The sequence below is a fragment of the Helianthus annuus genome, chromosome 3 (assembly GCF_002127325.2).
Source record: "Helianthus annuus cultivar XRQ/B chromosome 3, HanXRQr2.0-SUNRISE, whole genome shotgun sequence".
NCBI lineage: Eukaryota > Viridiplantae > Streptophyta > Magnoliopsida > Asterales > Asteraceae > Helianthus > Helianthus annuus.
In genome coordinates this window covers 54,878,793-54,939,740 of record NC_035435.2, presented here as the reverse complement: position 1 = coordinate 54,939,740, position 60,948 = coordinate 54,878,793, and the positions used below count along the sequence as shown (strand labels likewise).

General features: G+C 40.4%; 3 protein-coding genes across 3 annotated transcripts; all 3 read right to left on the bottom strand.

Annotated features, from left to right (window-relative positions):
• Positions 1–16,554: 16,554 nt before the first annotated feature.
• LOC110931592 lies at positions 16,555–17,001 on the bottom strand. The gene has a single exon (XM_022174976.1). It carries the CDS (start codon positions 16,999–17,001, stop codon positions 16,555–16,557), a length of 447 nt encoding a protein of 148 aa, XP_022030668.1.
• A 7,459-nt stretch (positions 17,002–24,460) lies between these two features.
• Positions 24,461–27,923, bottom strand: LOC110927758. Its single transcript, XM_022171187.2, has 4 exons — positions 27,533–27,923; positions 25,703–25,962; positions 25,496–25,633; positions 24,461–24,861 (listed from the first exon to the last, which is right to left on the bottom strand). The coding sequence occupies exons 1-4, from the start codon at positions 27,906–27,908 to the stop codon at positions 24,592–24,594; spliced, it is 1,044 nt and encodes a 347-aa protein (XP_022026879.2). The 5' UTR covers positions 27,909–27,923; the 3' UTR covers positions 24,461–24,591.
• Positions 27,924–39,851: 11,928 nt separating this feature from the next.
• Positions 39,852–42,233, bottom strand: LOC110931594. The gene has a single exon (XM_022174980.1). The coding sequence runs from the start codon at positions 42,231–42,233 to the stop codon at positions 39,852–39,854; it is 2,382 nt and encodes a 793-aa protein (XP_022030672.1).
• Between the last annotated feature and the right edge of the window lie 18,715 nt (positions 42,234–60,948).

Genomic DNA, 60,948 nt, shown 5'->3' with positions numbered 1-60,948 from the left:
TCATGGAGGGGGTGATATATCCTTTGGTAATAATAGTAAAGGGAAGGTTTCGGGGTCTGGTATAGTTCAATCTGGTAATGTTAAGTTTGAAAATGTCAATCTAATAGACAATCTAAAATTCAACCTCCTGAGTGTCTCTCAAATGAGTGATAGGGCTATGGCTCATTCTTCACAAAGGATTATTGTAGGATTGCTGGACCAGAAATGGTTAAAAAGATTAAAGAAATAATAAAAAATGGAAAAACCTAACTTGTTGCTCAAAGGAGTGGCAATGTCTATGTAGTTAATCTGTCAAAAGAGAGCCCTAGGACTGATGCCTGTCTGTTCTCAGCTGCCTCTAACAAAGAGACAGAATTATGGCATAGGAGATTGGGGCACACAAATCTCAAGACAATCACTGCTTTGTCAAAACAAGGGTTAGTAAGAGGTCTTCCTCAAAAACTGTACTCCTGTTCTGAGCACTGTCTTTCCTGCCTAAAAGGAAAGCAACATAAAAGCTCATACAAGTCCATTGAAGAGTCCAAAACAACAAAGTGTTTGCAGATGCTGCACATGGATCTGTTTGGCCCAGTTAAAGTCATGAGTTTGAAAAAGAAAAGATAGTGTTTGGTTATTGTAGATGACTTTTCTAGGTTTACATGGACTTACTTTTTGCATTCCAAAGATGAGACTTTTCTAGGTTTACATGGACTTACTTTTTGCATTCCAAAGATGAGACTGCAGGCATTCTGCAAGATTTTGTGAAACAGGTTGAAAAGCAGTTTGACTTGCTAGTAAAAGTCTTCAGGAGTGACAATGGCACAGAGTTCAGGAATAGGGAGTTGGATGAGTTCTGTGTGTCAAAAGGAATTGGAAGGTAGTACAGCATTCCAAGAACACTAGAGCAAAATGGGGTTGTCGAAAGGAAGAACATGACATTGATAGAGGCTGCCAGAACCATGCTTGCAGATTCAGGTTTGCCATTAACTTTCTGGGCAAAGACAGTAAACACTGCTTGCTATGTCCAGAACAGAGTTTTAATCAACCCCAGGCATCAAAAGACTGCCTATGAACTGCTGTATAAAATCAAACCACTGATCTCATACTTTAAAGTATTTGGCTGCCCATGCTTCATTTTAAACTTAAAAGACTCAATTTCAAAATTTGCAGCCAAAGTAGACAGTGGATACCATTTGGGATACTCAACCACTGCTAAGGTCTACAAAATGTTTAACACAAGGACCAAAACAGTGGAAGAGACTTTGAATGTGAAGTTCAATGAACTTTCTTCAATGGAAATCCCTGCAAATCCTGCAGAATTGTTTGATCTTGAAAAATTTACTTTTGAAAATACTGTTGTCAAGACTAACAGTGCAGGACCATCAGAAAGTTCACCATCAGACTATGGATATGAAGTCATCATTCCACAACAAAAGCGTGCATCAACTGGAAGAGCATCAGGTGTTCAAAACAGCTGTCAAAGCTCAACCACTGCTACCTCAACAGTTGTTGACCAAAGTAGCCCATTAACCCCTACTTCCTCATCATCAAACACTGTTGCTAAAAGTCCTCAAACAGTGGATCAAAGTCAACATGTGTCCACACCATTACCTCCTATTCCACCTCCATTTTAAGCCACTGTTGGATCATCAAAGTCACCAGCAGTGGTTAGCTCAGATGATTTACATCTGCAGCCCTCACTATTAAATGCCATTGTTCTATACCAAGGAGATCTGATCTTCTTGAAATCTCATCCACCTGACCAAATCATTGGCAACATCAATGAAGGGGTACTTACAAGAAGTCAATCCCAAAACATATGTCTTTTTGCTGGTTTTCTATCTCTCCATCAGCCAGTTAAGTACCAAGAGGCACTGAAAGACAACAGCTGGGTAGAAGCCATGCAAGAGGAGCTCCAACAGTTTAAAAGACAACAAGTATGGGAACTTGTACCACTGCCAGAGGATGTAAGTCCTATTGGCACAAAGTGTGTCTTCAAAAACAAAACTGATGAAAGGGGTATTGTTGTCAAGAATAAAGCTAGGCTAGTGGTTCAAGGTTTCAGACAAGAGGAGGGCATTGACTATGATGAAACTTTTGCCCCTGTAGCAAGATTGGAAGCTATTAGATTGTTCTTGGCCTTTGCTGTCAACCACAACATCAAGGTGTATCAAATGGATATCAAATGTGCATTCCTCTATAGTAAGATTCATGAAGAGGTATATGTTTATCAACCTCCTGGCTTTGAGGATCCATTTTATCCAGATCATGTCTACAAGCTAAACAAAGCTTTGTATGGCTTGAAACAAACACCAAGAGCCTAGTATGAAACTCTTTCCACCTTTCTACTTTCCATTGGTTTCACAAGAGGTAAAATAGACAAAACATTGTTTTTAAAATGGAGAGGGAAAGACTTGATGATTATCCAGATTTATGTGGATGACATCGTTTTTGGAAGCACATGTAATAAAATGTGTGAAGAGTTCAAACAACTCATGACAGCTGAGTTTGAGATGAGTGCAATGGGTGAACTCCAGTGCTTTCTTGGTCTCCAACTAAGGCAACTGCAAAATGGTACCTTCATCCATCAAGGCAAATATGCCAAAGAACTTTTAAAGAAATTTGAGATGGATGACTGTAAGCCATGCAGTACACCCATTGCAACCACAAAAATTGTCATGTCTGATGAAAAGGATGATTTGGTGGATCAAACACTATATAGAAGCATGATTGGGTCTTTATTGTACCTAACTGCATCTAGGCCAGACATCATGTTTGCAACATGTGTTTGTGCAAGATCCCAACCAGCCCCTAGAAAGTCAAAACTTATTGCTTTAAAAAGGATATTCAGATACCTAAAAGGTGCTCCCACACTTGGTATCTGGTATCCAGCTGATGGAAATATCAAGCTTTCAGGTTTCTCAGATAGTGACTTTGCTGGATGTAACACAACAAGGAAGTCCACTTCAGGAGGGTGCCAATTCCTAGGCAATTGCTTAGTGTCTTTCCAAAGTAAAAAGCAAGCAGCTGTTTCAACATCCACTACTGAGGCAGAGTACATTGCTGCTGCAAGCTGCACAACCCAACTGTTATGGCTTCAAAATCAACTGCTGGATTTTGGTATCACTGCCCTAAAGACACCTCTCATGTTGGACAGTCAGACAGCAGAAAATATCATCAAAAATACAGTTTCACATTCAACCACCAAGCACATTGATATCAGACATCACTTTATGAGGGATTGCTATGAAAAAGGTTTGATTTCTCTTCATCATGTTCTAACTAAGGATCAGCTGGCAGATGTGCTAACAAAAGCATTAGACACATCTACCTTTGAAAGCTTGATCTCTAGGATTGGCATGCTGAACATGGAATAACAGGCAAAATCCTGTTTTCCAATGAATAAAAGCATTAAAATGTTTTCAGAAAATCAAAAATCTATCCTTAAAAATAGCTAAAAATGAAAATTTTCAGTAAATCCTTAAAAGTCTGCTATAACCACTGTTTTGTTAAAACATCTGTTCTGTGAATGCTGTCCACTGCTGAAAGTCAACCCCTGTTCTCTCATTTTCTTGGTAATCACTGTTGTTCAAAATCAGTGTTTTCACCCACTGATAGGCTATCCACTGATAGTAAAAGTCACCCACTATTCTCATTTTACCGTTACAACCACTGATATTGCTCCATCACTGGTTTCATAAAACAACTGTCTTCCATTACTCATCAGGAGTTGGCACGTGGACAGTACATAGCGGTCAGATCTTTTGTAACCGTTGCCACGTCAGCATTCACTTTTTCTCCTATAAAACCCTGATCAAAACCCCCAAACAGGGTTTTCACTGTTGAATCGAATTCAAAATACCTTTCTCAAAGCAGTAACCATCCATTTCTCTCAAATCACTCGTCATCGTCTTCCTCTCGCACACATACTCAAATCCCTGTTTTCATCATTTCACAAATTTACTCAAATGGCCACATAAATCCCATTCAAAGCTCCTCATAATTACTTGGGTCTACTCACAAAAATCACTCACACTGAAACTTTCAATTCCATCATTGATACCATGTCGTCTTCAAAGTACAAAACTTTGTTGACTTCTGATGCTCAGGTTTACCTGGAAACCCAGAGAGAATTTTGGAAGAACGCAAAACTTGAATCTCAAGATAAAACGCCCATAGCCATCAATTCCTCAATAAAGGATGTACCAGTTAAAATCACACCACAAACCATCTCTGAAGTGTTTGAACTCAATGATCTTCAAGGTAAAACTTTTTTTTTTTTCCTAAAATAGAGTATCAAACAGATTTTTTAGAAAGAGAGTATGCTGAGGAAATGAAAAAAGACACTTTGCAAAAAGGCAGTTTTCGTCCTGCCACAAGGTTTTTGTTTCATACTCTCTTAATGTGTGTTTCTAATAAGACCACTGCTTTCAATGAAATTCCATTAAAGATCCAATACCTGGGTTATGCTATCTTGCATGGGGAAAACTTTAACTACTCCCAGGAGATCTTTAATGACTTGGTCAAAAATGTTCATAAAAAATCATTTTTACTATTTCTAAGGTTCTTAAGCTTTTATTTTCAAAAGAAATTTGCAAAGGATAATGCTCATGTTCTTATCCAAGGTGAACCTTTACAAATAAATGGCCTTACACCTGAAACATTTACCAGGCTATCAAAACCATCTTCCAAAACACAAGCAGAGGCTCCTGAGCAGACTTTAGCAGCTACCACTGCTCCTCAGGCACCTGCTGCTGAGCCCACTGCTCAAGATGATCACAGCAGCAAAACAACTGCTGTGAAACCCCCACCTAAACCCACCTAAATCCACCAAAACAAAAGAAAACACAAAAGCCCCCAAACCTATAAAAAGGGCAACTCTGGAAGATGAGATCCCAGAGCAACTGCCAGTGACAACACAAAAGTCACCAGAAACCACGGCTGCTACTTCGTCACAGCAGATGGTAGAAAGATCTCAACCTGAACCTCAAACTCCTCCTGCTTCTTCTCAAAAAGAACAGGTTGTAAGAACAGGGACACCACAATATGATGCTCTGGAATCACTTGATTCCATCATCTACAGCCCACTGCTCCGGGCAAATTCGCTTTCTACACCCATACTCACTGCCACAATTCCCCCACAAACAAAACTTTTGTTGGATGCACTTGATATAGCTCAAACAGAAATTAGTTCCTCTCAACCACCTATCACTGAGAGCATGCCACCACAAGTGACTGAGAATGAACTCCCTATCATTGCTAACTCACCAACAACACCTGAGGAGGTTACACTGCAGGATGTACAAGTACTTCATGTCAGTAGTTCAAGTGAAGCAACTACTACAAGTGTTGAACCCACTGGTTTACACTTAGACAGTAGTTTCATCAATCAGACTTCCTTGAAGGCAATTTCTTCCTTGGGAACCAGGGTGTTTCCAGCTTTCACTGGTTCACTAAAACTGGTTTCCAGACCTGAAGAAAGAAGTCCCCAGTACCAAGACAAAGGGGCACCAGTGGATGATTTTTGGAATACATTCCCTAAGTCAACCACTGTTACAACCACTGAAAGTGATGATCCCATTAAGTTGGGTGATCGTTTAATGTACCGAGAATTGACGGATATAGTTGACAAACTTGATACATCTGTTGTAGAAATCAAAGACATGTTGCAAAAGTTGTTGAAAGCACAAAAGGTACCATCCACTGCTGCACCAACTCCAACAGCTGCTCCATCTTCTGTTCCTACTCCAAATGAGCTGTGGAGTTTGTTTCAACCTATGCTCATTGATGTGCGTTAGGTGTAATATAATTTAGGTATATATTTTAAGCCCTTTTTACACTTTTTAGCCAAGTTTTAAATTTATAAAACACGATATTTACTAACACTAAACACACATATAGGCAAGTGCACCCATCGTGGACGTAGTATAGTGTTGGTAAGATACCGAGGTCGTCCAAGGACACAAGAGCTTTTAGTACCGATCCTTAACGTCTAATCAATCAAAATGTTAGAAAAAGGTTTTTTAAACTAAGAAAATAAAACTAACTAAAATGCTGAAAAATAAAATAAAAATAAAATAGATAGACAAGATGAATCACTTGGATCCGACTCGTGTGTAGTGTAATCTTTGATTATTTTTGCACTTTTGCACTTATTTAAGAGATTATCTTAGTTATTGTAGTAGGCCGCTCTTTTGAAGGCGACGTTACCCTCAACCCAGTAGTTTGAGTCAGCAAGGATACAATCCTAAAGGGTCGGATTATTGAAAGATAATTAATTAAGTTATTAATTCATAATGTGGTAGGCCCCTCTTTTGAAGGCGACGTTACCCTCGGCAAAGTAGTCTGAGTCAGCAGGGATACAGTCCTAAGTAGCCGGGTTAAAGTTTTAATAGTAGTTTAACTTATGAGGGGATCAAAGAGTTTGGACCCCCGCCATCCAATACCTTTGAGTATTGAAGGAGGTCCTACTAAATTTGACCCAGGTCCTTTGCAGGATCTATACACTGAACAATGGCAAGAATATTACCAATCTTTTCCCTTAACCCCTGACCAGGTAGCCAACATACCCCCATATAGACCGTGGAGATATGAATGTGAAAATCTTTTATTTTATATAGACAGTAAAATAATGCCAAGACACCACGGACAAACGATAAGGAAGAATCACCTTCAACATAAGAAACTAGTAATTAAAGTCATTAATACAAAACCAGTTAAAAAGTGCAAAAGATTAAAAAAAAAAGTACACTAAACACTTGTCTTCACCAAGTGATGTAAGAGACTTAGGCAAACATGGCCTTTGATTGTCAAGAACTCTTACGATCAATCTTGGATCCCGAGACGACTCACACACTCTATGATGGACAATGGATGATGGTGGTGGATGATGGTGTTGTGATGGTGGTGGGTGGTGGGTGAAGTGTGAGAGAGGTGGTGTGCCAAGGGATGAGTTGCAAGAGCTCCAAGCACTCCAATTTATAGGCTGAATAGAAGCTCGGGCACGGCCCCGTGTCCATCTGACTCTCTCTCTCTCTTCATTAATTGCAATTCGCAATTTCAATAAATGTGTCTGTAGAAAGTTGACCACGTCCCTGTGTCCGCTGGGCACGGCCCCGTGGTGGGCAACATAAGCTTCTATGAGTTTGTCTTTTCTGCTGTCACTTGGGCACGGCCCCGTGCTCACTGAGCACGGGGCGTGTTCAGTCTTCTGTCTTCTTTGTTTTGCTTGGGAAAATGTTGTCGGGAGGTCGGGTGTCACACCATGGCTTTTGCGGAAGCGTGGGTTTATTGGTGTGACTTCTTAATACCATAGCATCAATCACAACAATGCTATATGATAAATATATATGATGTTCATCCATTAAAATAGTTTGGAAAAATGCATAACATATTGTCTTAAAACATCAACCACAAAATGCATTACAAAACATTACTTGTTTAAAACGAGTTCGTAAGACTCAACGAAAGACTACCAACAAAACAAGGATAAGAGACATGCAACCCATCCAGGAAGGAGTTGCACTTCCCAAATCCTACAACTCTGGATAACATCCTTATTAAGTATGCAACTTGTCTAACATGCAACACTTGCTAGATCCAAATTAATTCCCTGAAATACATGTAGTTTAAAAAGTCAACAAAAAGTTGAGCGAGTTCATGTGTAAGTCTGTGTATATAAACCGTTTAGTATGTCTGTAAGTAAAAATAGTCCCTGGTATGTAGCAATAAGGAAAAAACTGATCACCATTGGGTTGCAAAGCCAATAGTATATGTGAATGATGCAGGAAGACTCAAACCTAGCAAATTTGTCTCCGGTATGAAGACATAGTCACCACTATGGGCCCCTGGCCTCATGGGTGTGGGCTCGCTACACCCAAATAGATCTATCACTCATGTCCCGTGGTCCTACGATGAGGATTAATGGCCTTAAGTGTCATGCCCACCACTCACTTGATCGCGTAATGAAAACCCTCCTTAAGCTAACAATACCATGTATAAAATGTCTAAAATAATTTGTAAACATGTATTCCACCCCCGAAGTATAAAACCGAAAACGGTAAAGGTATAGGGGGTCATGAACTCACAGTAGTGCGTCTTGACTCGAATCTTAACTCTGTCTGCTACACGACAACCTACAACGTACTAATGTCTATTAGACGAACGGGCCGTGCCTTGGCTTAGAGTTTAGTGTTTTGAGTTGTGTCACTTTGGTATTATTTTGTTAAAATAATAATTATTATTTTAACTTAACTATCGTTCATAGAAAAATAGTTAGACAACTATTTCGTATCTATATTTCTCGAATATTTTACTACGAGTTCGGATTTTCGAAAAATTTCGCCATAGTCTCCTTTGTAAACGGAGGTGTCCATGCTTCTTTAGCATATCATTTTCTTTTACACATATCCGTTATTCATTTTCAATAATCAAACCGACATATAAACATACAAAGCATTACTTACTTTATTTCAGCTCTATAAATCAAAACTGGACTGTTTTCGAGGATTTTTATAAAATAGTTAACCATTTCCAAAAATTCGCAAATTTTTACAGAATGACTCATACGATCCAAATTTTATTATGTAAAAATATCAGAGTCCAGTTCGTTACTAATATTTTATAGAAATTTATTTACCCGACTGCAATCAGATTTATTACTTTCTGATTGCAGTTTACGGAATAATTCGCTAAAAATTAACCGTAAGTCTGATTGACGAAATTCCAGTTGGAGGATCATCGTGACAACGGTGACCAACTACTGTAAAAATTCCATGAGTCGATTTTACTCAGGTTTCAAGTTATGACTTTGAATACGACACACTTTTTCTGCAGTAAAAATGCAGCTTGAGCTGCTGTCCAAAAACAGTCCCTTAAAAATAGTAAACGACCTCGAAAAATTACGATTCCAGTGCCATTTGTTTGGTTATTTCAAAATGCATATTTTAGGCTTCAGAAAATCAGTTTTTCGATTAAAAAGGGTCCAGTTACAGCCTGTTGAAGTTGGCTGGAAATACAAATCAGCTTGCTGTTTGCAACGTAAAAGTTACTAAAAACGCATCAACAAAGGTCCTAAACTTGGTTTATCGATGATTTAATGTTCAAACTTCAATCATGCCTTAACCAACCCTAAACCAACCAGATTTCAACTTCATACAAACTTTTTATATAGGGTTTTTATGCAGAATTTCATGTTCATCTTTTTAGTGTTCATTTTCTTGTGTTACTTGATTATCATCATCCTACTAAATATCATAACAAAGAACAAGATGAAACAATGGTGTGAAGGGACTTACTACTAGCACAAGGCTAGGGTAACAATCTTAGTGTAAGGTTGATGAAGAAATGATAGTGCTAAAGTCTTGAACAAAGCTTCTTTGAGAGCCCTTCAACTTGTAACTACTTTGAATGATCTTCAAGCTTGGAAAGGAGACTTGTAGTGAAGAAGATGAGAGTATGAGAGATGGTGATGGTGATTTCGGTTATAGGAGCCGAAATAAGGGGAAGGGGGGGTGAGGTTGGAGTGTGGGTTTGGAAGTTATCATGAGCATATCTTGGAAACATGCACCCTAGTACCTATTGTGATCATTGCTTAGATCCTTGGCCAATAGGAATCAAGATTTCATTAACTATACTCTAAACAAAATATATATGTAATCATGGGCAGATTTTCGGGGGGGGGGGGTAAAATGAAAAAAATTGTTAACTAATAGGTATTTAATTAGAAGGTTAAGGGTATTATCAAGAATAGTGGGTGTATGCCATGTTTCTATAGTGTATGGGGATTTTTGTGCCGGTAAATAATTAAGAATGGTAAAATAATATTTCTGGAAATATTTTGGTGTCCCGGGTAATGTCTGGTTGTTCGGTTACGTATCGTTCCGTTAAAGCGTTTAATTGTACCGCTTAGTGTCTCTTATGCATCTTTTTGTAACGAATTTAATTCCAACACTTAGGAAAGCGTTCAGGACCATTTAGTCCATACTCTGTATAATACGAGCGTGTTAAAAGCTAAATTGTTACTGAAAAAGCAGAATTCTATACTTAAAATGAGTTTTAGGCACTTTCCGGCACTCAAACTATCACCTAGTGACACAGTCTTATGGTCCTCACTTCCCTACACTCCATACTGGTGTAGTACTCTATCCCTGGCTTATACTGGCCTAAAAATAGTGTCTGTCTATGTGCTGGCATTGTTAGCATGTGTCTGAGTTATCCGCTCACTGTGCTTTGTGCATCAGGTTTGTCACTAAGAGTCTGTATGAAATAAATGGAGTGACTGTATGTAAAGGATGCACATGTATGTATGTAACATGAATCAGTAAGCAGTTTAAAGTGTCAGATGTAATCAAGCACAGTCATTAAGCACATAATTAGGGTTAATTAATTTGTACAGTACCTGTAATTATGCGGGTTGTCACATTCTCCCCCTGTTAAGAAAATTTCGTCCCGAAATTTTAGGTTCGTCTTCTAGTTGCAGGGGTCTTAGGAAATAAGTGTGGGTATTTGGCCTTCATACGATCCTCACGTTCCCACGTGAACTCTGGGCCGTGTCGTGCGTTCCATCGAACTTTGACGAGTTTGACACTACTCCGGCGTGTCTTCTTAACCTTCCAATCCGTAACCTCAACCGGTTCCTCAACAAAGTGGAGTGTGTCGTCGATATGAACCTCGTCAGCAGGAATGACGACTGTCTCTTGAGTTGGACTCTTTTTCAGATTCGATACATGGAATGTATCATGAACGCCATTAAGCTCGGCAGGTAAGTCCAATTTATATGCTACAAGCCCAATCCTTTGCAGAATTCTGAAAGGACCAATGTAACGCGGATTCAACTTCCCACGCTTTCCAAAGCATGTCACACCCTTCCAGGGTGAAACCTTTAACAAAACCATATCCCCAACTTGAAACTCTAAAGGTTTCCTCCTTTGGTTTGCATAGCCTTTCTGTCTGTCGCGAGCCGCCTCGATGCGTTTTCGAATCTGCGCAATCTTGTCTGTCGTCTCTTGGACGATTTCGGGACCAACCAGCTGTCTATCACCCGCATCAGCCCAGCATAGCGGTGATCGACACTTACGTCCACAAAGAGCTTCAAATGGTGCTGCTCCAATGCTTGTGTGGTAGCTGTTGTTGTACGAAAATTCGACCAAGGGTAAGTGTTTGTCCCAGCTACCACCCAGGTCCATTGCACATGCTCTCAGCATATCTTCCAATGTTTGAATTGTTCGTTCACTCTGGCCATCAGTTTGAGGGTGAAACGCTGTACTTAGATTCAATTGAGAACCAAATGCTTCTTGGAAGGACTGCCAAATCCTTGACACAAAGCGTCCATCTCTATCAGAGATAATCGAGAGAGGCACTCCATGTCGTGCAACTATCTCCCTCATGTATATTTCAGCAAGTTTACTCGTGTTGTCCTTTTCCTTGATGGGCAGAAAGTGCGCAGACTTTGTTAGGAGGTCTACTAGTACCCAGATTGTATCATGGCCCTTGGGCGTCCTTGGCAATTTCGTTATGAAGTCCATGGAAATTTGTTCCCATTTCCATTGGGGTATTACAGGTTGTTGCAGGAGACCTGAAGGTTTTTGGTACTCGGCTTTGACCTTGGCGCAAGTTAAACATTTACCGACATATACTGCAACATCGCCTTTCATTCTAGGCGACCAATAGAAATCCTTAAGATCTTGGTACATTTTATCTGCTCCAGGATGAATCGAGTATCGTGACTTGTGAGCCTCATCGAATATAACCTTTCTCAATCCTCCAAACAGAGGAACCCAAATTCGATTCATGAAACACAATGTTCCTTCCTTGTCTGGCACTAACTGTTTCTCCATCCCACGGAGATACTCATCCTCAATATTCCTTTCTTTCAAGGCCTCTCTCTGCGCGGCACGAATGCCTAATGAGAGGTCTGTCTGGACAATCATTTCTAAGGACCTAACCCTTATGGGCTTAATCTTTTCTTTTCGACTTAGGGCGTCAGCGACTACATTCGCCTTTCCTGGGTGATAGTTGATTTCACAGTCGTAGTCGTTCAACAGCTCAACCCATCGTCTCTGTCTCATGTTAAGCTCCTTTTGATCGAAGATGTGCTATAGACTCTTGTGATCAGTGAAGATTGTACATCTTGTTCCATACAGATAGTGTCGCCTGATCTTCAATGCGAACACTACGGCGCCTAACTCCAAGTCATGCGTGGTGTAGTTCTTCTCATGTACTTTCAGCTGGTGTGAGGCATCAGCTATAACTTTCTGTCGCTGCATCAACACGCAGCCTAAACCCTAACGCGAGGCGTCACAATATACCACGAAGTCGTCCGTGCCTTCAGGCAGAGCTAAAATTGGTGCGTCACAAAGTTTGTTCTTCAATAACTGAAACGCTTCTTCTTGCTTGTCGCTCCAATCAAACTTCTTGTCTTTTTGTGTGAGTGCGGTCAGCGGTTGAGCGATTTTAGAAAAATCCTCAATGAACCTTCGATAATACCCAGCCAAACCTAAAAATTGCCGAATCTCGGTTGGCGTTTTCGGGGACTCCCAATTCTTGATCGCCTCGATCTTTGTGGGATCCACATGGATTCCATTCCCATTTACCACATGTCCAAGAAACTGGACTTCGCGTAACCAAAACTCACATTTCGAGAACTTAGCGTACAACTTCTCCTTCTTAAGCAGCTCTAGAATAACTCTCAAATGTTGCTCGTGTTCTTCCTTCGTCTTCGAGTAGATCAAAATATCATCAATGAATACGATTACGAACTTGTCGAGGTACGGTTTGCAGACTCTGTTCATCAAGTCCATGAAAACTGCTGGAGCGTTTGTCAACCCAAACGGCATCACCAGAAACTCGTAATGTCCATATCGAGTTCTAAAAGCAGTCTTGGGAATACTTTCCTCTTGTATCCTCAGTTGATGGTAACCTGATCGTAGATCGATCTTCGAGTAGAAACTTGAACCTTATAGTTGATCGAACAGGTCATCGATCCTTGGCAAAGGATATCTGTTCTTGACAGTCAACTTGTTAAGCTCGCGGTAGTCTATACACATGCGAAAACTACCATCCTTCTTCTTAACGAACAAAACTGGAGCTCCCCAAGGTGAGAAGCTTGGTCTGATGAATCCCTTGTCTAATAATTCTTAGAGTTGTGTTGACAGCTCTTGCATCTCTAAAGGTGGAAGTCGATAAGGTGCCTTAGCCACAGGCGCGGCGCCTGGAACTAAGTCAATGTGAAATTCGACTTGTCTTGGAGGCGGCAATCCTGGCAAGTCTTCTGGAAAGACTTCAGGATATTCCCTTACGACAGGAATGTCTTCTATCTTTGACTCAGCGGCTTCCTTATCAACGATATGTGCCAAGAAGGCAATACATCCTTTCTTCAAACACTTCCTAGCTTTCAAGCAGCTAATGATCCTCAATGGCATATCGCGCTTTTCTCCATGAACTATAATTGTCTCTCCATCGGCCATTGGGATGCGGATGGTCTTCTCGTGACAAACCACCTCAGCTTTGTTGCTAGACAGCCAATCCATCCCTATTACCACGTCGAAGCTTCCCAACTTGACAGGCAATAGGTCTAGTGTAAATTTGTGTCCTCCCAGTTCTATCATGCATCCCCTGATAACTTCGCCCGTTTCAACTAGTTTCCCATTCGCCAATTCAATAGAGTACGGAATGTCTAACTTACTAGCAGCTAACCCAAGCATATTCTTAAATTCTAACGATACGAAACTATAATCGGCACCAGTATCAAAAAGAACAGATGCATAGCGTTGATTTATAGGGAACGTACAAGTGACAACATTGGGATCTTGGCGTGCTTCCCTCGCACCAATGTTAAAAACTCGGCCTTGCGCTTGATTTAGCTTTGGGCATTCCCTTTTGAAGTGCCCAACGTCCCCGCAGTTGAAGCATCCTGGCCCTCGGCCATTCCCATTACCATTCCCGCCTCGATTTCCGTTTGTTCCCTGGTTACCAGCTTGATTCGGGGCATTTCCACGATTGCCGTTTCCCCCATTATTCCCGTGCAGCCTGTTTCCATTACCACGGTTGTTGTTATTGTAACCCCTTTGGCCACCTTGGCCTGATCCAACCCAACACGTCTCCTTCGAATGGCCCGTCTTCCCGCAAGATTCGCATTTCCTGAGTCTGGACGGGCCGGGATGATGGAACTGACATGTACCACACTTGGGCAGAGTGCCCGTGTAACCCTTTCCTCTATTTTCATCACCAGTCTTGGCCCTGGTCGGTGTGTTTGATTCACTTTTCTTGCTACCGCTGCTGGTTCCTTGCTTGAAGTTGGAAAACTTGCGTTTGTTTTCTCCCGACGACTCCACATGAGTCTCTTTCTTTTTCTGATCATCCTTTGAAAACTTGTTTAGCCTGATGGCTTCTTCAGTCAGTGAGATGCTTAAGTAGATGGCTTCAGTAATGGTTGCCGGTTTAGACGTTGTGACCATACTCATAATCTGAGGAGCTAACCCCCAGATGAAACGTTCCACGTGCTTGAATTCGGGCGTGACCATGTACGGTACTACATGGGACAGATCATGAAACCTTTGAACATACTCAGCAATTTTTGCTCCTTCCATCCTTAGGTTCCAAAATTCAGTTTCCAATCTCTGGATCTCAGCCCTGGAGCAATACTTCTTGCGCATCAGCTCTTTCAATTCAGCCCAAGTCATGGCGTACGCTGCAGCCTCTCCTAAGGTTTGAACTTGGAGATTCCACCATGATAGGGCACCATCAGTAAACAGCCCAGTGATGTACGTAATTTGTTGTCCCGGTGCACATTTGCTCATTCTTATTGTCGTCTCCGTCTTTTCAGTCCAACGGGTAAAAGCTACGGCACCTCCAGTGCCATCAAAGTTTTACGGCTTGCAATCTATGAATTGCTTGAAAGTACACCCTGTACAAGCAATGTCATTTATAGGAATCATTAGCAGTCGCACAAAAATCATCCAAATATAGTGTAATGTGTCTCCTATGACTGATCATTACCATTCGGAGGGTTGTTGTTGTTGTTCGAAATGTTTTCGCTTGAGTCTCCTTGAGAAGCAGCATATTGCGCAATTGCGGCAGCGATGATTCCTTGCAGTTCTGCTTGGTTAGTCGGCATGCGTGCATCGCATCGTGGAGGCATTTTCTAGAACGATGTTCCATATTGGTTAGGTCATAGTAAGTATAATAATCATACGTATACATAGTAACATTCATCATTCACATAACATCTCATGTCATAACCACAACACCAATAACTTTAACAAAACATGTAACGAGAATACTGCGACTGTGCTTTCATATAAATAAACCACAATACAATGTTTGTAAGTTTTCCCAAAAAGTATCATACAACCCAAGAGACTAAAGGTCACAGTGCCCTTGTCTGAAATGTGTAACCAAATACAACTGACAAAATCAAATATTCATAGTCATGGCGTCAAAAGTGGTCTTCAAAAATGCTGTAAGTCTGGCTCGGTCGCTGTCTTCTCGTCAAAATAGTCAGTATCTGTAATAAATCAAAAGTGGCTATGCCGATGGCGGCGGAGGAGGTGGAAAACGAGAGAAAATCAATCGGCGCAACTGCACCAAGTCCTCCTCAAGTGCATAGGCAAAACGCAACACGAAGGCAACCTGTTGATCGAGAGGGAGGAAACGAACATCTGAATCATGGGGTGATGCAAAAGGAGTGTGAGATGCTGAAAACAGGGTCTGATAAGGGCAGGGAGGATGTGGAGCTCTCCCCAACTCCTGGACATATCGCCTCAAGGCGTCCTACTGTAACTGCAGTGACGTGAGCGTGTCCTCTATAGAGTATCCGACATGAAACGGATGATAAGGGTCGGATACTGGCATAACGTGGGGTGATGACCATAGAAATGGCTCACCCATCGGGGCTGAAGCTGGATGTGTAGTGTGTGCGGTAAATGCAACCGACGAAGTGGTATGGGGAGACTGAGACATGAAGGGTGCAGTAGATGACACGGGAGGAACAAAACTGTGATAAGGAGTCGGTGGTATAAACTGGCTATTCCCTGTCATAAACGGAGTGTGGCCGAAGGGCTGACTCGATGATCCCTCCCCAGGTTGGGGCGGAGGAATGTCCTGAAGGAAAGTGATCGGAAGGTCGGTGCGATGGGCATCAGATGTGGGTAGAGGAAACAACGGTATTTCGAGTGGTACAGTAACAGGTGCGATAGGGGGAGTGACTGGGACTACATACGAAGGGTAGTCATCCTCCTCGATCCACCCATTACTGGTGTTAGCATATCTCGGGTCAATGTGGGTAGCAAACGGTGCCAGGTCATCAAAAATAGCCATGGGGTCGGGTATGGGTGCTATATCTGGGATCTCAACGGCTGGTGGTGCAACGACGGGTGCATCAGTGACAGGAACAGGGTCAATGGCAAGAACGGGCTCGGAAACGACTGGAGTGGGCTGATGATCAGCAGGTATAACGGGAATCTGATCATCTGGGAGAACAAGAGCCTCAGCAGGCTGCTCCAACTCCATCTCCTCATCACCGTCAACACGAGGAATGTAACCGAATCCCAACGGTGGGACAAAGGAAGCTATCGACTAAAAAGAACCTGAGGCGGACGAATCAGAATGAACCTCCATATCAGGAAGTTCAACCATGGGAACAATGGGATCAACAACTGGGGTATCAACAAGCGGAACACCGTCCTCTACCGGGGCCCCACCATCCTGGTCTCCCTCCGAGGGACCCTCGATGAGTAGGTCGATGTCACCATCGGGTAACGCGTCGAGAGGTTGTTCCTCAAAGGGAACTGCAGCGAAGGGGAGAGGGGCAGGGATTGGAACAAGGGGTAGGTCCTCTCCTGGTGGGCCGTCAGCTAGGGGTGCGTCGTCTCCGAATATCGGTAGGGCAAATGGCTGAAAATCGTCTTCATCGGTGCTCGTGGTGTCTGAGGTGTAAACTCCCGAGTCGGTGGCCATCTCGTCATCAGAGGTGAAGGCCATCGGGTCACTCGCGTTGGATACTCCACTACCAGATGATGCCATGGTGTCTGTAACACAACCACAACATACGCACACAAATAAGGTAAGCATGTAAACAAATAACAATGAAATCATGTATGTATCCTAGTCTTCCCAAGCTATCCCACCCAATCTCTAAGACTGAATTCCCTAGTCTCTCAGACTAACTCCCTGGCCTCTAAGACCAACCTCCCAGTCTATAAGACTCAAATTTCCCCCAGCCTCTAAGGCTAAACTTCCCCAATCTCTAAGATTGAATCCCTCAGTCTCTAATACTGAAACCTCCCTCAGTCTCTAAGACTGACACAAAAATTTTGAAAAGTGTATTTGTGCCCTTTTGTTTGTAAAAATGTTTGTGCCCTGGATCTGGACTTTTAGTGTATGCAAAATGTAAAAACGTTTGAAAACATTTTCGTGAGAGCCCTAGTGATCATAGTCTAGACTCGAGAAGGAATCCTATTTCGCTATGAACCAGGCTCTGATACCAAGCTGTCACACCCTGGCTTTTGCGGAAGCGTGGGTTTATTGGTGTGACTTCTTAATACCATAGCATCAATCACAACAATGCTATATGATAAATATATATGATGTTCATCCATTAAAATAGTTTGCAAAAATGCATAACATATTGTCTTAAAACATCAACCACAAAATGCATTACAAAACATTACTTGTTTAAAACGAGTTCGTAAGACTCAACGAAAGACTACCAACAAAACAAGGATAAGAGACATGCAACCCATCCAGGAAGGAGTTGCACTTCCCAAATCCTACAACTCTGGATGACATCCTTATTAAGTACGCAGCTTGTCTAACATGCAACACTTGCCAGATCCAAATTAATTCCCTGAAATACATGTAGTTTAAAAAGTCAACGAAAAGTTGAGCGAGTTCATGTGTAAGTCTGTGTATATAAACCGTTTAGTATGTCTGTAAGTAAAAATAGTCCCTGGTATGTAGCAATAAGGAAAAAACTGATCACCATTGGGTTGCAAAGCCAATAGTATATGTGAATGATGCAGGAAGACTCAAACCTAGTAAATTTGTCTCCGGTATGAAGACATAGTCACCACTATGGGCCCCCGACCTCATGGGTGTGGGCTCACTACACCCAAAAAGATCTATCACTCATGTCCCGTGGTCCTATGATGAGGATTAATGGCCTTAAGTGTCATGCCCACCACTCACTTGATCGCGTAATGAAATCCCTCCTTAAGCTAACAATACCATGTATAAAATGTCTGAAATAATTTGTAAACATTTATTCCACCCCCGAAGTATAAAACCGAAAATAGTAAAGGAATAGGGGGTCATGAACTCACAGTAGTGCGTCTTGACTCGAATCTCAACTCTGTCTGCTACACGACAACCTACAACGTACTAATGTCTATTAGACGAACGGGCCATTCCTTGGCTTAGAGTTTAGTGTTTTTAGTTGTGTCACTTTGGTATTATTTTGTTAAAATAATAATAATTATTTTAACTTAACTATCGTTCATAGAAAAATAGTTAGACAACTATTTCGTATCTATATTTCTCGAATATTTTACTAAGTGTTCGGATTTTCGGAAAATTTCGCCATAGTCTCCTTTGTAAACAGAGGTGTCCATGCTTAATTAGCATATCATTTTCTTTTACACATATCCCGTAATTCATTTTCAATAATCAAACCGACATATAAACGTACAAAGCATTACTTACTTTATTTCAGCTCTATAAATCAAAACTGGACTGTTTTCGAGGATTTTTATAAAATAGTTAACCATTTCCAAAAATTCGCAAATTTTTACAGAATGACTCATACGATCCAAATTTTATTATGTAAAAATATCAGAGTCCAGTTCGTTACTAATATTTTATAGAAATTTATTTACCCGACTGCAATCAGATTTATTACTTTCTGATTGCAGTTTACGGAATAATTCGCTAAAAATTAACCGTAAGTCTGATTGACGAAATTCCAGTTGGAGGATCATCGTGACAACGGTGACCAACTACTGTAAAAATTCCATGAGTCGATTTTACTCAGGTTTCAAGTTATGACTTTGAATACGACACACTTTTTCTGCAGTAAAAATGCAGCTTGAGCTGCTGTCCAAAAACAGTCCCTTAAAAATAGTAAACGACCTCGAAAAATTACGATTCCAGTGCCATTTGTTTGGTTATTCCAAAATGCATATTTTAGGCTTCAGAAAATCAGTTTTTCGATTAAAAAGGGTCCAGTTACAGCCTGTTGAAGTTGGCTGGAAATACAAATCAGCTTGCTGTTTGCAACGTAAAAGTTACTAAAAACGCATCAACAAAGGTCCTAAACTTGGTTTATCGATGATTTAATGTTCAAACTTCAATCATGCCTTAACCAACCCTAAACCAACCAGATTTCAACTTCATACAAACTTTTTATATAGGGTTTTTATGCAGAATTTCATGTTCATCTTTTTAGTGTTCATTTTCTTGTGTTACTTGATTATCATCATCCTACTAAATATCATAACAAAGAACAAGATGAAACAATGGTGTGAAGGGACTTACTACTAGCACAAGGCTAGGGTAACAATCTTAGTGTAAGGTTGATGAAGAAATGATAGTGCTAAAGTCTTGAACAAAGCTTCTTTGAGAGCCCTTCAACTTGTAACTACTTTGAATGATCTTCAAGCTTGGAAAGGAGACTTGTAGTGAAGAAGATGAGAGTATGAGAGATGGTGATGGTGATTTCGGTTATAGGAGCCGAAATAAGGGGAAGGGGGTGAGGTTGGAGTGTGGGTTTGGAAGTTATCATGAGCATATCTTGGAAACATGCACCCTAGTACCTATTGTGATCATTGCTTAGATCCTTGGCCAATAGGAATCAAGATTTCATTAACTATAATCTAAACAAAATATATATGTAATCATGGGCAGATTTTCGGTGGGGGGGGGGGTAAAATGAAAAATTTTGTTAACTAATAGGTATTTAATTAGAAGGTTAAGGGTATTATCAAGAATAGTGGGTGTATGCCATGTTTCTATAGTGTATGGGGATTTTTGTGACCGTAAATAATTAAGAATGGTAAAATAATATTTCTGGAAATATTTTGGTGTCCCGGGTAATGTCTGGTTGTTCGGTTACGTATCGTTCCGTTAAAGCATTTAATTGTACCGCTTAGTGTCTCTTATGCATCTTTTTGTAACGAATTTAATTCCAACACTTAGGAAAGCGTTCAGGACCATTTAGTCCATACTCTGTATAATACGAACGTGTTAAAAGCTGAATTGTTACTGAAAAAGCAGAATTCTGTACTTAAAATGAGTTTTAGGCACTTTCCGGCACTTAAACTATCACCTAGTGACACAGTCTTATGGTCCTCACTTCCCTACACTCCATACTGGTGTAGTACTCTATCCCTGGCTCATACTGGCCTAAAAATAGTGTCTGTCTATATGCTGGCATTGTCAGCATGTGTCTGAGTTATCCGCTCACTGTGCTAACTGTGCTTTGTGCATCAGGTTTGTCACTAAGAGTCTGTATGAAATAAATGGAGTGACTGTATGTAAAGGATGCACATGTATGTATGTAACATGAATCAGTAAGCAGTTTAAAGTGTCAGATGTAATCAAGCACATTCATTAAGCACATAATTAGGGTTAATTAATTTGTACAGTACCTGTAATTATGCGGGTTGTCACATCGGGTATGCCACTTTTGTTCCTTTTCTTGGATTCATGTTAGATTTAGCTGTCTTTTTGCTTATTTTGTTCATTTGAGCTCATTTAATCTTGAAAATACAAAAGGAAGACAAAAGCATACTTTTTCCAACATTAGTACTAAAAAAGGGTTAGTTTTATGCCACAATTGATGTAATTTATATGTTGCATTTTGTGCACATCACTCATCCAACAAAGACAATTAGCTGATCAGCAACATGAAATTCAGGTTCAAAAGATCAGAAATATCATGGAAGCTAGGTTCAAAGACACACAAGCAGATATAAAAGCCATCAAGGCTCACTTGCTGAACACCACTGGCACAGCTCCTCCCTCTATCATCTTTGTAGATAACCCACCACCAGCTGATGCCAAAAAGGGGGAGAAAATGAAGCAGTTGAAGAAAAAGAGATATGAAGATGGTCTGTACATTGCACCAGATAATTCAAGTATGCTTGCAGACATCCCTTTGCCAGATGGTTCCAAAAAGGTTGATGTAACCTTGAATGCCATTGCTGATGCAAAAGCAAGCGTGAAAAAGGATTTGGAGGCAAAGGATAAAGCAAGGTTTGAACAGGAGAAGAGAGTTTCTATGGAGATGAATGAGCAGGGTACTTCTGAGCCAAAGGATGAAGAAAGTCCTGAGCTAAAAAGAAAGCAGTCCACTAGAAAAGTGAGGCAACCTAAACACATACCATCCAGATCCATAAAACATACTCCTAAACCTTCCAAAAGCTCCACACATCAAACCTCCAAACCAGCAGTTGTATCAACAACTGTTGGTACTTCAGAGGTTTCAACATCTGTTAGCCAAACAACTGCCATACCTTCAACACACACATCAACCACTGCTCCCACTTCAACCACACCACCACCAAAAATCACCTCACCACCAAAAACATCATCATTACCACCTTCACCATTTGCTAAAAAAGCAGAAGACATCAGGTGATACATCATCTGTTGTAATGACAACAGTGGTTGAAACACCAGTTGTTTCAACAACTGTTAGTCAACAACCAATCACTCAAATCACCACCACTCAACCCACCAAAACACCACCACCCTCTCCTAAACCAAAAAGGAGAAGGATGATTCTCAATAATGAACCTTCACCACCTCCTACATCTTCACAACCATTGACCCTTGTTACTATTCTAAACCCTGTTCCTCTCTCTTCAGCCCAAGTTCAAAAACCAAACACTGCCATCACGTGCTCAGTACCCTTTAGAGCTTATAACAGTTAGAGAGGGGATCAAATTCTTCTACACTGAATATGACCATGCTAAAAGGAGTTTGCCATCTCTTGAAGGATATCCTAGGCCAAATAACATTGAAGAATATATGAAGTTAAAGGCTCAACAAGCAGAGGATATCTCTAAAAGGAATTCACATGGTAAATCTAACAAGGAAATCCAAAGAGACTATCAATATCTGCTAACTCAAGTCAGAACCTTGGAGCAGTTTGCAAAAAACCTTTGTCAGCAACTTTCAGAAAGAGATGATGTAAGTCTGAGAAAAGATTACATTGAGCATATTATAGCATTCAAGAAATACAAGGGAGACAAGAGCCAGTATAGAGAATGGACCCTTGGTGAACTCAAAGAGGAGTTGGAAAGAATAGAAAAAATGAACAAAGAAAAGGTGAAACACACTCCTCCTGTTTGGTCAAAATACATGAAGAATGTACCAGATAAAGTGTTAAGGCTGAAGAGAATGAAGGAGGAACTCATCACTGCTGATTTTGGGTCTAGGAATCAAGTGACCAGGTGGAAAGAAGAAAAGGTGATTGCTTCTTACCAAAAGTTGGAAGAATTGAGAAAGAAAAATTCTAATGTTCCACAAAAGCCTGTTTACCCTGAAGCAAAGGTTTCAACTAGACCACCAAAACTGCAAGTCAGGAAATCCACTGCTCCACATGCATGCCATCCTTTATCAAAGAAGGAAACAAAAGCAGATGGATGTAGAAACACCAGAGGATATAGCAGCAGGTGATGAAGTTATAAAAATGGTCCTCAAACAAATGATAGCTGAAAACCCTGAACTTGCTAAAGCTCAAAGCACTGCTCAGCCAGTTATCACCAAGCCACAATCTCCAAATTCCTCATCAATAAAAACTCTCCCAAGAAACCTACTGGATTCAAAAATACTAAAGTATAAAACTGGCAAACAAACCCACGTATTGACTCTGATCAAATCAAGTGGTGAAGTGAAGAAAATATCACGGGAACAAGCACTGGGCCTGAGTGTTGAAGATGTGCAAGATCTCCTTGATCTTACACTGTGCAGGGATGAGGATAATACAGATGCCCTGGACTTTGAATTACAACGCAAAGGACAAATAAGGGAACTGTTGATGAGGTAATAAAGGTTCACAATAATGAAGGGTTTTGGCATCATCTGTTCCAGGGGAGATTGTTGGGATTGAACCCTACCTAAAGAACAGCTGATTAAAGCTAAAACTGGATCAGAGCAGTGGATCCAGAATAAGCAGATGTTTGTATTCAAGTCTCTCCCCTTGAAAGTGGCTAAACAACTGATGACCTCTATCTACTGCTCATCTACAACAACTGTCCTTCAACAACTGTTGAGGATTAAAGAACTGCTGAAGACTAACACTGATGCTCAATCTACTGATCTGGGTCAAGCACTGCTGAAGACATAAAGTACTGCTGGAGTCACAACAGTGGAATGGGAAGCAGTAGTTTTGTTTATTCATTGTATTGTAATGTAATCAGTAGTTAGCAAGCAGTAGTTGTATTAGATCAGTAGTTACAGGTTGTTAGGAGGTTAGATGTCACTTTCACGGTGACGTCAGCCAAGATGCTTCAGTGGTTTGCTCGTGCCTATAAATAGAACAGTACCATGTACTGTTCTATTAGCTCTTCACCACTTGTCTTCCTGTACGAACAAATACTGTGAGCTCAGGCTGAGGGGGTGTTTGTAATACATGCATGCAAAGTTGAAATTGAAGATTGAAATAAATTTAATCATTCGGTTCAATGTTCAAACATGTGTGTTGAAAGCAATTCTCCTATTTGATTGTGTGTGAAAGTTAGTTTTCATTTAGTTTCCGTTGCAATTACATATTCATCTTCTTAAATTCTCAAACAAAACACAATCATTACAAACTCAGATCCTAACAACTTATTTAATAATAACTATTTACTTTTTGCACAGTAGCTCGAAAATCATTAGAATTAACTTCAAAGATTTATGTAGCTAATATATTGGTTATCTACTTTTTGCAGGTATCATTTCATTTCATAGAGTAGACTCCTAAACCAATTTATAAATGTAAATGAAGTTTATGTTTTTCTATTGGCTTTTTAATAAATTAGAACGTGGGTTGTAAAAAAAGGAACCTAGAAGCTTTTACTGTAATATAAAGTAGCACCTTTAGTTGTGAACGTGGGTTGTGATATCAACCCAAAATTTCTGATGGTCAAATGCAAAATTGGAAACCAAACATGCAACCATCTATAACCTCTGCTTCTAGAAGAAATCTAGTAATTTAAACGGTTGAGATCTTATCTCAGCTTGATGTAATGGTTTAGATTGCTTGTTATTCCCATTAACTTTAATGGGAACATATGAATATATAATTTCTCGTTTATCCACACTGAAGAGCCTCACAACATATCACTGTGGCCACTTTGCATTTTGTAGCATTAAGTGTTACGCTCTAGTGAAAAACAGAATTATATACATAATTTCCCTAACTTATGGACCATACAAGTAACATGAAATATACGATTGTATACTTCTTTCAAATTTTATGAAGTTTAGAATGCTCCTGTCAACTTTTAAGAGTATGATTCGCTATCACTTCGTTCAAATTACAAAACATGCAACACCAATGAATTTGTGAATTGTACATAGGTGTCACATCGGAGGCCTTAGAGTCGCAACACCAACTGGTTGTGTTCTCTACCCATTTTGAGTTGTAGACCATGACATGATATGAAGTTGTATGGTCTCGAGCTGGTCCACAGCCCCAACAAGAGTCTCTCTAATATCATTGTGGTCACAACATACTAGCAAACCGTCAGACATAGCCATTGTTGGCATGACACTTTTCCCTTCTAGCCTTGATATCACCATAATGTGGCCCGTCTCAATCGAGTTTTCAAACAACTTTCGCAGACCAGCGCGGTCAGCAGCCGAGCCTTTGGTCACCGCGTAAACGCATACGAAACCCTGATGTATTAACATGTGATTTGGCTTTAAAATCATCTACATTTATCTACATATGTAATATGATAAAATACCCCAACCCATATGTAAAATAACCAAAATAACCTCCAAAATGTATATAGAGTTAACTGCCATTTACGTCCTTGTGGTTTGTTCACTTTTGTCATTTCAGGCCAAATTTCAAAATTGCACTGTTTTCCTCCATAACATTTTGGAAACGTGTCATTTCAGTCCAAAAAAAATAATCATAGTTAAAAAATTCAGTTAGCTTTGTGATAAAATTCGTTTGTTTCTAAGCAGTTGGTCACGGGTTCGATCCCGGATAGCTTCAATTTTGATTGTGGTAACCCCTAACTGAATTTTTTAACTGTGGTTATTTTTTTGGGCTGAAATGGCACGTTTCCAAAATGTCAAGGAGGAAAATTGTGCAATTTTGAAATTTGACCTGAAATGACAAAAGTGAACAAACCAAATAACACTTAACTCATGTATATATAAGCTAATCACCTCCTCGGTTCTTTTTACCTCTAAAATTTAGGGTTTAGGGTTCTGGTACCTGGTGAAATGACGAAAATATACCTACCCATGTATGAAATGACAAAAATACCCTCGAAAATAGTATAAATATGTTAATTACCTCTTCGGTTCTTTTTACATCTATGCCAAATCTGTTTTCTTTTGGCTCTAGTATCAACTCAATTGGAATTTCTGCTAGTCCGGGCAAAAACCACAACCTTATCCCTTGTCGTGGAATTTTATTCGAATTACATTTAACCTGAAAATCATTTCAAATTTAAAACTCCATTACTAATGAAAGATCAGTAATATTTTTCTGGAAAGGTACCGTGGAAAGGATTTGTTCGGTCTGGATGTTAACGAACACGATAGGCGTTCCTGATGAAACCACGGCTGAAAACCAAGCCATTGCTCTAACGGTTATGGATTCGACATGGTGCTCGTTTGCAAGCGGCATGAAAAGGATCGAACTAACAACCGTACACTGATTGTCCGGTAGAGAAGTCGCCACCTTCTTCCTCCAATTGTATTTTATCGACTCTTGGTTGAATCCTTGTGACACCGTATTCACCACTCTCCTGCTCATTTCTAAATATATGTTGCAAGAAAAAACCAGTTCAACAATGGTTTTGATTTCACAAATCTTGTTTAGCAAGAAAAACTGAAAATTTCATAATTTTTAGAAATGTATAATCGAGTCTTTGATACTTTTTAAGTGGCTTTTGGATGTGTTTGAAATCGGGTTAGGTGATGAATACACCAATAAGTAATTTTTAACCACCTAAGGTAGCGTTTGGTATGAATGAATAGAAGGCGGAATGGAATGGATCATTCCGATGGAATAAAAAAAACATGTTTGGTAATCATGTAGTAATGGAATGAGGCATTCCACAAGGAATGTAAACCTTCCAAATATAAAAATTTTCATTCCTTTGTAATGTGGTGTTTTTTTTTTTTTTTTTCATTCCTTCAAGGAATGGAATAAATATATTATTATTATTATTATTATTATTATTATTATTATTATTATTATTATTATTATTATTATTATTATTATCATTTTTAATAACCCACCACCGTCATTCACCTCCGCCGTCACACGACACCACCTCCGTCGCCACCTACGGGCGACACCACTACCGACACAACCATCTTCGTGACTATTGTCGCCGCCACCCATCGCCACCTTCACCCACTTTCGCCGCCACCACCACCACCCCAATCGTCACCCGCCACCACCCATCACCGCCACCCGCCACCACCCACCTCTGCCCTTGCTGTCTCCCACCGTCGACACCTCCGCCCCCGCTGTCACCTGCCACCACCCCCGCCACAGCCGCCACCCACCCCTACCTCTGCCGTCACCCGCCACCCACCTCAACCACCAACCACCACCATCGACGTCACCCACCACCATTGTCGTCGCCGCCACCTACCTCCGCCCCAACCACCACCCCACCGCCGTTGCCACCACCCCTGACCACCGCTCCAAACGCCACCTATCACCATCCACCACCACCGACTACCGTCACTCACCACCAATTTTATTCCTCCGTTTATTCTTTCTACCAAACAATACAAAGTAAGGATTCATTTTATTCTCACATGGTAACCAAACAAGACATGGAATGGTAATGATACATTCCATTACCTCGTTCATTCCATTACTTCGTCCATTCCATTCCATCATCCATTCTATTACGTCATACCAAACAGACCCTTAAGAGTGTCCACCGATTTGCAATAAATATTGTGCACCAAACAAGTAATAAATGATATAGTACCTAGAAGAGGGATACATGTAGAGCACTATATATTCCAAGTATACACAAAACAAAATAACAAAATGAACCAATTATTTTTCAATTATAGAGAAAATAAAATTAAAAAGGATGGCATACGTGTAATATCTCCTAAAAGTTAAAAAAGAACTCCTATATATGTATGGATTATTGGATTTTAATACTCCTATTTTGATTTGGACCTAGAGTGGTCGCCCACCAAGCACTTGTTCTGGGCTGGCCCTGGAGGATACCAAAACTCATCCCAACCCAACTCATTGCCATCATTGTTTCCACAACAAAACAATGCGGCCAAAAATAAAATCTGGCAACCTATTCTCGTGTCTCGACAGACTTTTCTACGAAAAGAAACTTACCTTGAAGTTCAATGCATTGATCTACATCCAAGTCGTCCAAAACCGCAACATGTTTATCATTGGAAACAGCTCGAAAGCTAAACTTTCGCTGCAATCGAAAACCCTTTTCTTCCGCTACACAAACGCGTAAATTCAGCATTCGATCGCCCCTTCTAACCTTCAACCAAACGAAACCTTGTGCATTCTTTTTGCTAATTTGTCCCAGTTGTGACCTAAGCTCAGATTTCCCTTTGGTTGGTACAAACAACCTATCCTTAACTTCCACGACAGTGCAGTCATCCACGGCAGCAATACCTTCGATAATGTCCCCGGGTAATGGCATCGAATCATCCCATTCTTCAACGGTATTTTGTTTCACTTGTTTCACGCAAACCATCGTTTGATTGGTTTTCATGGCTGAAATTTGTATTATGCGTTTTGTGTGTGTGTTAGTGTGTATTATATTTATATATACACATGTACGTACGGATAGTTCAAGAAAATGGATATTATAGTTGCAGATGAAGATGATATTGAGGGTGTTTGTTTGTTTCTTTTGTAAAGCAGCCGGCTTTCATAGTTCTTGCCTATTTATTTGAACTTTGCATAATTACACTGATGATAAATTGTACTGTTCTTAGACCATGTGTAGTGGTAGAGGGTTATAATGCCCCCACCATGGGGCATTATACGACACGTTGCGTCCTAGTCAGCAAGGGGGCATTATAGCAAAAGTAGCGTAGTGGGGCATTATGCCAATAACCCCCATTCAATCATTTCACAATTATGTTTTTTTAATTTAAAACATAAAAAAAACTTCATTAATTTAAAAATAAAATTACATTACTTGAAATAAAAATAAAAAAAAAACTAAAAAAAAAACTGAAAATAAAAAAAAATAGAAAAAAAACTGAAAAACAGAAAATAAAAAAAAAAACAGAAAAAAATAAAAAAAAAACAGAAAAAATAACTTAAAAAAAATAACATGATCTAGAGTCCATATTTTTCTCTAATTTTTTGGCGAAGCATTTGCGCAAGGATCAACGCATCGCCTTGTAGGTGGTAGATGGGTCTTGCGGGGACACCAAAAGGAGGACGGTATGGATGCATGATTGTATAAAAATTAGAAGAAAGTGGGTTTTTTTTTTTATAAAAATTATAAGAAAGTGGGAGAGAAAGTGAGTTTTTTTATAAAAAAAGGTGTGAATGTGAGGTATATATTTATAGTTGGAATATTTTAAATTAAAAAAAAAAATAAAGAATGTTACCGTTTGACAAAGGTCAAAAAGTGGGCCCCCTCTCATTTTAAGCGTTTTAATTAAAACGCCGGAGGGTTTTTTCTCAAAAATCACGTCCCAAAACGCCCCCTGTAATGGGGGTTGGGCGTTATTGGGCGTTATTTAGCAATTTTTTTTAAAAAAACGCCCCACTACGGACGGTCTTATTAGTCTTTTGTAGTAAAGGATCACTACATATTTTTATTGATTTGAACATTACACCCTATGATGGTCTTCTTATCTATAAAAGACTTGAATAACTTGTATGAAAATACCATTAATAAATATCTAATTCTAATAAAAACTCCAACTAATACGACCTGACATTTTCTTATTCAAAATTTCAACTAATGTGACATGTCATTTTCTTCTTCAAATCATTAATAATATTATTTAATTAATATCTAATTTTAATTAATTATTATTATTATTAATTATGTTATTAATATTAATATTAATTAAAATTCAAGATTGATGCTTAAAAAATACTTCAAGTTTTTATTAAAAGAATACTTCAACTTTTTTTTAACGGCAGTTATCTATAATTTTAAAACCTATAATTTTAATACTTTTTAAAATGAATAATTATGCTTAAATTTTTTCATATGATCCATAATTTTCATATTCCATATATTAGTTGTGGTTTCCAATTTATTCTTGTATTTCATAATAATTTATGTTTAAAGTGAATATTATGAACTACTGAGATCAATCATATATTTATAATAGGTTTTTTGTTTCTTTTTTAATAGGAAGTGTTTGTATTTTATTTATCCTTCTTTTCAGGTTGTAACGGGTTCATGTCAAAATAGGTGATAGGGGTCAAAAGGATATGAGTCATGATAGGCCAACTTTTCAACAACTTTTGTGCATTCGATTTTTTTTATATAGACATTTTGTAATGTTTGATGTATTTTTTATGGCTAAGGAAAACATATTATAAAAAAGTATGATATAAAATTTCTTTTTAATAAAACGATTAAGAACATTTTAAGCACTCAAATACTTTTGACACATTTGTTCATTTAACTTTTTTTTTTGTTTTTTCTAAATGAAACATGTTACTCAGTTGAATCTTTCCGATAAAATACGAATCTACTTTATCGTTTCTATTATTATATTTAAAAATATAATTTCAGTCTTATCTTATAATGTATTTAGAGATATATAAATTATATATATAGCTCGTGTAATATGTGGGTCTATAAACTAGTATTTATTATAAAAATGTAATATATAAATAATGCTAGTGTAGAGTAAGTACATAATACACATGGAAAAAATAAATATGTGAACAATTAAAAGAAGCATTGTTAGTTTGTTTGGTATGGGGCAATGGAATAGGCGAGGGAATGAAACGGACGAGCTAATAGAATAAACAAATGAATGAAATGGATTATTACCATTCAATGGTCCTGTTTGGTTACCATGTGAGAATGGAATGAATCATTATCTTGTGTTGTTTGGTATGTAGCAAAAGATAAAGGAATAAAATCGGCAATGGGTGGCGGCGGCGGTGGTGGGTGGTGCAGTGGTGGGGTGTCATCGGTGGGTGGTGGATGGTGGGGGCATCGGCGGCGGTGGCGGGGTGGGTAACGGTGGCTGGGATCGGTGGTGGTGGCAGGTGGTAGTCGTGATCGGCGGTGGTGAAGGGTGAAAGTGACGATGGGTAGCAGTGGTCGGGCGGTGGTGGTGGCAGGTGGGTGGCAGCGACGACAGGTGGTGGTGGTTAGCATAGGCGGAGATGGTGGTGGGTAGCGGTGTTGGTGGCGGTAGCCGAGGTCGGCAGTGGCGGTGGTCGGTGGTGGCGTCGGTGTTCGATGGCAAAGGCTGACGAAGGCGGTAGGTGGCGGTGGCTGGTGGAGGCGACGCGGGGTGGCGGTTGTCGATGGTAAGTGTTGATAGTGGTGGCGGTGGTCAGTGACGGCGGGGGTGGTCGGTCAGTGACACGAGGTTGCGGTGGTGGGTGTTGGCATCGACGGTGGGTGATGGTGGTGGTAGTGGTGGGCGGGATGTTGATGAAGAAGGGTAAGAGGGAATGGAATGGAAAAAAACAGGGGGTGATGGATGGAATAAATTTGAGGGAATGGAATGACCTATATAGGTATGCATACACCCATACATACGTACGTACATACACACATACATACATACAGACATACGTACATACGTACATACGTACATACATACAAATGCATACTTAATAACAAATATACGCTCATACACAAACATATAGATACAAACATGCATATACCTACACATACATACATACATACATACATACATACATACATACATACATACATACATACATACATACATACATACATACATACATACATACATACATACATACATACATACATACATACATACATACATACATACATACATACATACATACATACATACATACATACATACATACATACATACATACATACATACATACATACATACATACATACATACATATACATACATACATACATACATACATACATACATACATACATACATACATACATACATACATACATACATACATACATACATACATACATACATACATACATACATACATACATACATACATACATACATACATACATACATACATACATACATACATACATACATACATACATACATACATACATACATACATACATACATACATACATACATACATACATACATACATACATACATACATACATACATACATACATACATACATACATACATACATACATACATACATACATACATACATACATACATACATAACATACATACATACATACATACATACATACATACATACATACATACATACATACATACATACATACATACATACATACATACATACATACATACATACATACATACATACATACATACATACATACATACATACATACATACATACATACATACATACATACATACATACATACATACATACATACATACATACATACATACATACATACATACATACATACATACATACATACATACATACATACATACATACATACATACATACATACATACATACATACATACATACATACATACATACATACATACATACATACATACATACATACATACATACATACATACATACATACATACATACATACATACATACATACATACATACTGAAGAAACTGACCTATGTAGTGATTTCGGGCTAGGAATTCAACGATTGGTGACCCGAACGCTTGGCTGCAAAACATAAACACCGTTAGGACTCGTTACAGGAATAGGGGTATTCCTGTAACCACCCTCCGGCGTGAGAATAAGTCTCGGTTTATCTTAGTAAGAGAAATTGAGGAGAAGAAGTTATATGAGAGTCAGATGATCATACCTTATACGTTTACCTCTATTTATAGGTTCTCTCATTAGGGTTTCCTCTAACCTAGGATATATTCCGATAGGTTAAAGATTTACATGATCTTCCCGAAAAGTTGGAGATTCGGTTGTACAATTTCCATGTAGATATAGAAAGTTCTAGAATAATCATTTATATTTATATTAAAATAATGGGTTGTAACCGGGTCGAATTGACCGATGCGGGTCACACCTCGTCATGTCCCCCCAGTCCGAGTTCATGAGAAGATTTACATTAGCTCGGACTAAGAGAGAAAAAAGAAAAAGTTATTATATCATGCTTATTGCCAAACTCGTGGGGCTATGTGCCGTTATGTTTTTGGGAAATGACGGCGAAAAGATAGGATGCGACAGTTGGGTCATCATTGGGGTGACAACTGTCCATACCCTGTATGGACACGTATTTCCGTCCGTACCTATTTTTGAATTTGAAAAGTTGCTTTTGCCTATAAATAACAACTCTGTATGTAAAGGTTCCAATCTTCCCCCAAATCGTTTTCTTAGCCTTCTTTCCAAAAAATGGCCTCAAACCCTAACGAATCGTCGTCTTCCGCTGCCGCCACTACTGACATGTTGTTCTGTAAGTGGGGCGTAACGTCATATAACAACCTTGTTCAGGACTATGGTATCCGGGCCGAATGGAACCCTGTCCTTCCGTCGAAAACCGACACTGCATTTCCCTTGAAGCCAGGTAAAATCACATTGTTTAGTGATTTCTTCAAGTTCTGTAATTTCCGGCTACCCATCACCAAGTTCCTTAAATCGGTGCTCGACTTTTATCGTATTCACATATCTCAACTGCATCCCCTAGGTTTAGTGAAACTTAGGCAATTTGAGTTTGCCTGCATAGCCCTGGGCCACATCCCAGAACTGATCGTGTTTAGGGCTTTCTTCGTGCTTGTGTGGAAATCCCCTTTCTTTACCTTTGATCGGAGAGATACGGACGCGTCGTGCCTAAGGGATATTCCCACCAGTTCTAGGGATAAAGATTAGAAGAATAAGTTCTTCTATATTGACGCCACTGTTATCCCTGGTGAAGTGTACTGGAGAGAGAAAGGGCCAAAGGACAAAGTGAAAGACGATGGTCCATCTGAGGATGCGTATGTATCAAATGTTCTGTACACGAAACTCTGTGGCCGCCCCTTTGAGTGCACAATTATCCCTGAAGGTGCCTTGGTGATGGCGGGTATGAGTTTGTTGTGGCCTGATATCCGGCGTTACCCCTCATTCCAAAGGGATGATGCAGGTATGTTTACTTGTTGTGCCTTGATACATTCATTTTTATTACTTTTGTTTTTTTTTAAAAACCTACGCGCCACGCAGGGGAATGGAGTATGTTCGACTTCATAGATCCTCCGCGTCATCTCGCGTTGAGGCCCGCCGACCGCGTGCTGGACGGAGGGGAGCCTGATGTGCTAGGGATGCACCTTGAGCAATTTAGTCTACCTGCTGTACCGGCGGACCCCACTGTATATATCACCTCGTTGTCGGTTTTTGCAAATACCGTGATGTCGGTGGCGGAGAAGAAATCTGCTCGGACAAAGCTAGGCGGGAGGAAACACACAGCGACCCCTGTGGTTGTGACTTCCGCTGGGGAATCTTCCTGTATTGGGCGCGATATTCCCCTGGCCGCCGATATGACGAGCGCGGGGCGCGCCTTTAAAAAGAGGAAAACCTTTGTTATTCCTACTCTAAGTGCCTTTGAGGCGGTACAGGCTGCTTGTGCCTTCCCTACAGGTATCTATTAACTGACTTAGCACACCGCTATAGGTGGGAGTTTGCATGTTACTAAAACCCCAGCCATTTTATTGTGCAGGTACCTCTGTGGAAGTACCTGCTAGGGTTGTCGCCCCACCGCTTGTGTCAGCTACGGCGTTATCAGTGCCTGGTTCCAGTGTTAGCGTGTCCACGGTCTCCAAATCCCCGGTATCTGCTACTGCTGCAATTGGCTGTGTCATGCCGCTTCCTACTGCTACGTTATCAGTAGCTGTAACTGTTGATCCTATTTCCACACCACGGTCCTGTGGTGTTGGTACGGCTTTGTTTGACTCGCCAACAGGTATTTTTTCCGATGTAGACAAAGATACTACTGCCGTGTCAGGGGCACAAGAGGTGACCAGCCTTGGTGGTGTTGGTGCTAGTGAAGCTGGGGGGTCAAGCAGCGGTATTGCTGATGACGGTGCCCGTATGATTGATGACCTATTTTTACCAACAGTTCGCTGGGATCCCAATGCTCAAGACAAACGTTATCAGCCCCACTGGAAAATCACTGAATCTTCGAGGCTGATTTTTACCCCTGTGATTCAACACTGGGTTGAGCGGGCATACCCTCCTGCCGAGGCGGCATGTGTAGAGGGTTTAAACAATGAAGATCTGATGACCTCTTCGATATCCGACTCTGTGAGCCTACCACGAAGGCTGGTTGAGATTCGCCGTAGGTGGATGCATGATAACACCCAACTCCACCAGGCGCGGGCCACTATTCAGGAGCTGAGGGATGACAAGCTCCGCTTGGAGAATCAACTTCAGACTGTGGGATTAAAGGAGGTCAGGTTACTATCTGAGAAAAACAAAGCTGAGGAAGACTTGGAGAGGGTGACTGCCCACCTTGCAGAAGAGCGGATTATGTGGGCCCGCGATGTGGCGGAGAAAGACCGAGTGTTGGCTCAAGCGAAGAATATACAGGAGGAGTTGGAGCGTAAGGCTATAGCGGAGGCCCAAAAGGTGAGACTCGAGTTATCAACACAGTTGGAAAAATTCCGTGTTGACACTGATTTTGTGTCTCAGGTTCAGGAGCGGTACCAAGGTTTGACGGCCGAGGTAGAGGCCTCCCATACCAAAGTCCGGCTTCTTCAGTCGGAGCTGGAAGATCGTGAGGGAAAAGTCAAGGAGCTGCAGGGCCATTGCGATTCGCTTGTTACTCAGAATAGCAAACTTGCTGCATCATCCGCTTCTCAGCTGAAGGAGGTGGAAAGTGCATTGGCACAATCCAACGCCGAAGTGGATGACTTGACTAGCCAGCTAGCGGCTATGCGGGGCGACAGGAATTGGCTGATAACTAACGGGCTGGTGGGGGCGTTCGAATACTTGCGTGAGTCGTCCCCTTTTGCCAGCTTGATTGATCGCTTGTCCGCGGCTGCTTATCAATCCGGGCATCATGATGGTGTATATAAGGGCTATATGGATTGCCAGCAGTTAGATAAGATATCATCAGACTTTCATGCTGTCAAGAGTAAACTTCAAACTGATATGGCAAATGCCCTTGAAGCGGCATACACCGAGCCGCTGCCCTGTTATGGCGACTTGATGGACAAGATCAATGAGGATGGGATTGAGTCGCTGCGTTTGATGCTGGACCCCGCGGAGGAGTCTGAAGAAGAATGATAAATTTGTTTCTTTGTTACTTGTTATGTAGTCTTGTTTCCTGGCGAATGACACTGTTTGAATTGGGCTTAGTGCCCATTTCTGTTTTGATTTGACAGTCATTTTAATGCAAATGTCATGATTTCTGACACCGCCGTATTATTTAAATATGGACTATTGACGTGTAATGATTATTATCTATTAATGCATCCGACGTCATCACTGTCAAAACCTTTTAATCCTTCTATAAATTTGCCTCCCATTTTCTTATTTGGTAGTGTTGGACAAGATGGAAAGAAAACGGTATAGGCAGAGGCTTACCGAGATCTTCCGAGTACTTGATGCTGCCGACGGCTTGCTCCAGTTGCAGTATCCGGTAACAAGGTCGATGCTTCGGAGGAGGAGACCGGTTCCTAATGCTGGCCCAACCCGTGCTAATCGGGCCTGTCAGAGCGTTGTCATCGAGGACCCTCACACAATGGATTCCGGAGTGCCACCCCTATCGGCTGACGTCCTGTCCGATCTGATTCCGGTGAATCATGAACAGCGATATCGCCTGACGTACCAACGTCGCTCTGGTGGTCACCCGAGTGAGCAACTGATGGACGGCTCCGGTATGGTGGTTCCGATGGTTGGTGATGATTCATCTGGCAACTTGGCGGTTGATCCAGTTGCAGTTGTTGATGATGATGAAGTGGTGGTGCATACCCCTGCAGTGGTGATGGCACCTAACTTTCATCAGTAGATATTTTGAACATGTTCTGTATTTTGGTTCCCATGTGTTTGTTTTTTGATGACAGGGACAAGTACTTGGTTTTTTGAGATAGGTTACGTGCATGTAGTAATGCCTATCTGTTTTGTGGCGGTGTATGTATCTATTACCAAGATACCTGCTATAAGCGCTTTTAAATGTTAACCCTATGACTTATATAAGTGAAAATATTTCGTGTTTAAGGGTGTTGTTTGTATTTTTACCGTTTTATGCATTCGTCGTGTGGTGGTAACTTGTGTAACAAATAAACTTAAATGTTTCTTATTAAACTTGAATGGAGTAAAGAAAAACGGGAAAGCACCACTGAGGGTTACAAATGTGAACTGAAAAGAAACAGTTAACTCTTGCCGTTAGGAGCAAGGTTTTACAGGTAGCATTTCCTTAACTGGGCAATATTCCAACTGCGCGGTACTGGGGTGCCATCTAATCGGGATAGGCGATAGGCCCCTTTGCCCAGATTTTCTTGAATGACATAAGGGCCTTCCCAGTTGGGGTCTAGCTTCCCCGAAGGTTCCATCCTACTTGCCTCGTTGTCACGCATGACGTAATCTCCCATTTTGAAGTTCTGTTTGGCCACCCGCTTGTTATAATACTTTTCCAACGCTTTCTGGTATTTTGCTTCGCTGATGGCGGCTGCCTCGCGCCTTTCTTCCAATAAGTCCAGACCTTCTCTTAAAGATCTGTCATTGTCTTCGCCTACGCTGAGACAGCGTAAGTGTCACACCCCAACCGATGGCGGAATCATCGGGGCGCGGCACTGAGCGAAACAGATTGTTCAGAAGTTTCCACAACAACTATCATACAATTCAGTTATATAACACGTCCCATACCGTGTTCCAAATAATAACAAGTTATCATAGAAATCAACTAAACAATATGGGAACTGTTCCGACAACTCAGATTCTTAATTATTACAGACCGAATTAAATATTGTTTTAAGACTTCTAGACGGCTAACTGTAGATCTTACTGACTACAGGTGCCAGTACAAGATCTACAGAGAACTATGGCCCTGGAGCAGGTATGTGGACACTGTCCTAAGGTCACAGGCTCCTAGAAGCTTATTATTGCCTCGCTTCCCTAGCACGCTAGTAGCTTAAACACCTGTCACATACGTTAAATAAAAGTCAATACATATAATGTAAAGGTGAGTACACAAGTTTGATATAGCATATAAAGTTCGAAAAGTTTACGCATAACCAAGCACGTACACAAGGGCAAACGATGCATGTAAATTATCAACATGGGACCATCGATACCAACGACTTCGAGTTGACTGTCCGAGACAGTTCGCAATACATGATTACCACTGTAATCCATGCAAGTAATTGTCCTTAGCAACCCCCGTGTGAACGGGTGCTGAGTCCAAACTATAGTACTACGTTGCTAAAGCAGGCAGATAGCACTCCACGTGTAAACATAATAAACAGTAATCATTTAGTCAAGTAATACATGCAAGTAGGTTAGCGTTCAAATAGTTTGTGTTGTTTGTGAATTTGATAGATTACGTATGTAACACCCAAAAGTGCTGAAAGCAAAAAGGGATCGAGTATACTCACAGTGGTTGGTTGTGGATTGAAAGGAGCACTGAGAATAGGTTAGCCTGAATAGTTCGATAACAATACAATGAGTAATGCGGAAAAAGTGAACAGTGGAAACTGGATCGGATAGACCATTCGATCGGACGGCTGTTCGATCGAGTGGGCTTGTTCGATTGGGTTAAAGTCCGTTCGAACGTCCCGTTCGATCGGCCGGCTGGCTCGATCGGCTGGTTCTTTCAAGTGGATTGTTTCTTCCTTTGATGTGAAGGATGTGTTTGTGTATGATGGTTTGTACTTTTGAAGTTTTTGCAGTATTACCTTTCAAGTTGGCCGATCGAACAGTCCGTTCGATCGGTTGGTCCAACCGATCGGTTAGCATTGCACACTTGGCAAATTGTCACTCGATCGGGTGGCATGCTCGATCGGGTGACATTCCAATGTTTCGAAGAGGTTTAGCGTTGAAGTGTAGTATCTCATGATTCGATGAGTAATGTTTACAATCGGGTGGCTCGATCGATCGAACAGAACCCTGTCAATACTACACCTCATGCGTTTGTGGGCCCAGCTGCTAGTCGATCGATTAGCCTAGTCGATCGGCTGGCGTAGTCGTTCGGTTGGGCTGTTCGTTCGAATAGCCTAACCGTTCGGCCAGCCCCTGACCTGGTTAGTCCATCACCTAGCACTTGGTTATTTCCCGTTATTTTATTGATGTTTTAAAGATAGTTTGACCACAAGTTGAACCACAAAAACCTCAGCCTTTACTTTACTCACTGACTCGGCTGGAATCACCCAAGCTCGGTCAGGGAGCGTTCAAGGACCTAAGTTTAACGTTTAACTTGTAATCGGTAATCTCGGGGTAAAGTCCGAATCTTGAACCATGCGTTTGTTTAGAATGATTTATGGGTCGGTTCAAGCTTCGTTTTCGCCGGTTTGAGTGTAAAAGAGTTGAAAGATTGGTGAAAACCCGTCTTTCAATCCTTTTCCACCGTGAAATGTTAAGATCTTTGGAAGATTTTAAGTTGTTTATGTGGAAATCGGTTAGATTCAAGCTATTCATGTCGGATTGATGTCAATCTTAGTGTTCTTCAAGAACACCATGATGACATCACCCAAGAATGCTTAGATCTTTGTGATTTCACGGTTGGAATTCAGATTTTGAAAGATAGAAAGATGGAGAATCGATCAAGGATCAAAAACGTACAAAGATTGGAGTGAAATACTTACAGGTTTGAGAGAAATCTGAGAAATGGCGAGAATAGAAGGCTGGTCGGTCAGAGCTTTTCCAAAAGTGGAAAGCTTGACAAGGACAGCCCTATTTATAGGCTTCCAAAAGTGGAAAGGGGTTAGCTGATCGAACAGCATCCCTGATCGAGCGGCTGCCCGATCGAACAGCCTGTTCGATCGGCTAGCCTGTTCGATCGGATTGCCCTGTCCGATCGGCTTGCCTGGTTTTGAGTGTTTCGCGACGATTTTTGATATTTCGATTTCGATAGATTGAGGAGTAGAGTAGGATAGAGTTTCTATTCAAATTACTTTCAGTCCTAACTACTATATCTATCATACAAGCATCCTTACAACCTGTTTTCAAAGTCGGTTTCGATTGTGTTTGATTATCCTTCGAGTCTCAATTGATTTGATTGATTCACCACACTCTTTAACATAAAAGTAACATGCACAAGTAACACGTAAGACACACACACACGTATAAAAGCATTAAAATTATCCACACTTGAGTTCGATGATTGATTTGATTAGCTCGATTATTGATTGACTAGCTTTATTGCATTGTTACTTCCTATCATTCACAGTCGGTCGTTGATTCACAGTTCGATTATCGGCCGATTAGTTTGATTATACAACACTTACTCCACATAATATGAAAATCAAAATGAAACTAAAATGAAATTAATCTTTATTGATCTTTAATTCCAATAACAGTCAACTCTTGACTTTGACTTTGACTTTTGGGAAAACACGGGGTGTTACAGTAAGGACGGTAACCCCGCTTCAGCGGGTATCATTGCTTCCATTCCATAGGTTAGGCTGAATGGGGTTTCGTTGTTGCTGGTTTTGGGCATTGTTCTATGTGCCCAGAGGACATTTGGCAATTCTTCCACCCAGGAGCTTCCCTCGTGCCCCAGTCGTTTTTTGATGCCATCCAGCAAACTTCTGTTAGTCCGCTCCACCTGGCCATTGCCTTGGGGGTGTGCTACCGATGTGAAAATCTGCTGGATATGGAGATTAGTGCACCACTCCTGGAAAATTCTGTCTGTGAACTGTGTTCTATTATCACTCACCAGGTAGAGTGGTAACCCGAACCTACACACTACGTGTTCCCAGAGAAATTTCTTGGCGTTGTCCGCCGTTATCTTGGCCAAAGGTTTGGCTTCCACCCATTTGGTGAAGTAGTCAACCGCCACAATCAGGTATTTTAACTTTCTGGGAGCCGGCGGGAAGGGACCTACGATATCCACGGCCCATTTCTGGAAAGGCCATGCCGCTGTCACCGGCACCAAGCTGTTCTTGGGCCTTATTGTTTGTGGAGCAAATTTCGGGCAACTGCGACATTTCCGTAGTTCCATTACAGCGTCTTCGTGCATCCCAGGCCAGTAATATCCCGCGCTATGGATTTTTGCTACCACTGCTCGAGGTCCGGCATGTATTCCGCATAGACCCGCATGGATCTCGCTAATGAGGTACTTTGCCTCTGTCGGTGAAACACATCGCAACAAGGGGCCCAGGTAAGATTTTCGGTATAGGACACCATCGTTGATTTCATATTGTAACGCTTTCGTTTGTATCTTTTGTGCTTCGCCCTTAGCGGGAGGTAATTCTCCCGTTTCGAGGTAACGTAGAATCGGGGTATACCAGCAAGGGTCTTCCATTGTGACGGCGGAAACATTCCGTGTTTCGATTGAGGGCATCTGTAGCGTTTCGACTTTGACTTCCTTTTCCATACCCGAGGTGGCGAGTTTGCTAAGAGCGTCTGCTATTTGATTTTTTCCTCTATGTACATGATTGAGCGTGACATTGTCGAAAGAATTCATGAGTTCTTTTGTTTTCGCCAAGTATTTTGCCATTGATTCATCTTTGGCTTCATACGTCTCGTTCACCTGATTGTTGACCAGCAGCGAGTCGACGTATGCGTCTACCCTTGCCGCCCCCATGGATTTTGCCATTCTCAACCCTGCTAATAGTGCCTCGTACTCCGCTTCATTATTAGAACATGCGAAATCGAAACGTAGGGCGTACATCAGCCTGATTTCATCTGGACTTATTAACATTAAGCCTGCGCCAGATCCCTTTCCGCTAGATGATCCGTCGGTGTATAGCTTCCAAGTCTGTCTGGCAGTGCTGGATTCTGGGAGGTCCTGGACGACCGGGTCCGTAATGGCTTCTCCTTCCGGTATTTCGGCGAAGAAATCAGCAATTACTTGCCCCTTAACTGCTGTTCGTTTATGATATTCAATATCCAAGGCTCCTAACTCAATAGCCCACTTGGCCAGCCTGCCAGAGATCTCTGGCTTGTGTAAGATTTGTTGCAGCGGGTAATTGGTTAGGACTTGCACGCGATGTGCCTGGAAATATCTTCTCAGTCGCCTTGTGGCGTGTACTAGTGCTAAAACTAGCTTTTCCAGCGTGGGATATCGCGTTTCAGGCCCCGCTAACACCCGGCTTATGTAATATATCGGTGTCTGCTTTCCATCTCGCTCGACCATGAGTATAGCACTTACCGCCGTATGAGCTGCTGCTAGATACGTCTTTAAAATTTCACTGGGCCTCGGTGCTGTCAGCATGGGTAACCCTTCTATGAAATGTTTCATGTCCTGCAAAGCCTGTTCTGCTTCGCTGGTCCATTTGAAATTTTTCTTGTTGAGGCAATCTTTTAATATTTTTATGAAGGGTAATGATTTTTCGGCGTGTCTTGCTAAGAATCTGTTGATTGCTACCAATCGTCCGTTTAGGGCTTGAGCTTCCTTCAGCGTTCTTGGGGAAGGCATTCGCGCTATGGCGGCTACTTTTTCCGGGTTAGCTTTAAAACCATCTCGGGTGACCACTACACCCAGGAACTTTCCTTCTTCCACCCCGAAAGAGCATTTCTTTGGGTTTAATTTTATGTTGTATTCCCTAAGTCGCTGAAAAGTTTCTTCGATATCCGCTAGCATCTGCTTTTCTTCGCTTCTTTTAATTACAAGGTCGTCTACGTAGACTTCCAAATTTCGCCCAATCTGTGCTTCGAACACCTTGTCCATGAGCCTCTGATATGTAGCTCCTGCGTTTCGTAACCCAAAAGGCATTTTGGTGTAACAAAAGATGCCCACATTGGTATGAAACGCTGTTTTTTCTTCCTCTTCCTTGGACATTTTAATCTGGTGGTACCCTTTATATGCGTCCAGGAAACATTGGAATCGGTAAGGTACCAGGGAGTCGACCTTTAAATCAATCTCGGGTAACGGATACGCATCCTTAGGGCACGCCTAATTTAAATCTTTGAAATCGATGCACATTCGCCACGTGCCATCTGGCTTTTTTACCATGACCGGGTTGGATACCCATGTATGGTATTGCGTTTCCCTGAGGATTCCAGCTTCCACTAACTTTCGCACTTCTTTAACGACCGCCGCCCGTCGGTCCGGGGCCATGCTGCGTTTACCCTGAGCCACCAGCTTAACGCCGGGGAGTGTGGCGAGCCTGTGCTCTGCTTTATCACGGGGGACTCCCGTCATGTCGGAGTGTTCGAAAGCGAAGATGTCCACATTTCTTTTTAACAGTTGCTTCAGGTCGTTTTTAACTTCCGGGGACAGAGTGTCCCCGATTGTGACCATTTGGTCCGGATGGCGTGTGCTTAGTACCCATCTTTCTGGGCCCGTGGCCCCGGTGGGCCCCTGGCGGCACAGTTTGGTACTTAGTACTTCTCCAATTTTATCACGAAACACAGTAGCGATACCTTGCGGTGTGGGGAACTTCATAAAACCCCTCGCCGTGGAGACTATGGCGTCCAATTTCCCCAGGGTGAATCTTCCGATTATCACGTTGTGGTACGACTCAACGCGGACCACGAGGAAGGTTAGTAGTATGGTTCTTTCTTTGGGTGACTGCCCAAAGGTTACTGGGAAAGTGATTTGACCAATAGGATCCACCTTTTCCCCTGTGAAACCTTTGATGGGGGCGTGTACTGATTCAAGCAACTTCCTATCTTCTGGTTGCATTCTGTTGAAGCAATGTTCATAGATAATGTCTTCTGAGCTCCCAGTGTCGTCTAGGATTCGCCTCATGCGGTAGTCTCCTACTGCCGCGGATATGATCAGGGCATCTGTGGTGAGGTGCAAATCTTCCATTCGAGGTTCTATGGTCATTGTTGCCAACATCCAAGGCTCGAGCATGGAGAAACTCCGCTTTGCCCCCCTTTCCGTATCCACGTGTGCCATGTTCAATTCACGCGGCCTTTTTCCTGCCGCTTTGTCATTCTCCTCCTTGACCACCGGCGGGCCCTGCTTGATGTCTCGTACTAAGTGTGCCAATTTACCTGACTTCACAAAGTATTCGATCTGCTTCTTAAGCTGAAAACAGTCGTTGGTGTCATGCCCGCTTCCTTTGTGGTACTCGCAGTATTTACTCGTATCCTTGTTAGGGTTGTCTTTCAACGGCTTTGGTGGATTAAGCCTGAGGTTTTCTGAGGCTAGAATTTCAGCCGGTGTCTTGCTTAAGTTGGGATATTCAGACCGAGGTTTCGACGGCTCGTTCCTTGAATAGGAGTTTCGGTGCCTGTCGTATCGCGAGTCTTTGTCGTTTCTCTGGTATCGGTCCCCCCTATTTTTGCCTTTGGATCCCCGGTGATCTTTTTCCTCCTGATTCTTTAGGGCTTCTTTCTTCCTATTAGCTGCGTGACTGGCTGCTACCGCCTTCTCTTGTATAACGTATACTTTGGCTATTCGAAGTATTTCGTCTATGGTTGGGGGTACACCATCCCTTCCATGCAGCGTTCTCAATAGCTCGTCGTCGTTGACTCCCTGGAGGAAAGCTCCACAAGCCAGATCATTCGTCACGCCTGGGATCGCCAAGCTTTCTTTGTTGAACCTGATAATGAAATTTTCTACCGTCTCATTGTGTAACGACCATAAATTTTTCCTTTAAATTTAATAAATGACAACATACTTTTCTAACAAAATTTGGGCATGACCCGTTGGTAAATGGGCGATACCCTGTTTTTCATAAACAAACTTCATTCAACTATACACAAACATTCAAAGACATGACATACACAACAAAAGATGACCTATCCTTAGTTTCGAAAACCATCAAGTATGTACGCACCTACGACAACTTTTCAAAAGACAACCATGACCAAACTAGTTTAAGTACAAAACATAAACATAAGTAACTAGGTAATTTGACATCGACTTTATACAAAATGCGGAGCGCTTGACGGGCTTGAGGTGTGTTCGATTCCGGGCAAGCTTGACAACTAGACATGGGATTTACCTACATGATCACAACATCAAAACATATTAGAACGAGAATTCCTTCTTTACTCAAGAAATTACCTTACGGACTTGAAATAAACGAGACATTACAAAACTTATGCTAAGCTACTTTCTTTCATACTTCCACGGTAGTGAGTTCCAACGGAACTCCATACCAATCCTTCTAGTCTTACAATTTCATTATTCGGCCTATTCAAGAGAAGGGTCCATTCATATAACATAACCATGCTTGATACCATTTAGTACACATATGGATAAACACATATCTAAAGTAAAACCCAAATTGTACAAGTAGCGTACCTCGGTCTAGATCCCCTTGTTGCTTCACTTGACTCGAACTCTCTTCTTTAACGCCTACATATAACCATTCATTCTTTTAATTCATGCTTCATGCACATTACACATATCAATTGATAAAACATCATTCAATTTACTCATGCTTCACAAACATGTTCAATTCACACAAGTTTATGGCTTATATGACTAGCATTTTTCATTGAGGCATTTTCTCAAACACTTGATGTGCACATTATTAACAAAGCACAAAGTACAAGTATTTATTGCATAACCTTACTTATTCACCTTATAATCTAACAAGAATCAATCAAGTTCATGAATTTCTTTCATTCTACACTATCCTAACTAATCAAATTTTCTCTATCACATTCAGATTATATATCAATTCACCTCCATAAACATGTCATCATAATTCATCATGTCTACCTTTTTCCTACAACAAGTGGGTATGAACCCTAACCATCCAAACAATCAAAATTAAGCAAAATCCTCATTCTATTATGAATTCCTACTCACAATTACACAAGACTTCCACACAAATTCACGATTGGGTTAAACCCCACTTCCTACCATTCATCCAAAACAGAAATTTCGACTTACCAAGGGTTGAACAAGCTTAGATTACTCGAATTAGGGCTCATGCATTCACTAAAACTCTAAATTCCCTTCTGTTTTTGGAGGATTTGTGAAGTTAGGGTTTGGTCTTGCCCCCTCCTGCTCTTGATCGATCCCACGTACACACCAGGAGTGTGTTTTTGTTTTCCATTTTTCTTTTAATTGTTTTAATTTAAAACTTTCATTCTTTTTAACAAGTTTAGCCCCTTAACTTTCTTAGTTTTTGTTTATTTATCATTAACTTCCTTTTATCAAGTTACTAACATACTAGGTTAAATATGACATGACTAGGCTTTCAAGCAATATAAATAAGTGACATATTTGGGGTGTTACAAGTCTACCCCCCTTACAAAAGGTTTCGTCCCCGAAACCTTAATACATACCAAATAATGTCGGGTAGAGCTTCCTCATTTCATCCTCTAACTCCCATGTGAGATCCGATCCCTTCCGATGTTGCCATTGCACCAAGACTTGCTTTATAGTTTTGTTCCGCAAGCGCGTTACCTTAGAATCCTTGATAGCTACCGGCTTCTCGATATAATTCAATCTTTCGTCCAACTCAATGTCTTCAAGGGGCACATATGCCGTCTCATCCGCTAAACACTTTCTCAATTGTGACACATGGAACGTGTCATGTATTCCATCCAAAATTGGCGGTAACTCCAACCGATATGCTACCTCCCCAACCCGGGCTAAAATCTTGAAGGGTCCTATGTAACGGGGACCTAACTTTCCCCGCTTACGGAAACGGATTATACCTTTCCATGGGGAAACCTTTAATAACACATAATCTCCCACTTGAAATTCGATGGGTCGCCTCCTTTGATCTGCATAGGCCTTTTGTCGATCTTGAGCCGCTTTCAAACGGGCTCGCACAAGATCGATCTTCTCGTTAGTTTTAGCCACCACCTCGTTGGGTGCAATTTCTCTCTGTCCCACCTCTCCCCAACAAATTGGAGTTCTACACTTTCTTCCATACAACAATTCATACGGTGCCATTCGAATGCCGCTGTGATAGCTGTTGTTGTATGAAAATTCCACCAACGGCAAGTGGTCATCCCAGCTTCCCCCGAAGTCTATTACGCATGCTCGCAGCATGTCGATAAGTGTTTGAATGGTCCGCTCGGACTGACCATCCGTTTGGGGGTGGTAGGCGGTGCTGAAATGTAATTTTGTACCCATACTTTCATGAAAACCTTGCCAATATCGAGATGTGAATCGGGTATCTCGATCCGACACAATAGATACAGGAACTCCGTGTCGTGATATTATCTCGTTAACATAGATCTCCGCCATCTTTTCGGAGGAGAAAGCTTCCCGAATGGGTAAGAAGTGCGCGCTCTTGGTGAGGCGGTCTACAATCACCCATATAGCATCGTGACCTTTCCTTGTCTTAGGAAGCTTGGTTACTAGGTCCATCGTCAACTCTTCCCATTTCCATACCGGAATCTCTAACGGTTGCAACTTCCCATATGGTTTCTGATGTTCTGCCTTTACCTGCAGACATGTCAAACATTTGGCAACATACTTGACAATGTCACGCTTCATGCCGGGTCACCAATAACTTTTCTTCAAGTCCAAATACATTTTTGTAGCTCCAGGATGTACCGAGAATCGGGATTTGTGAGCTTCCTCAAGTAAAGCCCCCTTTGCTTCGCTAAACCGGGGTATCCAAATACGACCATACATGGTTCTAATCCCATCGGATCTTTCTTCGAATTTATCCACAAATCCCTTTGTTCTTTCCCTTTTAGAATCCATTCCGCTTAGTGACTTGATTTGGGCTTCTTTAACCATTTCGAGAAATCGGGGTGTAATTACCATCTTCATGGACTTAACTTGAATTGGAGGCGGGTAATCCTTTCGGCTCAGGGCATCGGCCACTACGTTAGCTTTACCCGGATGATAAAGGATCTCACAATCATAGTCTTTAAGAAGTTCTAACCACCTTCGCTGCCTCATATTTAATTCCCTTTGCTCGAAAAAATATTTAAGGCTTTTGTGGTCGGAATATATAACGCTTTTTGTACCGTAAAGATAGTGCCTCCATATCTTCAAAGCAAATACTACTGCAGCTAACTCCAAATCATGGGTTGGGTAGTTACTTTCGTGTGTCTTCAATTGCCTAGAAGCATAGGCAATGACTCTACCCCTTTGCATCAAAACACATCCCAACCCTTGGTGTGACGCATCCGTAAACACCACTAAGTCTTCCGTTCCATCTGGTAAGGTTAGTACCGGGGAACTCGACAGCTTTTCTTTCAAGGTTTGAAACGCCCTTTCTTGATCTGCACCCCATGAAAACTTCTCATCCTTCTTGGTTAACTTGGTCAATGGCAAAGCCAATTTAGAAAAATCTTGGATAAACCTCCTATAATAGCCTGCTAAACCCAAAAAGCTTCTTACCTCACTTGGGTTCTTGGGAGGTATCCACTTCATAACGGCTTCCACCTTTGACGGGTCTACTAAGATACCATCCGCATTAATAACATGACCGAGAAATTGTACCTCTCTAAGCCAAAAAGCACACTTGGAGAATTTCGCGTACAATTTCTCCTTGCGAAGCACTTCAAGAACCTCACGCAAATGGCATGCATGATCGGCTTTACTTCGAGAATAAACCAAGATGTCATCTATAAAAACTATAACGAATCTGTCTAACATAGGCCGACAAACTCGATTCATAAGATCCATGAACGCGGCAGGCGCGTTCGTTAAACCAAAGGACATTACTAAGAATTCGTAATGCCCATATCGCGTTCTAAAAGCCGTTTTCGCCACATCCTCATCTCGTACTCGTAACTGATGGTACCCGGACCGCAAGTCTATTTTTGAAAACCAACTTGCCCCTTGTAACTGATCGAAGAGATCATCGATTCGGGGCAATGGGTATCAGTTTTTCACAGTCAGCTTATTCAACTCGCGGTAATCGATGCACATGCGCATCGAACCATCTTTCTTTTTGACAAAAAGTACAGGCGCTCCCCATGGCGAGACACTCGGGCGTATAAATCCCTTGTCGAGCAATTCTTGTATTTGTACCATTAGCTCCCGCATTTCTGTTGGGGCCAGCCTATAAGGGGCCTTGGCTACAGGTTTAGCATCAGGGTATAATTCGATCTTGAAATCCACTTCGCGTTCCGGTGGAAGCCCCGGTAAATCTTCCGGAAAAACATCAAGAAACTCATTCACAACTTCAACCTCTTCTATCTTAGGGATATTCTGCTTAGTATCCACCACATAAGTTAGAAATGCCTTGCTTCCATTTCGTACGTACTTGTATGCTTGGACTATAGAACAAAGCTTCGAATTGATATTCCTTTCCCCTTGTATGCTTACTCGTTTTCCTTCCGATGTTAACACATGAATTACCTTCTTCTCACATTGAATTTCGGCCTGATGTTTAGCTAGCCAATCCATGCCAACTATAACCTTAAATTCCCCCAATATCATGGGAATAAGGTCGATAGCAAACTTTTCGTCTTCAATGATTATTTCACAATCTCTACAAACTTCGTGCAACAAGTAACTCTTACTATCGGCTATTTCTACTTCTAATGGTACACGCAGTCTTTCGATTCTAAAGGAGGGGTGTGACACTAATTCACTTGATACAAACGATCTACTGGCACCGGTATCAAATAACACATACGTAGGCATCGAGTTCAATGAGAATATACCTGATACAACATTCGGGTGGTCCTTCGCTTCCTCGGTTGTGATCTGAAACATCCTCCCCTTAGCTCTTGGGGCTTCCTCCTTTCTTGCCTCCTTATCAGTTTTCTGTTGAAGCTTGGGACACTCAGCCTTAATATGACCCGGTTGGAAACAGTTGTAACACGTTCTTGAAGGATTAGGGCACCTATAGTATGGGTGTCCCTCTTGACCACAGTTGTAACAACCCTTTTTCCCTTTCAAACATTCCCCCGTGTGTAACTTTCCGCACGTTTTGCATTTTGGAATACTACCCTTCGCCTTATCCTTCTTGCCTTGATCTTGAAATTTTGGTTTCTTTGAAGGGCTCGAGCTAGAAACATTTTCAGATGCTCTCTTTTCGCCCCTTTCCGCCTGTCTTCTCATTTCAATCTCCCTATCTCGGGCCAGTTCAATGAGCTCATTCAAAGTTTCACATTTAGCGGGAATTATGAACTCCCGATATTCAGCCTTCAACATACCATAATAACGGTTTATCTTCATTCTCTCCGTTCCTGCTATCTCGTTACAGAACTTCAGCTTGTCAAGGAAAACGTTGGTGATTTCATCAATGGTTTCATCTTTCTGACGAAGATGTAAGAAATCTTCTTGGATCTTGTCGATGGCAGATTGTGGACAGTGATGCTTCAGAAAAGGTTCCTTGAACTCCTGCCATGTCAAGACTTGAACTTTTTCTTCCCCAAGCTCTTTACTATAAACATCCCACCAATCCTTAGCTCGGAGTTGTAGCAAACCGGTGGCGAACATCACTTGATCCTCCTTTTCACAATGACTCCTTACGAACACCGCTTCCGTACTTGCAATCCACCTTTGGCATACTATGGGATCAATTTCTCCTTTGAATGGTAACGGGTTGCACGCCATAAATTCCTTGTATGTGCACTTGCGAGTTCCTTTCCTCTCTTGCATTGCATTAATCATTCCCTTTAACTCGTCTATCTTACTCATCATCATCGATTCTACTACTTCTAGCACATGACTTTCCACTTCTTGGGCTAAATGAGGAGTACTTGCTTGCATTGCCCTTCCAATCTCTTCCGAGATCATAGTTTTCAGTTGTTCTTGTCGTGTCGTTTCATCCTCATTCGAATCCGTCATCTACACATAAACATCTTTCTTATTCCAAACATTCAATCATCCTTTCAGTCATATAATCATTCTATTAGTACATAACTTCCTTAAAAGTTAACATTCATGCATACTAATATTCTTTCGAGTCTTATTAAAGCGTTTGCAATTCTTCACATATGATAGAAAACATTAAGCAAAACATCACAATTGAAAAAGGCTGAAAACAGGTACCACCGTAAATTACGGTGTCACCGTAATTTACGGTGGCAATATTTCCTTTACGGTGTAAAGCTACTGCCTTACGGCAGTGGAATTTCCTCCCAGCGTCTACCGTAAATTACGGTGTCACCGTAATTTACGGTGACGCCCAGCATGCTTTGATGAGTTTCTTATTTATGCAGCCATCTGTTCATCCCGTTTTAACCCGTACCAATCCGTTTCGTCCCAGACCCTTACACATCATCCCATGATGATCTTTCCTAACGTTCCCTAACTAACTCATTCATACTACGAAATAATCTTTAAAGTACTTACTTGCTTCGCCGCCGCGGGTCGAACACACTCTTCACATGAGCTTCGGTTTGAGTTCAAGTGTTTGATGCTTGAATCCCTCAAACCTAGGCTCTGATACCAACTTGTAACGACCATAAATTTTTCCTTTAAATTTAATAAATGACAACATACTTTTCTAACAAAATTTGGGCATGACCCGTTGGTAAATGGGCGATACCCTGTTTTTCATAAACAAACTTCATTCAACTATACACAAACATTCAAAGACATGACATACACAACAAAAGATGACCTATCCTTAGTTTCGAAAACCATCAAGTATGTACGCACCTACGACAACTTTTCAAAAGACAACCATGACCAAACTAGTTTAAGTACAAAACATAAACATAAGTAACTAGGTAATTTGACATCGACTTTATACAAAATGCGGAGCGCTTGACGGGCTTGAGGTGTGTTCGATTCCGGGCAAGCTTGACAACTAGACATGGGATTTACCTACATGATCACAACATCAAAACATATTAGAACGAGAATTCCTTCTTTACTCAAGAAATTACCTTACGGACTTGAAATAAACGAGACATTACAAAACTTATGCTAAGCTACTTTCTTTCATACTTCCACGGTAGTGAGTTCCAACGGAACTCCATACCAATCCTTCTAGTCTTACAATTTCATTATTCGGCCCATTCAAGAGAAGGGTCCATTCATATAACATAACCATGCTTGATACCATTTAGTACACATATGGATAAACACATATCTAAAGTAAAACCCAAATTGTACAAGTAGCGTACCTCGGTCTAGATCCCCTTGTTGCTTCACTTGACTCGAACTCTCTTCTTTAACGCCTACATATAACCATTCATTCTTTTAATTCATGCTTCATGCACATTACACATATCAATTGATAAAACATCATTCAATTTACTCATGCTTCACAAACATGTTCAATTCACACAAGTTTATGGCTTATATGACTAGCATTTTTCATTGAGGCATTTTCTCAAACACTTGATGTGCACATTATTAACAAAGCACAAAGTACAAGTATTTATTGCATAACCTTACTTATTCACCTTATAATCTAACAAGAATCAATCAAGTTCATGAATTTCTTTCATTCTACACTATCCTAACTAATCAAATTTTCTCTATCACATTCAGATTATATATCAATTCACCTCCATAAACATGTCATCATAATTCATCATGTCTACCTTTTTCCTACAACAAGTGGGTATGAACCCTAACCATCCAAACAATCAAAATTAAGCAAAATCCTCATTCTATTATGAATTCCTACTCACAATTACACAAGACTTCCACACAAATTCACGATTGGGTTAAACCCCACTTCCTACCATTCATCCAAAACAGAAATTTCGACTTACCAAGGGTTGAACAAGCTTAGATTACTCGAATTAGGGCTCATGCATTCACTAAAACTCTAAATTCCCTTCTGTTTTTGGAGGATTTGTGAAGTTAGGGTTTGGTCTTGCCCCCTCCTGCTCTTGATCGATCCCACGTACACACCAGGAGTGTGTTTTTGTTTTCCATTTTTCTTTTAATTGTTTTAATTTAAAACTTTCATTCTTTTTAACAAGTTTAGCCCCTTAACTTTCTTAGTTTTTGTTTATTTATCATTAACTTCCTTTTATCAAGTTACTAACATACTAGGTTAAATATGACATGACTAGGCTTTCAAGCAATATAAATAAGTGACATATTTGGGGTGTTACACATTGTCCCTACAACGGATGTGGAGGAGTTCGTTTCTATCTTTCGTATGTCGGCGCTGCTGACTAAACTGTAAGATAAACTTTGATTCCAAATCTTCAAAGCTGTCTATTTCGCCTGTGGGCAGGCTGTCCCACCAAACTCGAGCCGCTCCCACTAGAGTTTGTACGAACATTTTGCACCATAGGGGCATGGACCAACAGGCCACTTCGCCGGCGCTCTTGAATAAGTTGAGATGATCATCCGGATCAGCGAGACCATCGTACTTGCCGTCCGTTTGGGGCATTTTGGGTTTTTCTTTAATAGGAGCCTCGGCGATCCTACGAGTAAATTTGGACCGGAACGTCGCGTCTACGGGTTTATACGGTTTGGTAAGCTCATCTTCTTCCACATTTACAGGTTGTGCCGGTGGAGGTCCATGCCCGGGGCGGGTCCCACTATTGGGTTGGAGCTTCCCAATGGGGTTACCCGGGGCCTGACCCCGTTTCCTCTATCGTACATGGGCTCAGTCGGAGCTTGGGTATACATTGGTTGTGGAGTTGGGACATTCCACCATGGCGGCATGTAAGCCGCATATGGCGATTGAGTACTTCCTTGCGCGGTTCCTTGGAGAGGGTACGCCGAACCCCCGTATGAGGGTAAATACCCATATGGGGGTGCGTAACAATACCCCGGGAAGTATACTTGGTTTCTTGGTGTGACAGGGGCATTCATTATCCCGGCTGGCATGACGACCGGCTGGTGAGGCGGGGTAGACAATGCCGCCGTGAGCGCCGCTGAGTATAGCGGCGGCATTGAGTTGGAAACCAGCGGCTGGTAGTATTGAGGCATACTAATCTCTGACACGATGGTACTGGGGCTCGCCGATGTGATGACAGGGGTGGAGAAGAGGCGTGAAGCCTGTGCATTAGTCGTTGTCGCCGGGGTGAACATATTGCTGCTAGCTCCCCCCAACTCCCTTGACTGTAGTTGTGAGGGCATATATAGAAACGGACTCGTAACCACGGTCTGGGAAGAGACGGTGGTGATGTTGTCAAAGCCTGGAGGTGGACCCTCTGCCTCAAACTCCGGATCCAACGACCTCGTAACGGCTGGGGAAGACTGTGGTACGGTACCAAGGCTCGCCCCCGACGTCACATTATTGTTTATCACCATTTGATCTGCCACGTGCTGATCACTTGCCATGAGGTTCTGTCACTAAATAGGTCCCACGGATGGCGCCAATGAAGAAACACTGACCTATGTAGTGATTTCGGGCTAGGACTTCAACGATTGGTGACCCGAACGCTTGGCTGCAAAACAGAAACACCGTTAGGACTCGTTACAGGAATAGGGGTATTCCTGTAACCACCCTCCGGCGTGAGAATAAGTCTCGGTTTATCTTAGTAAGAGAAATTGAGGAGAAGAAGTTATATGAGAGTCAGATGATCATACCTTATACGTTTACCTCTATTTATAGGTTCTCTCATTAGGGTTTCCTCTAACCTAGGATATATTCCGATAGGTTAAAGATTTACATGATCTTCCCGAAAAGTTGGAGATTCGGTTGTACAATTTCCATGTAGATATAGAAAGTTCTAGAATAATCATTTATATTTATATTAAAATAATGGGTTGTAACCGGGTCGGATTGACCGATGCGGGTCACACCTCGTCACATACATACATACATACATACACAAATACATATTATACTCATATACATACGTCCAAATAGTTATGTACATTTAATATTTAAAATAAGAATAACTATATAGGTCGTTTCTTACACATTTGTGATAAATCCTTAAATGTCGTCAAAAATGTGTCACAACTTGCAATGGTTTTAAGCATTTTGTCATAAATGCGTAGGAAATTTTATTCATACATGGATTGTATAATTAGGGTTTTCTTATTTTTTTTCTCGGAAACGTGTCACAAGTTGTGACGCAATTCCGACGGATGGTTTAAGTTAATTAAAAAAATAAATATTTCGTCATAAATGTGTAGGAAACGTTATTATTTTCCCTTATTTTTTTGCTTATATAAATATTCGGTAAAAAATATTAATTAACCTTCTGTAGATTATTTCCGACAGATTTGTGACGCAGCTGTCAATTAATTAGGGTTTTCTTATCTTTCGTCGTGGATGCGTCGAAAATTTGTCACAAAATCTTGAAAAAAAATTGTAGGAAATTCGTCATAAAAGTGTTGGAATCCGTGATGAAAAAAAATTGTGTAGGAAATTTCTGTAGGAAATTGTTCCTATTTCTAGTAGTGTATGTAATGGGTTATTCCATTACCTTGACTAACTAAACACATGTTTTTTTCATTCCCTCGTAATAGTCCATTCTGTTCCTCCTCTCATTCTTGCATATCAAACACTGCCTTAATGTTTCGGATTTCTATTTAACATGATTTCTCGTCTCCACTAAAAGAATTTGAATGTCTCCTACAATATGACATTCGTCGTGCAAGTTCTAGTACTCGAGATGAACTCCGAGGGTACAACACTCAGATCCATAGTTTTTCCACTCTTTGGAATGATTTGGAGTTCATTTTCACATGTATCTTGCCTCTAGAAGATTGTCCACATTCCACAGTATTTGATTTTTCTAGCCAGACGCATGTTAAAAAAAAAAAAAACTTTTCATTTTGGGCTAACCTCTTGTCATCTTTAATACGTAGTCCAACCACAAGTTTTTTTTTTTGGTGGTCATCTCCGTTTGGTTGTGTTTAAGGTAGCTTTTTTGTAATCTACCCAACTTGAAAGAAACTTTTACTCATTGTTTCATGCGATTAAAAGTCTCACTAAAGGTTGTTCCCTTGGCATTGATGTCAAGTAATATAAAAAGGTTTTGAACTTTGTTTATTACAACATTTGAATCACTCATCTTATAGTCTAATGACCGCACAGCCACAAATTTCTTGGTCCCAACATCCTGTTTTGTACTTACGATCCATTGACTCCCATAGTTCTTTGGCATGTGTCTTGCAATACACGGCATACAATGCATGTACAAGACCAGTCAACACATAGTTACCATGCCATAATTCACAATGCTTCCAAGCATCTACTATGTTCACAACTTGAGATTTGATATCCCCTTCAACAAATTAGGGAATTGATTTAGTCAAGAGCCACACAATGCAGTTTTGTAATTACAATTCATTGAATCATGTAGTTTATTTGAAGATTGTCTTGCAATACACGTTATAACAGTCCATCCACGAGGCCATTCAACACATAATTGTGACACAAGGAAGTTGAATGTGTTAAAAAAACAAGAAATTAATTCATATACTATGGCTTTTATGTTATAATTGGTTATATGTTGGGCTTGGCTATTGGGCTGTGTTAGCCTGGTATTGTTTTGGGATTGTAAGTTGTATGGGCTCAAGAATGTTGATAAGTTTGTTACAGTTGTTTTTTAGTTGTTATAACAGATTGAGGAAGTTGGAAAGTTGGAGGGTCTTTGTGTAACTTCTAAGGGACTGCGATCATCGTCAGGATATCTTGTGGACTAAAGTGTAATTATTTGAAGTGTTGGTATAAAAGAGTGAAGTCTAGATCATTCTCATGATTAACCCTACACATCTTTTACACCTGTGACGCATATCAGTTCTCCCCAAAAAAGTTCCACACTCATATTCTTTGGTATTATAGGCGATTAGGGTTTGTTATTTTATTTACCTGTATTGTTCGAAGATCTTCGGTGTTGCTTGAAGATCGTTCAGTTGTTGCTCTCATCTGTTCGAGGGATTATTTCGTTCAGTTGTTGCTCTCATCTGTTTGAGAGGTTATTCTGGTCAGATTGTTGATCTCGGCTGTTGAGAGGTTATTCTTCATGGTTTTGATGATCATCAGCCGATGATCATCTAGGTATTGTCGATTTTGTTCTTTGTATGATTATAGATCTCACAAATTGTGAGATCTAGGGTTTGGGGGTTTTTCAGGATTGGTTAAATAATAAAGTTTACGTCACGTTTTTTGTCGCTTCTCTTGTGTTTCTTGTTGTTCTTCATGTTTTGTATTGAATATTCAAACCATTTGACATGGTATCAGAGCTATGTATTAGCTCGTGAGTCTGCTTTTCTTGGGATTCCGCTTTGATCTGGGTTCTTCTTTAGTTTTCTCTTTGTCTAGTCAGTTTTGATCTGTTACTTGGAGACTGTGCAGGCACGAATCTGGTGTGACTTTTCCGGTTGTTTTTCGGTGTGACACGGGTTTGTTGGAGGTCAAGAAGGAGGTTTATTGTCTGCGATTTTCTGAAGACCTGTGTTGGTCTCTGAACTCTAGAAGGTTCAGGGCAAACTAACTAGGTGGTTTTGGTTTGTGGCTTAATCAGTTCTAGTAGTTCTTGAAAACTACAGTTCTGGTCTATTTTTCGGAGCATATTGCACCCTCTGTAAGATCTCTCTATTCTGCTCTTATTTTTTGCGTTGTTGGTTAGTTGAAGTCGGGGTAGTAAGGACCGGCACCTTTGATTGTTTGTTATTGTTGATTACTTGTCTATTCTGTGATTATCTGTTCTTTTGTTGCTGTTTGTTATCTGTTTTTTTTTTCTGTTGTTGTTTTTGGTTCTTTGTCTTAGAGTGTGGCTCCTGTAGTAAGACCTGTCCAGGCACTATAAGTGATGAACCTGCAATCTGGACACTGATACAGCTTCGCCTTAGGGTTTTTTGGTTGTATCTTGTTGACTGTTGTTTTGTGTGTAGTTATCTGTTTGATAACTTGTGTCTTTTGTTAATTTGTCTTCTGTTTGTATTGTGCTTGTTTATCTTTCAATGTTGTTAAAATTGTTATTATCCGTCTCTGATATGATGTGTTTTTTTTTTTGGAAAATCTTTATGTTTTCAAAATCTTAATATGAACTGTTTTTTGCTGGTTCTTGCAAAATGTTTTGTCCAATATGTTTGTTTTAGGAGTTGTTCATCATGCTAGGTCTCGTCTTTTTAGTCTATATTTTTCGTCTTGCTAACTGTTTAACTATAGATGTTTTGGTTTTGGATTAATTCTATTATGTTTTTTCCATTTTTTATGTGTGTCTAACTGTCTCGGCAAGTGTTTGATGGTTTTTGTATCTAGTCTTATTTCTATCGCTTTAATTGGAGTCTTCTTTCTTGAATTGTTCACCTAAAGTTTTTTGCTTACAGATATGTCTGAACTCTGTTTCTTTTTTATCAAGTTATTAATTCAATTGTTGGTTGGATCAAGAATAATAACTTGAATGACAAGTTGAAAAGGAATAAAATAGTTTTTTAGTTTATGTTTGTTTTTTTAAGATAAGATTGTTCGTCTTTTGGATTTTAATTGATTAGTCATGTACAAAGTATTGTACTAATGTCTGATGGTTTAAGTCTTTATTTTTTGTTGGTTTATCATTTTGTTTGTTCAATTAAGTATAGGTCTTAATTCTGTGGTTTTGATAATAGAGTTGTTTTATGAGTTTGATATAGAAGTGTGTATTCATATATCTGTGCAGGTATGAATGTTGTGATTCCATATTGATTGTGAAGTGGTAAATAAGGTTCTTGCTTTAGTCAAATTAGTATTTGTGTCCTTCACAAGTATAGTCTTTAGGACTTGGTTTCGAATTATTAAATATCATGTGGTTTTTTAGTTTTGTGATCTAACTGTGTCTCTGTTGGTGAATTGTGTGATTCGTTGTTTTTCAGGCTTTGTTCTGAGTAATGTTGTCTTTTGTGAGTCTCTTGTTTCTCGTAAATGTTTCTAAAAGAGCTCTGGGCTTCAAGTGTATTGTCTTGAAATCTTACTTGCATCTTTGTGTAGAGGATTGCTTTCGTATTCCTTCTTCTTTGTAGAAAAACTGTGTTTGTATGATCTTATATTCATGTGCTACTGATTGTGTGTATCAACTTCTCGTATTGAACAAGTCTCATGTTTTTATATTTTCTTGTTTGATCTGGTTCATATTTGATAGTGTTATAGAGTCTAGTGATCCTGACTTGGTTGGATAGGAATATTTTCTTATGATTTGTTCTTTATGTTTGAATTGATAGTTTTCTTATGCTATTACTAGATTATAGAAAGTTGGCATATGTGTCTGTTGATGTTTTTTTTAAGAATGACTTAACAAAGTTTATTTTTAAATAAACTTTTGTGAATGTCTTGAAACTGTTTTTTAATCAACTTTATCTTTAAAATGTATAGTGGATGGTTTGTTTAAGGTTGTCTATGTTGACCAAAAGATGTAGTATGACTTATTTAAATGAACTTCATTATTTTTTAAGGTAAATTGTTTTTTGAAATAAGTGTTTAGATAGGGTCATGTTCGTGTTAGGCTGATTGTTGTATCTATTTTCATGAGTGCTCATGTTTATAGTATGATGTTGTCCTTGGTGTGTTGATGTCTGTTGTTTGTATGTTGTTCATCAATAGGAGTGTAGCATTTTGTTCATTAGAGTTCATGTTGTTCTCAGTTTGTCTTGTTATCATGTTTCTTAAACTCAAATAATGATTTCTTTGTTAGTATGAGAAATGTTATATGTTAGGTGCGGTTCAAGCGTCAAGTTTTTTTTTTTGAAATTTTCAATTAATTTGTACAAGGTTTCTTGGTTTATTGAACCTCATGTTTATATGTCTTGGTAATAGAATCTTGTATGTTCATTGTATGATTCTATATTTTCAATCATGATTAACTGTTTGATTCTCATTCTATTTTTGTGGTTATATGGTCTTGTGCTTACGTTAAGTTTAGACCTGTAAATGTTGTTGATTTGTGTGTTGATTTGTGGTGTGAATCTTCTTGGATCGTGTGATTCAGTTCTGTGTTTAGACTGTCAAAATGTCTCATGGGCATTGTCCGTATGTCTTATTGTCTTTTGTTGTATGGTTAGTCGCTATGTCTGCTTGTCTATAGACTTGGTTGTATGGTTAGTTGAGCTGTGTGGTTCATGTTTAACCGATGGTTTTGCCAAGATTATTTTGTATATGTGACAGCCTTGTATGTTTTCTCTTGTGAAGAAATATTGTTCTGGTTGCAAACTGTATAATGTTGTTATTAATCAGGTTTTGTTTGGCTGTGTCGTATAGTCGTGAGTATTTTTTGTTATTCTTAGTCTTGTTCGTTGGATGTTTGTGATGTTAGCCTTGTTTTTCTTCTCTTGTGTAAGAGATGTGTTTCTGGTTGTGTATTTTGCCAGAGTCTATGTTGGCTATCATTGTTGACTAGTGTTTTAGTCATATCAGTTTATCTGTTTTGTTGACTGTCTGTTATAGAGTGTTCTTTGATTTGTTGTTGGTATTTGTATTTTCTTCAAAGGATCTCTTGTCTCGTCTTGTAACTTGTTTGTATTCTTAGTATGTCTGAGTTAGGATATTGGTTATAGAAATCCTACGTTTTTGACTTGTTTCTCTATGATATTGTGTATATGGCTGTGTTACAAGTGGTTGGGAGTGTATTTTGCGTTGTATAGTTTTGGTAAAAAACTTGGTGATTAGCTGTAGTTTGCCTGTTAAAATCTTGTAAAAGTGCCATATTAGTTTCTTTGAATCTTGTTTTTTTCATGAGGAGTCTAAACATTTGAAATAGAACCGGAATTTTTTGGAAAAATTGTCTGTGGTGTTTTTGGTCCTGTTAAGATTGTTTCTATTTGTTAAATTGCTTAAGGTTGAGTAGTGACATGAATGATGTTATGTACAATATGTTGGGAATGGTTAAGTTTGTTAGTTTTATTTTTTTGAGAGAAAAGGTAGCTGCTGGTGTTATTGAAACAGTTTAAGTTGACTATGACAGTCAACCGACAGGTGGTTTTACAAAAGTTTAAGTATTACGCAACATGAAGTGTTTTGTAAAAGATTGCGTTTAGTAAACTGGTTTGCCACCTGAATGTAGGGGGCGTGTTAAAAGTTGTTTTTTTTGGGCTGTCATTCAGGTTACAACATGATCTTATGTGGCATAAAATGGGTATTATTAACATGCATAGTATATGAATGATGGGGGAATGTTATAAAAAAAACAAGAAATTAATTCATATACTATGGCTTTTATGTTATAATTGGTTATATGTTGGGCTTGGCTATTGGGCTTTGTTAGCCTGGTATTGTTTTGAGATTGTAAGTTGTATGGGCTCAAGAATGTTGATAAGTTTGTTACAGTTGTTTTTTAGTTGTTATAACAGATTGAGGAAGTTGGAAAGTCGGAGGGTCTTTGTGTAACTTCTAAGGGACTACGATCATCGTCAGGATATCTTGTGGACTAAAGTGTAATTATTTGAAGTGTTGGTATAAAAGAGTGAAGTCTAGATCATTCTCATGATTAACCCTACACATCTTTTACACCTGTGACGCATATCAGTTCTCCCCAAAAAAGTTCCACACTCATATTCTCTGGTATTATAGGCGATTAGGGTTTGTTATTTTATTTACCTGTATTGTTCGAAGATCTTCGGTGTTGTTTGAAGATCGTTCAGTTGTTGCTCTCATCTGTTCGAGGGATTATTTCGTTCAGTTGTTGCTCTCATCTGTTTGAGAGGTTATTCTGGTCAGATTGTTGATCTCGGCTGTTGAGAGGTTATTCTTCATGGTTTTGATGATCATCAGCCGATGATCATCTAGGTATTGTCGATTTTGTTCTTTGTATGATTATAGATCTCACAAATTGTGAGATCTAGGGTTTGGGGGTTTTTCAGGATTGGT

Excerpts from the sequence above, each read along its gene's own strand:
- LOC110931592 (XM_022174976.1), bottom strand. The coding sequence starts at position 17,001 with ATGGCATCATCTGGTAGTGGAGTATCCAACGCGAGTGACCCGATGGCC.
- LOC110927758 (XM_022171187.2), bottom strand. The coding sequence starts at position 27,908 with ATGGTTTGCGTGAAACAAGTGAAACAAAATACCGTTGAAGAATGGGAT. Across the intron at positions 25,634-25,702 it reads CCGAACAAATCCTTTCCACG|GTTAAATGTAATTCGAATAA; the intron begins GTACCTTTCCAG and ends AATGATTTTCAG. Across the intron at positions 24,862-25,495 it reads ATGTAAAAAGAACCGAAGAG|GGTTTCGTATGCGTTTACGC; the intron begins GTAATTAACATA and ends TTAATACATCAG.
- LOC110931594 (XM_022174980.1), bottom strand. The coding sequence starts at position 42,233 with ATGTCCAAGGAAGAGGAAGAAAAAACAGCGTTTCATACCAATGTGGGC.